The 69657-nt window shown below is 40.5% G+C and overlaps 7 protein-coding genes across 10 annotated transcripts in view; 4 read left to right on the forward strand and 3 right to left on the reverse strand.

Moving 5' to 3' along the window:
• The first annotated feature begins 6561 nt into the window (after window positions 1-6561).
• LOC116328399 (secretory carrier-associated membrane protein 1-like) lies at window positions 6562-16215 on the forward strand. Its single transcript, XM_031750178.2, has 9 exons — window positions 6562-6815; window positions 7659-7739; window positions 7975-8085; window positions 10011-10122; window positions 10815-10943; window positions 11292-11451; window positions 11839-11940; window positions 12035-12152; window positions 13376-16215. The coding sequence occupies exons 1-9, from the start codon at window positions 6759-6761 to the stop codon at window positions 13535-13537; spliced, it is 1032 nt and encodes a 343-aa protein (XP_031606038.1). The 5' UTR covers window positions 6562-6758; the 3' UTR covers window positions 13538-16215.
• A 555-nt stretch (window positions 16216-16770) lies between these two features.
• Window positions 16771-29664, reverse strand: LOC116328395 (LHFPL tetraspan subfamily member 2a protein-like). 2 transcript variants are annotated; one of them, XM_039621293.1, is made up of 4 exons: window positions 29547-29640; window positions 28556-28599; window positions 20670-21369; window positions 16771-19011 (listed from the first exon to the last, which is right to left on the reverse strand). In XM_039621293.1, the coding sequence occupies exons 3-4, from the start codon at window positions 21070-21072 to the stop codon at window positions 18755-18757; spliced, it is 660 nt and encodes a 219-aa protein (XP_039477227.1). In that variant the 5' UTR covers window positions 21073-21369; window positions 28556-28599; window positions 29547-29640; the 3' UTR covers window positions 16771-18754. The 2 variants fall into 2 exon arrangements, with proteins under 2 accessions (XP_039477227.1, XP_031606033.1); XM_031750173.2 differs by lacking the exon at window positions 28556-28599 and having other exon boundaries at window positions 29547-29664.
• A 17867-nt stretch (window positions 29665-47531) lies between these two features.
• LOC116328388 (betaine--homocysteine S-methyltransferase 1-like) lies at window positions 47532-50212 on the forward strand. The gene is made up of 8 exons (XM_031750166.2): window positions 47532-47677; window positions 48141-48273; window positions 48520-48632; window positions 48731-48922; window positions 49008-49155; window positions 49238-49420; window positions 49515-49743; window positions 49835-50212. Exons 1-8 carry the CDS (start codon window positions 47660-47662, stop codon window positions 50019-50021), a joined length of 1203 nt encoding a protein of 400 aa, XP_031606026.1. The 5' UTR covers window positions 47532-47659; the 3' UTR covers window positions 50022-50212.
• A 317-nt stretch (window positions 50213-50529) lies between these two features.
• On the forward strand, window positions 50530-54379 carry LOC116328389 (betaine--homocysteine S-methyltransferase 1-like). Its single transcript, XM_031750167.2, has 8 exons — window positions 50530-50664; window positions 51701-51833; window positions 51997-52109; window positions 52223-52414; window positions 52558-52705; window positions 53192-53374; window positions 53581-53809; window positions 53925-54379. The coding sequence occupies exons 1-8, from the start codon at window positions 50647-50649 to the stop codon at window positions 54100-54102; spliced, it is 1194 nt and encodes a 397-aa protein (XP_031606027.1). The 5' UTR covers window positions 50530-50646; the 3' UTR covers window positions 54103-54379.
• A 1236-nt stretch (window positions 54380-55615) lies between these two features.
• On the forward strand, window positions 55616-59077 carry mrps36 (mitochondrial ribosomal protein S36). The gene is made up of 5 exons (XM_031750170.2): window positions 55616-55937; window positions 56190-56275; window positions 57791-57854; window positions 57986-58188; window positions 58531-59077. Exons 2-5 carry the CDS (start codon window positions 56222-56224, stop codon window positions 58546-58548), a joined length of 339 nt encoding a protein of 112 aa, XP_031606030.1. The 5' UTR covers window positions 55616-55937; window positions 56190-56221; the 3' UTR covers window positions 58549-59077.
• Window positions 59078-59167: 90 nt separating this feature from the next.
• Window positions 59168-61964, reverse strand: LOC116328392 (pyridoxal (pyridoxine, vitamin B6) phosphatase). Its single transcript, XM_031750169.2, has 2 exons — window positions 61089-61964; window positions 59168-60246 (listed from the first exon to the last, which is right to left on the reverse strand). Exons 1-2 carry the CDS (start codon window positions 61684-61686, stop codon window positions 59900-59902), a joined length of 945 nt encoding a protein of 314 aa, XP_031606029.1. The 5' UTR covers window positions 61687-61964; the 3' UTR covers window positions 59168-59899.
• A 3494-nt stretch (window positions 61965-65458) lies between these two features.
• Window positions 65459-69657, reverse strand: part of spef2 (sperm flagellar 2) — a 16622-nt gene continuing 12423 nt past the window's right edge. For 2 of the 3 annotated variants that reach the window (XM_039620300.1, XM_031750164.2), the window contains exons 34-39: window positions 69387-69569; window positions 69042-69134; window positions 68531-68701; window positions 68243-68452; window positions 67673-67795; window positions 65459-67036 (exon numbers count right to left, since the gene is read on the reverse strand). In XM_039620300.1, coding sequence (XP_039476234.1) covers window positions 66971-67036; window positions 67673-67795; window positions 68243-68452; window positions 68531-68701; window positions 69042-69134; window positions 69387-69569 — 846 coding nt within the window. In that variant the 3' untranslated portion in view covers window positions 65459-66970. Of the gene's footprint in view, window positions 67037-67672; window positions 67796-68242; window positions 68453-68530; window positions 68702-69041; window positions 69135-69386; window positions 69570-69657 lie in introns of those variants that run through there. The other variant, XR_005614997.1, reaches the window with a different exon arrangement.

Consider the following 69657-nt stretch of genomic DNA (forward strand, 5'->3'; position numbering starts at 1 on the left):
GGTTGATACAATTTAACAAATGGCTTGTACAGAATGATATAGAGCATTTTTCATCAGAGTAATTGGAAGATGGATAAAAACACATTTTACGTGTACTACAGTGCAAAATTATACCTGTGCCGACATACATTAGGCTGACCAATAAACTCTGTGCATGTAGTTCACGTCTCAGAAAGTTAATGCTAAAAAAGCCCGATGCATCTGTCCAGTCTAAGTGTAATTCATCAGCAGCCATTTTCTAATAGAAATTATTAAATCAAAGAAGAATGTGTAATATAAAACAGCAGCAATAAAATGTTTTGTTGTTGTTCTGATGACCCCATTTGGTGGGGCTGAGAGCCTTTCTACAAAACGCTAATGTTATTAGTATGCTTAGTTAATGAAATATTGTATTATATATTTTTTCTTTCCAACCTAAATATGCCTGCATGACTGTGTGTGTGTGTGTGTGTGTGTGTGTGTGTGTGTGTGTGTGTGTGTGTGTGTGTGTGTGTGTGTGTGTGTGTGTGTGTGTGTGTGTGTGTGTGTGTACATCTCTCCACAGATGCAGTCTTAATGACAAGAATGTGACGGTTACTGGCTTTTTAGCTTCCCAGTGATGAAAAGCCAGTATTAATTTAGGCTACAGATTTCATTTGTTCCGAACAGGAAAAACAATATAAATCACTTTTAGAGTGATTAGAGAGAGGGTTAGATTAATCCAGGCCTGATTAGGGCATTATGCTGGCTTGTTATGGACACACAGGGTGACTGACGGTAATTACTGTCTGTAATAGGAGAGCACACACTCTGTCAAGGCATGAGAGCCACGGGCACAGTGTATGTGAATTCATGTGTGTGCAGTTATGTACTGTATGTGTGTGACTGACTGACTGACTGACTGACTGACTGACTGACTGACTGACTGAAACTGGGATTGAAAATGTTTGATTTTCACCAATTACACACTGAAATATGTAGACTGCATGGAGGCAGATCATGAAGCCAGAGCAGCCTCGTGTGAGAGGCAGACAGAGGTACTGTGAGGACTATACGGGGAGAGGTGAAAGAGTCATTGCTTTCTTTATGATTATTGATATCCTTAGACAAACATATTCACCTGGATAATAAAAACAGATGGCAGGTAGGTTAAGGCAAATATTACCGTGCAGAAAATTAGAGAGGTGCTAAATCAGCAAATCGAACCTCACAGTTTGGCAACACACACACACACACACACACACACACACACACACACACACACACACACACACACACACACACACACACACACACACGTCCAATCCATAAAAGCAATACAGACAAAATCTAAGGGGAATTTCTACATTTGAAAAAAAAATGCTGCATAAAAATAAATGGCTACCCCGATTAATCACAATCAACTTCACATCCTTTTCATGCAAAGATACAAGTTAAATGCAACTTTAATTTTCATTCCTTACAAGCTGCATTAACACAGAAGTTGTGTGACTGCCATTAGGAAGCATCGAGCAGATTCAGCAAAGACTCTGCCAATATTGTCTTTATTACGGGGAATTTCCTGCAGGTGTGAAGCTAAATATCTTTTACAGTTTGGAAGCAGACATAAGGCACTCAATGAGATGTGTCCCATTAAAGGCATGGAAAATAACTATGCATATTTAGCAGGACACTGCACAGCTCTCTTCCAGCTGCGCACTGGCACCACCAAAGAACTCAGTCTCTCTCGTCATGTTCTTTTTCTCCTTCTTCCCGTTCTTTTTTCTCCTCTTTTTTTTTATGGCAGCAATTGTTCCTTTTCATCACATCATTGGTTGAAAAAGAACTTTAACACGCTGTTGGCTCAGCAAGAGCTCCACATGATTTGATAGGCTGAGAGCCCTCTGTCTCTTTGGGCTGTAAAACAACAGTCTAGAAGCTTATTTTATGAGTGCACGCCTCTGCTCTTTGCATGTTTATGTCAAATATTTGGAACAAATGGCATCCATTGACTGGAACAACACAGATAAATCTAGTCAATTCACAGGCAAAGAGAACAGCACAGGCCACCGAGAAAGTGGCCCACTTGATGGCTGACAAGAGGAGTGCTTGCATTATTCAATTAATACCTGAAAGGGTACATTTTATGCAGCATTTACAAAAGCATCCACTAGTCAACGTACGCAGAGCGCACATAAATACACAAACACACACATACTCTCACACAAACACAGGGAGTTGTGTTTGCATCCTGGGAAAAGACTGGACTCCCCTTCCATTTTGCCAAATCAAATATACAGTGAGAGCAAGCTAAAAGGCACTTTCAATCAGCCGCTCTGGGTCTGTCTGTCAATCTGGGAACAACAACAATCTAGCCTACTTGGAGTGGTCTAGTCAACATCCATTCCCCAATAAATTCAATCAGTGATGCTTTGTGTGTGTGTGTGCGTGTGTGTGCAGACACATGTGGGTGTGCATCTAGGTGCAAGTGTTTATGAGAATGGCAGAGCGAAGGAAAGCAACGATTTCTGACAGGGTTGTTTTAGAACAACAAAATATATCTTTAAAGTTATGTCTGCATGTATAGACAAAGTTGAATATTTAAGGAAAAATATAGACACGTCCAAGGTGGGGAATGCTGTAGATACAGAAGTGAATGAATTTTACTTTGACGGCATTTCTATTCCTCACTCGAAGCGACAATAGGAATCTCTAGTTCACCAAATAATCTTAGAAAGCCAAGTAGCAGAGTTAACAGGCCTGAGCTAATGACATTGATGTGGAGGGCTGCACGCTGGAGTGATTGTCTGACTGCCTGAGACCCAAAAGAAGCACTAGCAGCCTCATCATGGACCCGCACTCTCATTATTTGGCCACAAATGGAAATGCAAATCGCTCGCTTTGCTGCGGACGCCTCAAATTTATTAAACTAAAAGGTTTAATTTCCATTTTTCTCTGCATCAGCTTTATTTATAAATGTCGTGCCCTATGAAGACCCTGTTATTTTCTCCCACTCCTGCAGGCTCTTAACAAATCTGCTCATTAATATGGAAATGGAGAATCAATCGCTTTTCCGGCGACAGAGGGCTGTTTCCCTCTGCGGTGTGTAATGTGTTCTGACTGGTCATCAGCACAAACAAACTCGCATGCATACACACAGCATACATAAAGCCATAATACCCTATATCTATATACAGTATATCTCCAGCCCTATATTTGGATAAGCATAACAGATCGTGCATTGTATTTGACCATCTAGTCACAACATCAGTTGAATACTGAGTTTTTTCAGCCCCTTTAGACATTGTCAGGCCATTGCCAGAATGGCACCAGATGTTGCGGCATTAATAAGCCATAATATCAAGTGCTGCTTATCCAACCTTTCAGAGCCCTAAAATAACACTCATAGACCTTAATGAGATCTAATTATGCACAAGGTTCTTATTCAGAGCAATATGACGATAATTGCATCCGTGGCTTTTTACACTTGGTCGTCATGTTGGCCAGTAAATTGCTTCTGTTTCTCCCTCACCGTCTGTTTGTCCGCCCTTCTCCTCGCTCTCTCTCTCCCCTTTCTCTGTCTCCTTTCCTGTCTTTCTACAGTCAACAGTGTGGAGTGAACTATCTCACCTATCCACTCTGGTCTGCGACCTAATGAACATTTCTAAATGGCCATGACCAGCTGGTTAAGAGACTAATGTAGCAGCTATTAGCCAAAGTGGTTGTTTCCTCACAGAGTCATCTATGGAAAGCAGCATTAGAGGGCCAGTGGACAAGTGGACAAGGACAGACAGATCCCTCTTTTCACACCTTTTTCCTCCCCTGTACACACATATACAGTACGTCCAGTTTGCACATCCGGGCACAGCATGTTTATCTTTCACATTCTACAGCAAACAAACCATGTGACGTATTTTCAACCCACAGAGCATTAGAGCTTATTAGGTCCACAAGGTGTGATTGTATGTGTGTGTGTGGGTGGGTGGGTGTGTGTGTCTTATTAGGAAAATTCAGTTTCACTCAAGGTCTCAGCACTGCGGTTGCAGACCACTGGCCATTGATTATTCATAGACTCTGTGATTGGGTCCATTAATACAAGATTAGGGGAGGAACCGATGCTCATTTATGTGTGTGTGCGTGTGTGTACTGAAGTTGAATTGCAATGAATTCTCACTTTGTGTTTATCTAGAGTTCATCCACACAAACATTATATAGGTACAGTATATAAAGCAAAAAAGCACATTAACTTGCCATGAAAGTGTTTAGCTGCTTATTAACAAAAACCCATTAGTTTAATTTAACGGTTGTATGATAAGCAGCTATAAAACTAAAGAAACGTGCTGTCTTTGTTTAAAAATGAGCAGCTGAATTCAAACAGTGAAAAGGGAATATTTTAACCACCATCATTTACAACATACTGTAAGATTTCAACCTAATAGCATTTGTTCTTCAATTGAAACTTAATCTGGGTAAATGGTGCTTAAATGTTTAAATCACATTTACAGGCTGTCAACTGATCTGATGTTCTTCACATGGTCACCCTTGGTTTGAATGAAAATAAATTGATGGAAAATGAGAAAGGATTCTGCAAAACGGGGTTGAAGAGACCTTTTGGATCGTAGCTCCCCCAAGTGGGCATTTTTGACATATAACTGAATCTTCAAGCCAGTGAAGAAAAACACACACGCACACACACCACAGGAGCTCTCAGGGGGGCTGATACTTCTTATATGTGGACAAGAGAGATAAAATGATTTCCAGTAAATTGTCTGGGATTGCTCCAGATAAAGAGGTCACTGTTACTTATCATGAAAAAGGCAGTCTAGGTTTTCCTCTCTACTTCTTTCACACAGGCACAAGCGACCAAGTGAGCAGCAGACACTTCCATATATCACCATCCTCATCATCATTATCATCATTAACGTAATCATCATAATCATCAAGTAGAGGAGATTGCGTTGGTATTTGACCTACAGGAGCTCAAATATTGTAGTTTACTGAATGATCACAAGGATGATGTAAGAAAAAAAATCTTTTCTTGTCTCACATTAGCCCGGGTGTGCAGGTTTTGCCTTTTAGTTCCACTTTTGCGCTGAGGTGTGAAGTTTTAATTTGGGAAGACATTCTCATCAGTACATCGAATTAAAGATTTGGCCATTACATCTTACAAAGGTAGAAATTGTAAAACTCAAGTAAAAGCAGCCATAAGTTTAGGTTGACTTCTTTGTTTGGCAACTGAAACAAAACTAATTAAAAAAACGAATTTATTGTATGGTTATGTGGGTATAGGCATGCTATGAAAAGAATCTTGAGAGCTTAAAAGTAATAACTAATTTCAAAGTACTGCACTGAAAGCAACATGGCATTACTGAAAATGTAATTCAGTACAGAAGAAATTAGAAAAGTAAGGTGCACTTGAAATAAAAGCAAAAGGTCGGTTTCTTTGGGTCATTCTTAGTTATTAATTATTTACAGATAATAAGAAAAGCACCAATGTTGTAGTGGGTCAAAGGTTTACAATTTTTTTTAATAAGTGAAAAAGACTTGTTGCATGTGATGAGGCGGTTAGCATTGTTGCCTCACACCAAAAAGGTCTTGGTTTAAATCCACTGCCTGGCTTGGGCCTGGGTCTGTGACAGACTAACTATCCAGGGCAAATTTTGTATCCCACCTCTCAGTCCCATAACAACTGGAATAGGCTCCAGCCTCACCACAACCCAGAAAATGATAAATATGGATGGATGGATGGATGGATGGATGGATGGATGGATGGATGGATGGAGCATCCATTTCAATGTATATGTGCAAAACGTAGGAGAGTACGCACACACAGAAAGAAACACATAACTAAACTATCATCATCCCAGCAGACTAATCAGCGCCATCTAACCACAGCTGACAGGTTGGCAGGTGGAGGGTGGAAGGTACTATATAAGCACTAATTCACTTACAACATGTTAATATTTGTGAAATAATTTCGAATAATTCAGTAAAAATTCATTAAAAACAAGGGACCGTTTTTGAGTGAATGTGCCCCACTCTGCTGATAATGGCATATTTGAGCACATCAAAAAAGTCAAAATAAACAAAGAAAAAAGCGAATATTAAAATTCAAATAGATGCTCCAATGGGTTAAGTACAGTAATCCATGATATGGAGTCTATAATGTAGATTACTTCTGGTAAATTTCCTTATATTATTAGTCATAGAATTGTTCAGCATGCAGAGGGATCCTGTGTTCTGCAAACAGTAAATAAACATCTGTTTACTTACATGACATCAAACAAATTGTCATAAAGGCAGGCAGTTGCTTTTCAGCGTATAGTTTGAGGACTGGATGAACTTTGTAATCAGTAAACTCTCATGTAGTGTGTTTTGCACATTGTACTCTGGAAATATGGAGACTGAATGCAACACGTGAACTTGTAATCGTCCATGTTTAAGTCTCAAATACTCACACACAGTCCAATACACAAATACAGTACATAACAATACAATACACCAGAGGTGTCTCGTAGAGTGCACTGCACCTTTGTGTTCAGAGGTAGCGCACCTGCCCGGGCATCATGCTGTCCGCGGTGCTGAAACAGTGACGTAGACCGTTCTGTTAATCACGCATCCTCTCTTCTCCTGCCATTTTTGTGCTACTGGCTAACTTGCTAATCAAGGGGTCTCCATCAGCAGGAGGCGGAGAAGACTGCAGGCGACAGAGAGAAGCAGTCAAATCAAAGGACCTGAGCCTTCCCTGGAGAATCGGGGAGTTCCCGCACACAGGAAACTCTTGTTAGAAAGGCTACACAATGTCCGATTTCGACAGCAACCCGTTCGCAGACCCGGATTTCAGCAATCCTTTTCAGGTAGCTGACACGGCTAGCTAGCAAGCAAGCAAGCTAGTATACGCTTGAAAACCCACTGAGGCCAATCTCACTTTAGCATCCCTGCTTGCAGAATGAGCTAATCATCAAATTTTATACCTCGATAGTTTTGTAGAGGGGGTGCCGAATAATTACATGGTCACAACGCACTGTTGCTGGGGATATCTATTGTATTCGAATTTAAAGGAATTATGTCATTAGAGAACAAAGACACACTATGTCAACGTTAGCTAGCTGGGTAGCATTAGCTCTGCCCACCGTCTGTAAACACTTGCTGGCCGCTGCTAGCTTGATGGACAGTTTACCGGCTGGCTAGCTTAGGACAGGTGCATTTTTGTGCTCATATCACAGTGTGTTGTGTACTTTCACAGTATCCAGTAAACATTTGGCTGCCTTTGCAGTCATGTAGACTAATATTTTGGAAATACCGACATTGTACATCTGTTTTCGATGTTAAGCAAGGGAACAAGGTGTGAATTTCTGCTACAGCTTGCATTTTATTCCACCTTTTATAAACCACACGCTTCCAGAAATCTTAAGGCTTTAATTTCAAGCAACTGTTGACTCCCCTTTACTTGAAGCTGTGTTTATCAGGGTGTTTTAACGAGCGCGTTTTTAGCTTTTCACAAAACATGGTGGAAAGCCTTAATATTAGTAGAATACCATCATTAAAGTGATACATTTACATGTTGTTTATGAAAACGTCTCACAGTTGATTTTCAGGAAACTAAAGGCCGTCGAACGGCATCCAATGAATGAAGCTTTTGGTCTTGCAGTTTTAGTTTTAACTCCCTAAATTCCTATGTGGACCTCTCTGCCCTGTAGGATCCTTCGGTGACCCAGGTGACACGATCTGCCCCTCCTGGTGGTCTGGAGGAGTATAACCCCTTCACAGACGCCAGAACGGTCAGCTTTACGGGCAACTTCATTGATGAGTAGTGTGCATGCATGCGTTTATGTGCTTCTTAGTCAGTGACCTCGTTTTTATCCCTTACCCTCATCCTCTTTCTCTCCTTCTCCTCCTCCTCCTCCTCCTCTCAGTCACAGAGGATTTCAGTGACAAAATATGACTGTGGCCTAATTACACTTTTTCTTAATGCTTGCACAAATATTAACATAGAGAATCTCTGCTGGGTTACAGGCAGCCCCAAGAAATGCCCCCAAATCTACTCCAGCACCTTCCCAGAACACACAGCCTGCCATCATGAAGCCCACAGAAGAGCCACCAGCTTACTCACAGCAACAGACTCAGGTAAAACACTCAGGAGCGTTCATAAACGTGTTTCACATCCAGTTTTCTTCTCATTTTTTTGTTTCAGTTAGGTTGTCAACATGTTTTTGTCATTTGCAATTCAAACTAAACATATTTGGTTAGTCACACTTTTTTTTTCCTCGTCTTTCTACTCAGTTATTAGTATAAAAAGAGCCATGAGTGTGTTATAGCCATTAAACATACAGTGCCCAACGTGCAAGTGCTGAAAAGTAATTGAAAACATGGCTGTGAAACATTTCTTGGGAAGCGGTGTGTTAACATTAATTAACATCTAGCTTGGACTTGATGAAGAGATGGAGTTGTTTGTAAGTATGAGAAGTAAAGAGGGTCAGAGTGCAAGTGAGGAAGATAAGAGAGAAAAATCTGTCAGACAGAGGTGGACATCAACAGCTGGATTTATTCTGTAAAAGCAGGCCTATACAAGAAAAATGGAAATGTAACCTGTTAGGCCAAGAAGCACAAATGTGTAGATCATTGCACAATTCCTGTCTCTTCTTGTCCTGTTACATTCATCACGTCTTGTCTCGTTTATTTAACTGGAGCAAGTTCAGCACTAGATACAAACCGCTGAGGATACTCATTAACAGAAGGTCCAGAAGGCCTCAAAAAAATCAAAGAAAACTTTGGCTTGGCGGCGTTGTTTTTTCAGTCACAGATTTTATCTGTGAAGAATGGTGGAGGTTTTGTTATTGGGGGATATATGGCTCCCAAGGGAACTCTAACTCTGACATTAATCTTTGATTTTTTTGCTGACAGAAGCAACAGGATGAACCTGAATTTACAGTCAAAGCAGCTAAAATGCACTTTAGAGGGAAGATGTTGAAGTTTCCACAGACTAAAGACTTTTCTGAGAGATTAATTTACTGGTTTGAGAAGAAACTCAAGGGAGTCAACTAGGACTGTAGAACTTAAACATTATTAATAGAAATACTGCTTATGTTTTTAAGAGCTACTTTAAACAGTTAATCACATTCTTTGAAAATAAACTGGTATTTTTAATCTTGCTGAAATAAGTGGTACTTTGCACATCTTACACACAGTGCTGGATACATTTGAAAACAGTGGCTAATGTTAGCAGTCTCACCGACAGCAGACGTCTTTCCTTACATGTCTGTGCAGAATGTAGTTGTACATTTTTCCAATCAAGTGGTTATAAGCTACTGTACTCTTGACACAGCCTACATACGAGTGGGCTGCAAACTCACACTAGTTTGCACAGCTGTCTGTCTCATTTCCCACCTGCTTGTTTACAATTTCCCATCAAAGAAAGAGAGAGGCGCTGCTTTCTGTGGTGGGTCGCTTAGTTAACCAGCATTTCTGTTGCAGACTAGCAAAAGCAGCAGTGTTCAAATGTCCTTTTTTTAGCTAGCTCTGTAGATCCCTGTGTACAAAAAAGAAGAGTTGAAGGTGGCTAGCGAGTCCCAGAGAACCTAGACTTTGGGCTCTATTTGTTAAAGGTGATCAAAATTGCAAAAGAACCAAAAATGTGCAACTGTCCCCATACCTGCAACACTACAACACTTTGTCTTTTCCTCTTGTTCTTCATATACTTATCTGATTTCTGATGGCCCATCAGCGGCGTAATGAGGTACTGCCTTTTCATTTAATGTTTCCTGCACCCTTTCATGTCACTGTCTTGAATAGTATGGATCCATTTAATGCCCCTTTTCCACCTGTAGCATCACTTTAGAGTTGTATAGAACTAGCTGTTAGAGGCGAGTGAGTGAACTGCAGTTGTTGATAAATTTTCAAATCAGAGCCCTTATTTTCCCTTGTTAAACTAACATGTCTGAGCTTTCCCTGAGTGAAAAATCCTTTACTTACATCATTGGACTTCATGTCATATTGGACCTCTGTCAGATGTTGGATTGTGAGCTTTAAGATCGCATCTGTGTTTGTCTCAGGACCAAGCGCGTGCTCAGGCTGAGTTGTTGAGAAGGCAGGAGGAGCTGGAGAAGAAAGCAGCAGAGCTCGATCGTCGAGAGAGAGAGTTACAGTCCCATGGAGCCGTGGGAGGTCAGTCAGTCCATCAGTTACCCATTTGAATCACTCACATGCTTCAACCTCAAAGTCTGAATTCTGGGTCCCACTCAGAGCTGGACTAGCAACAGCGCTGATCTAAAAGTTGACTTCTTACCTTGACACTAACATATCAGGTGTGGCACACAATTTGAGAAGAGCATTTTAATTCTGTGCAGGTGCAGTGTTACATAAGTATGGAACAGTAAATGTTCCAGTTTAAGTTTTGCATTGAGCCAAAAAATCTCCAGGTGATCAAATGGACCAAAGTGTGTTGCTGTGTGTGGTGCAGGATGGGAGTGAAAGCGACACACAAGCTATTGATCTTAGTGAATGTCTGATTCACAAAATGGGAGACTTAATACAAGTTGCATAAAATAAATAAATGGTGATTGACAAACACGGAGTTTTAAAATGTAAAAAAAAGTATTTCTCTGTATTTGAATTAAGAAGGCATTATGTTATAGTGGATGTTCATGTTTAAATGTACAAAGGACAAATCTAACTGAAGTAGAATTGAATAGACTGAATGAAACATGTCAATCACTCATACTTTATTCACATTTACTAATTGTAGGATAATGTCCGTGGTGATAATAACGTGTAACATATTTTTCTGGCTTGTTAAGATTCTTGCAAACAAATCTGTTAGTATCAACATCCAACAACTGCATCGTTTCTTCACGCAGGGCGGAAGAACAACTGGCCTCCACTGCCGGAGAAGTTCCCTGTTGGTCCATGTTTTTACCACGACATTGCAGTGGACATTCCTGTAGAGTTCCAGAAGACCGTAAAGATTATGTACAACCTTTGGATGTGTAAGTGGACCATTTAGCACACCTCATCAATTTCTTTCAATATTAACTACATCAAGCGGGTCTACAAGACCTCGTGATGCACGTCACTTAAGAAACATCAACTCAGGGCTCGCAAAATTGCTAGCCCGACGTCCCGGAACTAGCAATATCTCCGGTCGGGCGACCAAAATCTATCTCAGCCCTGCCCGTCGGGCTATATGATGGCCCGACGGGCGGGATTTTGGACGTGGGGCTAGCGATTTTGCGAGCCCTGCAACCGTTTGCTCATTCACAAGAATCTGTATAGAAAATGTTGCGTAGTATACGTTTAGGTTTAATCTGAGGTTCTTTGTCATCTTTGTTTATCAGTCCATGCAGGCACGCTCTTTGTGAACATGTTTGGCTGTTTGGCTTGGTTCTGTGTGGATCCAACTCGTGGCGTAGATTTTGGCCTGGCTATGCTCTGGTTTCTGCTTTTTACCCCATGTTCTTTCGTCTGCTGGTACAGACCGCTTTACGGGGCTTTCAGGTAAGCTGAAACATGAAAAACCAGAAAAAAAGTCCCCTTACAGAAAACCTGTGTGCCCAGAAGAACGAGCTCAAACAGCATTTCTCAAACATCACAAACTCTGAGCTTCTATTAAAACTGCATTAAAACTGCACTTTCCTTTTAACATACATAAATTAACTTAAGATAAAGTTAATAGTTTTCCAAATATGAAACTGGTAAAAAGAGTTGGGCAGCTGACATTGCCATGTTCTTACCGTGCACTCGACTATTTCACGCATAAAGGCTTTGAGAGAATGAGGGAAGGATTAAGTAATTAATGTTTAATGGAGGATGAACTAGTGGCACAGTTTGACTTTATTCCCTCCACATTGCTCTCTTACCGTTTCTTTTTTTTTTCCACCGTAGGAGCGACAGTTCGTTCCGCTTCTTTGTCTTCTTCTTCGTCTACATCTGTCAGTTCGGAGTTCACGTTCTACAAACCATTGGCATCACTGGTTGGGGAACATGGTGAGTATTTTGTGCTTGAGCTGATCCAGGCACCGTAGATCAGTGTGCACTGAAGATCACATTGTCATCTTGGTTTTTTCCTTTGTCTTGCCAGTGGTTGGATCGCAGCTCTAACTGGCCTGAACACCAGTATCCCAGTAGGAATCATCATGTTACTCATCGCAGCCCTCTTTACTGCTCTGTCTGTGGGCTCCCTCATTATGTTTAAAAAGGTAACGCAACACAAAGACGGCATCCTTACAGTGACAAAGGATATTATTAGTAAAAGGTTTTACTGTGACAATATTGGAGAGAGGACATAGAGACACTGTAAAAGTGAGATGGGGCACTCTGAGAAATCTGTGGGAGAATTTTGGAATGCCAAAGATGGCAGGAATGCCGAGCAAGTCGACAGCTGAAGCAGGAAATATGAGAGCCAGTTGGGCAGTGGCAGACAGATCTAATTGTAACTGTAGTAAAGAGTTAGGGTAGTGTACTGTACATGTACATGGTATTTGTTGAAGTCCTCAGTTTGGAGGAGGCAGACACTGATAATATCTGCTCTCTGGATTGAAACCTAAACGAGGTCATGATGTTCTGTATTTCGCATTTTGGGCAAAGTCACCAAATCAAATGTGAATGAAGATTCAGTCAATTCAGTTTTTATGTGTAGTTGACCTCCGAAATTAAAGTTATGGCTCGTTCCCCATTCATTTTAATTGGGGCCTTGGTTTTATTAGCTTAGAATAAGTGCCTGAAAATGTTGCCAGGATGGCTGCCAATAAGGAAGACTTGCTTCTACGAGGACTTAAGTGGACAGAGAAGAGGGAAACGTCTAGACCGAGGAAACTACAGCCCACTATGATTCTAAGTGGGCCCTTTAGTGTATCTCCTCCTTTCTCTCACTATAAATTTAATCCTTGTGATAGCTTAGAACAAAGAAAAAGAAGTTCAGTCTCCACAGTGTGTCTCAGTTTTTCTTTTTGATAAAGAAATGTTCTTGTAGTAAATGAAACAAATATGTAAGTGCTGCTTTTTTGACTGTTAAATCAACAAAAGTTGAAGTTTTTATTAATTTGCAGAAAATGCTCTTTAAAATCTTTTTTTTTGGTTTATAGTGAAAGATCAGAGAGTTTTTACTTTGCTGGTGTTTAAAAAAAAAAAAAAAAATCTGAAATTAATGCCACTCTCCACATTCTCTAGAGCTGTCCAGTGGACCAGATTGTATTTTTTTTCCAGCCCATTCTGGCCCCTTATGTTTGACACCCCTGGTCTACATCATCTTGTAGTGTGTTAGAAATAAGCAGAGTGCTGCACGCCGAGAAGAATCAGTGCTATGACTGGACAGGAAGAGAAGCATCTTTCCTATCGAGCATGCAGTGCTGTGCTGTAGTTCTTTTGGTAAATTTAAACCAAATAAATTGATTGCAACTAATTCCTTGTCTTCTTTCCACAGGTGCATGCGCTCTATCGCACCACCGGTGCTAGTTTTGAGAAAGCCCAGCAAGAGTTTGCAACCGGGGTCATGTCTAACAAGACCGTTCAGACTGCAGCTGCCAACGCTGCAGCCAATGCTGCGTCCAATGCTGCTCGCGGGGCCTTCAAAGCTCATCCATAAACAGATGTGGTACACATGCTCAGTGCTCATTTCAACACACATACACACACACACACACACATATACTTAAACACACACACGCAGACAGACAAAATGGAGATGCACAACTCTGGCCCTGCTGGTCCTCGGATCAAATTGATAATATTTGTGAATGTTTGCCCTGCACCGACACACTTTGCTTAAAAAGTGTGAAGTAAAATAACGGAAAAAACGACCGGAGTTGTCCATCTTCACTTTAAACCATATATCAGCTCTCCTGCATCCACCTGGTCAGCTTTTCAGTCAGGTGACTATCTGCTCACATCCCACAAAACATCCAGCAAGTGACTCAAGGTGTGCTCCGACTGTGTGAGATTTCATCGCACACGCTTGCACACTCCTTTACTCTCCTTGTTCGTCTGTCCCCTCGAGGTGATCCTAGGTCAGGTAAAGGTCGCAGCTCGACCATACCTTATTTCTGTGAGGGTGATGACCCCCAAACAGCTTCCTGCCTGATAAATGAAAAGTGATCTGACCGTGGTGTTTTGCACATAGTTTGGTTTTCTTGCCCGTATACTGAAAGTGGCTGGGCCTCTGTGCGAATGTCTGCTTCACTCTAAGAAAATTGTGGCTCTGATTTCTTTCTCTTCGTTTTTTTTTTTTTTTTTAATATAATCCAGTGCTCCGTCATTAAGCTCTGAAAGGTAAATTGTACCTTGTCCTATATCTGTGCTTCTGTTGTGAGACAAGTACCATTCTTGTTATAGTAAAAAACAGAACAAAAAAAAAAATCACAAGAATAGGAAAATGTCTGTATGTTCTTATATAAGGACCTGCCCCCCCAACAACACCTGCCAGGTGACCGATTTTTTTCCTGCTCTGTGTGCTACTTTGATTGACAACGTGGGCTGGGTCAGCATCTCTAGATTTGACAGCATGATAGCGGCATGCATGTTTAGCACACCCAAGGTAGCTAAGTCTTTGGCAAAGTCATTCTTCCCACTTCCTTTTGGTCCCAGCCACAAGGAGCTGGTTTTCGGTGATTGTCTGCCTACTTATTCTCCCTCGGTTTTGCTGTGAGGGCTGTTTGCATGTCTCAGTGGCTGCCTGACAGAAGATGACGGTTAAGAGAAGAAAATTGGAGGGAAAAGGGGGATGAAAATTGGAAATATTAGCTTTTTTTTTCCCCGTATGTGTGTATTAATGCAAAAACTGTGTGGCCCTCGGTTGTTTTTGTAGCTCCTCATACTCGAAAACTAACGCTGCTATGAATCTCAGAGGCGCTCGGTCGTGGCCTCCCGCTGTCGTGTTTCCTATCGAAAAGGATGCGTACCATTCATAGGGATCCAACCTGCCTTTTCTCACAGAAGAATCACTGTCCACAGTTCTGGATAAAGTGATACTACCATTTTTCCTGAGATTAACCTGCATACATAAACTTGTAAAAAACATTGACACCGTGTATATGTACACTACATAGGCTAACACTCCATTTTCGTTTTCCTCTGTCAGTAGTGAATTACTGGCATTTGAAGTTTTATAGCCAAAATAAGCATTAATATAACAGAAGATTGGACTTGGGGTGACGTCACTACAATACACTAATTTATCTACAATAATAACAGTGTTATCCAGCACCAAGTTGTACAGACTACTGTCACTGATGTGAAATATGGATGTGGGTTTCTTTATTTTTTTTCTTTGTGCTTTAGCACCTCTCATGATGTTGGTGACTGTGTGAAGATGTGCATGGCAGAAGACGGGTGATAACTGGCACTACTGTTATTAAAAATGTATAGCCTGAACTTTATCGTGGACGAAATGCTGTCAGTGTTAGCTAGCTGAGGCTCGGTGATTTGTCCTGAAAGAATAAGCCTAGATCTCTGCAGTATTCTTTTGATTTGGAGGTAATTTCATTGAAATTCATTGCACATTTCTTGTTTTATGTTGAACGTAGCGCAAGAGAAAACATGTTTTTATTTATGGTGTAATTTAAGCTGTTTGCATTTTGTTTCCTTTTTGTTTTTTTGGTTTGTGTGGGGTTTTTTTAATGACACCGTCATAGCATCAACTAGATTTAAAGATTTTTTTTAAAGTGTTTAATGACTTTGCAACTTGACCTTGCAAGAGGTGTGCTTGTCGTACAAGGATGTGTGTTTATGGTTGGTATGAAAGAGGAAAAAAATAAAATAAGCTCCCTCAAGTGTTATTCTATGTCCTGAAAAGCTGTGAGAAATCTACCAAATGTCCATACAGATTTGTTTTCAAATCTCAGTTTGTGATGTGATCCCTTTCCATGTTTTACTTTGAGGTATTCTTTTTCTTCCATACACCCACATGAGTCCCATCTATCTATAGTTTCAAACAGTTGTTTTACAAAGCCATGCTGCAGTGGGTAATTTCTTGATGTATTTGATGAGCTGGTCAGCAGTACAGAACAATGTGTTTGAAGTTTGCCAACACAAAACTGTGTTTTGGACCTGTGACTATGTTATTTCACTGAATCAGAGAAAAAGAAAAAAAAAAAAAACTCATCCAGAAAGGGACACTTGTATATTTTGTAAAGTTGAAAAATTGATCCCCATTATCAAATCACGTGTAAAAAGAAGTAATGCACTCTTGTCTGGCCTTTGTCGCATGTGAAATAGTTTGAGTTTTGTATATTTATGGTATTAACATGAAATAAAATTTCAAAGAAATTATTGTGGATTTGTTATATAATTACAAATTTATCCTCTTGCCGTGATTTAAAAAAATAAGAATGACCATGGACAAGAGTACCTGCTCAAATTCAAACTTGGAGTCAAAATGAGGAAGAAAGGTGGTCTGGGTATTTCAGAAACTGCTGTTTTACTGGGAATTTCCCACACAACCATCTCTAAGGTTTACAGAGAATGGACTGAAAAAGAAAATAACCGGTGAGCGGTAGTTCTCTAGGCAGAGATTGTGCTGACGTATGCAGAGGTCAGTGGAGAATGGTCATACTGCTTCAAGCTGAATCAAAAGCAACAGCAACTCTCACATCTTGGTTGTAACTGCTTGTTAGAATGAACCAAAGTATGCAGAAGATCATCTCTGAGCATACGCTTTGTATGCTCAGAGATTATCTTATCTAAACCTTGAAGCAGATGTGCCACAGATGTCACTCCTGTCAGCTAAGATAACAAAACTTGCTCTACCATTTGCAAGATGGTAGGCTCATTATCATGACAATTTTTTTTTTCATTCATCCATTCATTTATTTATTTTACTGGTCATGTTTGAATACAAATTACTTTTTTTGGTGGCATACTAAAAAAAGTTTAAGAACCACTTAGACTCTGAAGCCTGTGACACAGTTTACAGGGTATCATACAAACATGCTTAGAGATGAAAAGATTCACGAGATTTTCAAAAGTTAAACATAAATGGATTTAATATAAAATTCAAAATTTGCCAGTAAAAAAAGAAAAAATTAAACTTGTTAAACATCTCATATCACTTCAGATTTACCTCACAAGCCTCTTTTAACACTGTTATGAGCTAATGTCCACCGTCCGTCTCCAGGGGTCAGTGTTTCATCAGGAAGTCTTGGCACAGTAGAAACAGATTTTACACATTTCTAACACAGAGTAAAGAAGTCCTGCTTTATTTAAGCACAGGTTCTCTGTCCTCAGATAGATCACCCTCTCATACATGAAGCCTCATACAGTGTTCCACTTATACGCTTTTGTTAATGTAACAAAAATAGCAGACAGTATGTATTTAATCACAGTCATACTAGGAATGCGTTTGGATGTAAATCCACAAGTTCACTTTCATTCTGCCTACTCGCTCTCAGAAAACAACACTAATGGAATTATTGCACATCTCATCTACAATGAATAAAAGCACTGCATCACATGAATCCTAACATATACAGTAACATTTAGCATGGATGAATTAGAAATGAATACAATATGCAGCAATGTGAAATGATTTAAAGGCCAAGTGCAAAATACAATAGGTTCCAATTGGAAAACCATCAAACTGCGATGGAGGTCCACTTTAATCAGCTTTGCAAAAGTGTCCAAATCACTCACGAGTGGGAATGAAGTGTGATGAGCCAGTGGGAGATTTTTTTTCAATCCTTATCTTTTCCTTTTGGGCATCTTCACAAAGCCAGAACTTGTGTTTTTGGCTTTCTGCATGTCATACGGTTTTCATGATAAACCACCTGCTTTATCTCGCTGCTTTAGCCCGTCACGAAGCCACACACAATGAAACATCTGGCAGAGCTCTGTTTTCTTTTGTTTGTTTCTGCACACGCACACACAAACAGTTATTAAGCTACACAATCAGTTAAACAGGAGGAGCTCCCTTTGAAACTAAAAATCCCTTCTGTGGTGATTTTCAACTTAAAGCGTTTAAAAAGAGTCTCAATGTCCTGCTACCACAGAATCAGAGCACATAGGCATTTAAGAAACCTCGAGTTAATGTCTATCACCAGAAGTGGCAAAAGTACAGATTTTCTTTACTTAAGCAGAAGTACAGATACCCGTGTTAAAAAAAATACTTCAATAAAAGTTGAAGTAAAGCAACTTTTTTACTCAAGTAAAAAAGTACAGGTTCTGAAATGTACTCATAGTAAGAAAATGAAAAGTAGCTCAAGTCTACTAACCATTTTTGTTAAAGGTAACTGAACCTTATGCTATATTAATACAATAATAAAATATTTGTACAAGAATGTTGCTGGGTGTTTGAGTGGATGAATCTGGTAGTGGTCAGTGATCGAACCCTATGAATGAACAAAATGATGGTTAAAACAAATAAACTGGCTTTCTGGCCGTGTTTAACATGTTAAATCTAAAAACCCATCCACTGCCAATCCAATTTCTTTGACTAACCTCCTGCTATTCCAGCAAAAATAAAAAGTTAACTTGTTCAAAAGCATATAAGTATTCCTCCTTCTGCAGCTTTACCAGAGGTTTTTAAACTGAAGTTCTGAAAAGGGGGGAAAGCATTTTATTCCCCTTTCAACTGCTCATCAGGTAGTCTCCATCAGAAGAGAGCAATAAAAAAATAAAAAAAAATAAAAAACAGGGGGAGGTTATTAAGGCCGTTTACAACAATCAGCTGATTTTATCCAGACTATCATGAGGGAGGGAAAAAAAAAAATCCCACAGTGAAACATCCGTCCTCCCTCCACGAAGTTGTAGTCCACATCAGAGAAATTACACCGTGGGTGATCTTCTGGAGCTTCCCAGGGTTTCTAAAGGCTCAGAGCAGGCAGATCAGACTTTTCCCATCCTCAATCTCCTCCTGAACTTTATCGCTGGAAGTAGCGATCTCGGCCTGTGCAGACAGAACGGCACACAAGAAGGTTCCTAGCAATCCTCCTATCGCTGTGTAGAACGCCCAGCCAAGTGAACAATTAAATGGTCGAAACGGCAACGCATCGGGGCCACAGTAGAACTTCACCTTATCTGAACCCCAACCAGCAGGGTACAGCATAAGGCCGACCATCAGTAACAGGCCTGGAAGGAGAGCAGGTGATGATATGAGGGGTTTAGTCATGTCAGAGCTGAAGGTTTGAACAAATCGCAGTGCAGGTGGGAAAATAGTGAGTCGACTTTGCTAAAGACAACACCAATTTTTCAGCTGACGAGCTGATTTGTAATGGGTGGAGAGACCTCATTTGACCCCCATTCTCAGTGGTGATATCACATAATTACAGACTACCTACTCAATAAAGCTGGGCAGTCAAACCCGCCTGTGTGATTCATTGCAAAATATACAGTGGTAAGATTAATAAACTTAGGAAAGTATGATGAACATCAGATGTTGTAAAGTCAGATGTTGTAACTTGCCAACACAAAAGCAGAACTGAAATTCCTTACAGACTATGGCATGATTTCAAAACTGAGCTCGAACAGCCTTGCTTGCACAGACTTGATGTGATAGACGCTATACCGGCATATTAGCATTAGCTCTGGAGCAAGTGATATGCAGTTTCTCAGTTTCTTGAATTTGACCATGATTCAGCACTGCTATTCTTGAGATCAGTTCCTGTAACATACAACATCTAGTATTAATGGTGAATGAACCCAGTAGATTCATGGCAATTAAAAAAAAATTATATTCATGTATTTGGTATGTTTGTAGCCTTTCATGCCAAGTCAGCTATGATAGGTTCAAGCCCACTGCAACCTTAAATTCAATAAACAATATGGATGGATGGTTGGCTGGCTGGCTTGTTATTTTTCTAAGAGTAAATATACTGAAACTCAGAAACTTTGTGTCTGGACTGAATGAATTTGTCTTGGTTGAGGCTGGTCTTTTTAATAACTCCTTCTGTTTATAATGTTGCTATTTTACTACTTTGTTGGATACCTGACTGTGTTATGGTATATTAATTGTTTATTTATTGTTGTTTGCTGGATTGTTGTATGATTTCTGCCACCTATCCAGCAACCATCCTTCAACCTTTTCTGTCATATCTGTATAATTCATGATGATCAATAAATATGAACACTTAAAAAAATGTTTTTCACTGAGAAAATGGGAAATTAATAGTTTTTTCCCTGTGCTTCTGTATTTAAAATTGAAACAAAAAAAAGAACAGAAATGCCTCAATCCAGCATTCTTTGAAATGGCCAGCAGGGGGCGACTTAAATGGTTACAAAAAGATGTCTATAAAAGAAATCTATAAAAAAAAAATATTACTACAGACAGAATTTCTCATAATCTCACAAAACACTTTCATGGTGAGTTTATGGTCCCAATTTTTAGTTTCAATTTTTTTATTTAATAGAACATGATTTCAGTTTGTGTCTTTTTTAAAAGAATATTTATTTTCATTTTGTATACTATGAAATAAAAACCTAAAAAACTTAGATATGTGATTTCTGAAATCAGTTTTCATGGATATGCTGTAAACAGCAGATACTTTTAATATATACTAGTATACTCTGGGGTGTCCCCTTAGTCTGACTGGTAACTGGTTTTACTCCAGCAACTTTATTATATGCGCCCTTTCATACTATAATTTATTTATGTCATAAAATCAAATACATTTCAATTTAGTGGAAGCGTCCTCAGAGCATAGTTTACATATATATGAAGGTGGGAGGGGGCACATGATTACTTTCTGTAACAAAGATACTAAACACATACAGACAGATTAACAATTTACCTGCAACAGCCTGAAGCAGTCCACAGATGTTGAATATGCTCTTCTTCAGGATGCTCTGAAAACACAGGCTGAAGATGGAGATAAAGGCCACACACCCAAGCACTAATGTCCCCGCTGCCAGAAACAACATGGCAGCCTGCCAGAAACCGCTGGCCACTTCTCCAAATGTTGTGGCATAGGGCCCACAGTTCACCTGCGGGGTCCCAATACGAAGGCAGCGGTTGTAAAGGCCGAGAGACGGCCGGTATCCGGAGTCCACTCCTGCCCTGATCCCGCTGGTGTCATTCCGAGGCGATCCCAGCAACCAGTCCGGGCTCATGAATGCGATGAGCTCAGCAAACGCCACTACAATGCTGAGTAGGGTCCACAGCATGGAACGGCATGTTACAATAACATGGCACATGGCTTTAGCTCAGAGAAGGTAAAAAACAATGATGAAAAACTTAATAAAAATTCTTGAAGCCCTTTAAGCTATTGGAGAGTTTTACTTCCCTTCCTTAGAAAGAGAAAGGTCTGTTAGGTTCCCTGCGCAGATCCAGATGGGCTGCTGATCTTATCCTCTCAGAGCAGATGTTGTCCCTTCTCTCACCTCTTCTTTGCCTTCTTCCTCTTTGAGGTAATGTTTGGCTTCAGACATCCCAAATGGCGACAGTGCACCAAATCAGCTTCCTTTAGTCATGATACCACCTGAACAGCAAGCCTAAATGAACAGAGACACACTGAAGTCAGCAACACAACACGGTATAAGAAACATCTACAAATGATTCTCCAGCAACTATGAATCATTACGCTCCTCCTTAGGCTTTCCAGATGACAAACAGTGTCCAATTTGTACCTCTGTCATCAAACATTCATCCTTACCAAAAGCCTACTCCCAAAGCGCTACTTTAAAGTCACAAACAGCTTGTTATGAGTGTGTAATAAGGCAAACTTCCCAGTGTGTGCTAGAACAGTCATGATGAATCACAATGCAGAGTTTATTCTGTCCTCGTTTTACTCATGGTAGACATCTGGCTGGTTGATTTTATCTGCAATGGGATAGAAACTGTGTGTTTTGCCACTAAGCAGTTATTAGCACAGAGCAATGCAAAACTCTGTTACAGCATGCCACATCTGACAGAATCAAACAAAAGCCACTTTCAGTATTCACTAAAGTGGGTGGCTCCACATTTTTGATTTGGTAGATTTTATTTTTGGCCAGATGCCTTTCCTGACGCAACCCCCGAGGAATTTGTGTCTCCTCCTGGACTCAAACCATGAATCTTTCACTTGGGAAATGTGTAAACCACTACACTATGGAGCCACTGATAGGATCACACAATATAATGTGCCATATCCTCGCCGCTGTCACAGGCAGACACAACATCAATGGGATCCTTCAGTTCACTGCTTAAATTACAGCCTGAATAAATGAATGTACATCAGCATTAGTTATTGGCTTTCATCAAGCTTAGCAAAGCAGAATCCATTTCTTTGTTCTTTATTCAACAGAAATAAAATCTGTATTCGTGCAATGGGCATAAGTCCCAACAATCAACGGCACTGTTGCTGCGTTATGATTTACTTGCTGTGACCATATTAGCCTCGACGCATCCTTGGTCTTAGGGGAGCAATGAAGTTTCTTGGAAACCCTCTGATGTCATGAACCAGCTGCATGATGCATACAGAAAAATATGCAGGATGTATCATCTTCACTATCTTGGCAGATCTTACTGGTAGAGCCAAGGGAAGCCTGTGTCTGTGCATTCCCCCAGACAGGCTTTAAAGATTATATTAACCTTAATTATATCCATATAATATATCAATTATTATTTTAATTCATCGCTGCTAGTACGTAGCCACAAACAGAATGCTTTACTTAAAGGTTTTGAGAACCTAAACTCAACAGATATTAATAGCATTTAACCACTGGTGCAGCTTGGTTTGCCGATTTCAAGCTAAGCAGCATTTCTTTGAACTGTAAGAGGAAGCCACAGTTGTTCAAACCACAAAACCTCTTGCTGTGAGGCAACAGTGATAACCAAAGCACCACAGTGTTGCCCTGCATTTCACAACTGAATTAAGAATTAATTTGCAGCTCACCAACAAGAATCTGCTTCAGTGATCAGCTGTGATGCCGCTCTGCTACATGTGCTGCAGACATTGGCAAGCATATTATAGAGAACTGAATCTTTTACAAAAAGTGAAGAGCACAGCAAACTAGCTTAGGCTATAAATGCTGTGGTGTTACCTAATTACTAATACTTGTCCCTTTGTAAAAATAAACTAAACTAACTAAACCTTCATTCATTTTCTAGTTCTGCAAAAGCAAAGAACTAAAAAAAATTTCGTGTCTTTTGTACAAAGGGAGTGGGAGATATTTCAGAGATCTCAAAATCTGGAACCATAAAACCAAACGAATATTTTTGGCACAGCTTGACACCACTGGAGTTAAGACAGAAAGGGTTCTCCCGTCTGTATCAGTTATGAGAAACCATTAATCAGGCACTTTATAGAGCCGTAACTTTCACATAGAAGGGAGGAGAGGCTTGTTTAACTAATAGGAGCCGATGTTATTGCTCTAATTCTTGCTGAATGTGTCATTTTGCCAGTGATGAGAAGTTCAGCACAAAAAAAATTAATTAAGAGCTATAAGTCACTCTGGTGACCTGCCGGGAATACTCCAAGTACAGCACCAGGAATCACATAATCAACCCTCCAGCCTCAATTAAAGACGGTAAATCATTACACCACATCTGTCACGATCCAAGTCATTTCAAGGCAAAACACTTCAGGAATTTCCAGACCAAGTATTATCTGTTACCCCTACACTGAATCACGTGAAGTCAGGATTAACCAGATCATAACAACAAAGTCGAAGCATGACGACATTTGAGTAGCAGGTATGAGATTTGGAACGGTTAAGCCGTGATTCAGTTCAGGGGGATTCAGTCGTGTCTGCAGCCCCCTGTTGTGTTTGAAAGTCATGACAGGATGTGTTTGTAGTTTGTGCACAAGTCTGCTTTGATTTTACTTCGACGGTGAAGCCGGTCTTAAACATTCCTAGTTAAATCTCATCTCGTCTGCTTGTGCTCGAGCAGAATTTTAGTGCTTCAGGACACTTGAACTTTATTCTCTTACTACTATCTCACACACTAATTAGAGATCACACAAAATTCCAGCTAAAATACGCTGCCTACAAATAATTACCCAGAGGGAGGTTAAACAGAGGGAGTGCATTTCAATTACAACTGGGTTGAGTAGAGATGAAGAAGATCCGCCAACGTCAACTGGTCATTTTCAGCCCCATAAGGAAATGGCAGAAATAAACAGGAAGCAAACAGGAAGCATCAGTGTCTGTGCAAACGTTTTAGAGAGTCACTCATGCATTGTGAGGATGACCTGTCAAACTACCAATCTAAACCGTCGCCCTACACACACAGTGTGTCTGAATGAGCTGTGAAGCCTAATTTCAGGGAATTGTGGCTATAAAGAAAAGACCGAGAACAATATAATCAGGTATTTGAAGTGTGTTTATGTGTTTGAGGATGGTTTAGGGAGTGCCCTATTCTATTACAGTCCTTGAGATTGTTCCAGGCCTCTTCACACACAATGGCTCCTTATTGTTATCAGTTTCCATTCTGCAGTCGTTTCACACAAGAGCACTCACCGCACAGGCAACTTTTTAGCTCTATTTATAGCAACCATTACAACACAGAAATGTAGTTTTTAAGTGGGTGTGCATTGTGAGAAAAATCAATGTGTGTTAATGTGGCTCTTTCAAGCGCACATAACCATGTGCGTACATTTGTTTGCATGAGCTTTTGTTTTCGGCTACGCAGTCTACACTTTTAGTTCCTCTGGAGTTTAAGCCTTCTGTTTGCAGCTGATTATAGCCCATCCAGCCTGAGCATGGTGCGCTCTGTTAAGACTACAATGCCCACAAATTAGCAGCTCTGTACAGAGATGGAGCCTACAAAACATACCTCATCGAGGCAGTCAGCAGGCACTTTGTGTGATCTCTCTCAGCTACTACAGGAAATCTCTTCACTCACGCCTCGTCTACCGCTCTCTAGTCTCGCAGAGTGCTGTCAGAATTAGGCCTTAAAAAGTTAGTTACTTTTTTATTAGGGCTGAGTATTTTGAGGTATTATCTATGCTGGTATTTAACTCGAAAATGTAGAGAGCATACAAATTAATCTGCAAGAAACTTTTACAGTAACTCATTAGTACCAACTTGTTGATAGGCATTTGCATGAGTCTGTGGATGTATGCATGTATATATGCACGTTCTGTGCATAAGAGTGCTTACTGCAGTATTGTTGAGAGAGCATAAAGGTCACTACATCCTGAAATTGATGAATACTTTCCGCTTGTTTGGTGGTTGTTCTGGGAAAGTGCTTGAACGGCACTTCCTCAGCAAGGTCAAGATTTTCTGTGTGTTTATATGAGCACTGGGGAGGAGTATTTTACACTTAACGGCACATCAGACACTCAGAATTATGACTTATTCATAACCCAGTGATCAAGGCGCTGTGGGTGAGAGGCCTTTGCTTCCCTGTTGCTTTTGATAGATACATATCTTGAAACAGCCAGATCTTTGTTACTGCAGCTCTCTCTGTGCTTGTGGATTCGCTCTCATTGATATGCATCATCCCTAACACTGACAGACCATGGAGACTCTTTCATGAATCGTCCCTGATGCTGAGTTTGATGTTACGGTAGATATGCAACAGGATGAAAGATGTTCAGCGGTAATGTGGTTCTGAATCTGATCTCGAACCTGCTTTATCCCACGCTGCTCTCCCGTCCTGACACAAACCAAGCCTGCTGCACAGCATTACAAGCATGTAGTGGGGGCCCCGAGCCAACTTACACACAGCCTTCTAATACTTCATTCAACAAGCCAACATGAACAGTCTCCTTGCTGCTATGAGACAAACTTTTTCTCATGGAATTTACAAAAAATGCAGTCTGTGGGCCAACAGCCAGCCATGTGGACCACAGGTTAGAGATTAACCTGTTGTCCAAGCAGTTTGTATGCCCAGTAAAGTTTCTACTAATGAAACGAAATGTCCGTTTGACTCCAAGCCCCAGACAAAGCAGCAGACACATATGTGGGTCAGTCAGCTAGCCGTTAGAGGAAGCCGCTGAGGAGTTAATTGGTCTGAGATATCAGCAACAGTGCTGGTAGCATGCCAAGGTGCTGAGGTAATGAGTGCAGGCCACTGTAGTCTGTTCTGAAGGGTGAAAGTGAATGAGGACTGAAGGTGGGTGGTTAAGAGATCTAAAGCATGTTGACCCAGATTATTTGGTGAAGGGAGGGTAGACGCAGCCATTAAATTGGGAAAGAAAGTCCATTCATGGACATAAATTAGAAGCTGTGAGAGACAATAAAAATACAATTGTTTTTCTGTGATGAGCCTGTTTAGAAAAGCATGTGTGAGCTGGTAGATCAGCCGCCCATACCAGATGACCCCCCTGTTAATTTGGATAGAGATCCCCCAGTAGCAAATTTTTCATAACCTGAACCATAAGCCCTAAGTCGAGCTCTGCTCTGTGCTGCTCATCTGGAAGTAAGGGCCTCATCCTGAGGCCACATAAAAGGCTGACTCACTATCTTTAGGGCAACACAAGGGCTCATACAATATGTGAACAACAAGCTCACTCAAATGATAAAACTTTCTGTCTGCATCACCACAAATTAGGAAAATGAAAAATAAATATGATACTAAAGCAGTTTGATGCAAATCAGAGTTGGGCGGGATCAAACGTGTCCTATCATAAAAGACTGCAAGTAGCTGAGCTCAATATGAAGTAAGTCAGAATGGAGCAATGCATCCACCACCCACGCTGGAAAAAATACATTAACCGCAAGTCTTTATTTTCCAATTAATTCCAGTGCATTATTAATAAAAGCTTCTTGGTGCTTCATCAAGACTCATCGTCACTTGTGGCCTTCAGTGTAGACTTGTAAACTTTTATCACTGCTCATTTTTATCTGCTGAACAAAAACACGTCAACGCCACGCTCTCTTCACCTCCAACAAACTTGTGAAACCAAAACCACGTTTACCATCGCAAATGTCAGCTGTTTAAATAAACATTAAGGATGAAAAATAAGAGGAGACGTTGCACACAGAATTAATAGGTTTTACCTAGTCCTTTGTTTGCCACACCTAAACTTATAGCCTCAGGGAATTAACCATCTACCTTATTGCAGTGTGTGCTTCAACAAGAGAGCAGAGAGAGTACCCAAGAGTGAGTCACACAAAGCATACCAAGCATAAAAGACAATAAGCGCAAAAATAAGTTTGATTTCTTTGGTTTACTTGCTCAATTGTCCCAGATATTATGAAACAAGAGCTGTTCTCATCAAGAATTCTCTCTTGCTAACCATAACCATGTGAGCTGCTGCTTTTGCTGCCCTCCATAAAGAGCGGAATGAAAGAGCTGCAGGAGGAGAAAATGTTTCCCATGGATAGGCATTTACCACAATTTGTGTCTCATAACGTCTGCCACTGAGTGATGGCCACCATCAAATGCATGTTTAGCGCTCCAGAGTGAGTAAGATTTATTTTACAGGCCCAGATTAAACACAATAAAACAATTCAAGCTGCAAAAGACCATTACTGCTGATGAACAAATGCCAGCAGTTCTAACTCTCATATACAACCACTGGACCTAAGGTTTCGATGACAATAGAGGGGCCCAAAAATGTAAACAATAAGTCAACAGCGAGAAGCCCTCCAACATCACGCCATAACAATAGATCCCACTTTACTGACAAACAAACACAAATGCACAATCATAAACGGTGCCAGCCTGTGCTCATTCAACCTGGCTATAATCGCATCAAAAAACACATGACTTCCCCAGAGAAAAGTATCAGCCAGGCTCATTTGTGCGCATGTGTATGTGTGTGTGTGGATGTGCCAAAAAACAGAAGAAAAATCAGCCGTCTTCATCTGGTAGAATTCAACTCAACAAAGGCAACACAAAGCCATGCCGACACCAGCCCCCCCTCACTCACTCTACCTCTCAAAGACATGCCACCGTTGGTCCAGAATGCACTTCTTCACGCTCACAAACAGGTCGCCATGGTCCCTAACTTATTCAATCTGTGCAACACCCCGGCCTCTCACTCCTCATGCAAACTCTGTTCTAGCCTCATAGTTTCTGATGCACAAAGCCCCTAAGTGACCCTCACATTTCACTTACACAAAGACAGGCATGAAACGGGCTGGCTCTACTCCTTCAACCGTCCTGCTCTCCAGTTTGTTTCTGAAAGGATGATTGACGTACACACAATCTATTTCGTTCTTTTCAATTTTTTCCTTTCCTTAAAAGATCATAAGAGCTTTGGCATGTTAAATATTCTATAAAACTACTATATACACTAATATATCCATTTGGAAAGGATTTAAATACTAAAATCCCTTCAAACCCTTGTTTGTATATGTATGTGACATTTCCTCTCACTACATTCACACTCTGAGATTTAGATTCAGTTAGCAATAAGAAATGTATCAAAACACACAGACGAAAACAATAATTACAAGGAGGTAAAAACAAAAAAGGCCACACAACACAACTATGTTAGTCTATGAAAAGAGTTCCATAAATAATTTGAGTATCCAGCTGTGGCTGCCTCTAAAGGTTTACATATCAAAGAATGCATAAAGGACAGTTTACAATCACACTCAGTAGAGAACAGGCGTCTCCTGGAAGGAAGCAAATTCTAAAGGACAGCAACAATGTGAAGAACTGTGTGGCGTAACTGGATATAATAATGGTTTTATATACAATAATCAGAAGTCTGTCAATCGTGACCCTGACTCAACACTTATGTTAAAAACAAGTTTTATCACAGCCTGATAAAAACCTCAATAAATAAATAGGACTTACGATATTTCCTGCATTCACTAGAAGCACAGCTTGTATTTTCACCACTGAAAAAAAGAAAAGAAAAAGAAATCTCCCTTGGCTATCATCAGCACATTGCTCCATTCAATGACACCTAACAAGTTTGCGCTTGTCAAAACTCACTCATAGGAAAAGAGGGCAGGCTAGAGCAATCACACTGAAGGAAATTACCACAGAACTGCATAATCTTTTAAAAGGTCATTGGAATTTGTTGAACATTGTACGTGTAAGTCCAAAAAATGCAGTACTGATCATTTGATATGAGTCACAATGAGTCCTCACTGAAAGTTAGTCATAACTCACTTTTGTCATTATTATTGCTAAAGTTTGTTCTTGATGTCAGCTTGAGTAAACACTGCAGATGTTTCTTGATTTGTTTGGTTTATGATGTAGCACCACTTCCCCTCACAGTGCAACAGTGTGTCAGGCAGAGAGAATATTACTCCCTGGGTGGCTTTCCAAAGATGGACCTCCACCCTGCACCGCACTTCAAGGACACGGGGTTGTGGTGGAAAGGGAAGGGGACAAAGGGCTGCTGTGCGGACATGTGCGAAATACAGATAAAGATGTGAAAACCATTAAAATATTGACGTTTTCAACCGCTGCCACATGCTGTATCAGAACACAGAGCCAGCTGCAAGTGCAGATAGCTCACTCTTTGAATAAATGCGGTCTTAACACACAATCCTCCAAGAAGTCTTAAAGTGGCAAGATGCCTGTGTATTACAACTCAGCGAAGCATGCAAACTCCAAAAACGTACAGCTGTGAATAATCAATGAAAAGCTTTCCGACGAAAGAAATCAGCTGACACATGGACGTTAGGCTGAGCAGGGTTTCGTGCATTGTGTGTGCGCGCACAGCTGTAAATCAATCCAAAATTGATTTACAGCTGTGCGTTAATGACACTTTCAGCAGTGAGATTCACATCTGCCGGCCAAAAGCTAAGTCATTGCTACAAACTCTTCTACTTACCGAAGTCGAAAAGCGGAGAAGTTTTGAAACACTGCTTCGTTTCCCGGGGCAGCCCAGCTTTCCAAGCACTCATTCACTCCTTTCTTCGGGACTCTGTCCTTCTCCCTCCCACTAACCCGCCCCGCTACCATCTGACGCCATCCTTTCTCCCCCCCCCCCGTTTACTCCCCTCTCTCGCCTCCCTCCCCCCTCGCTCCCATCCCCCACCCCCACCGTGTGCCACAGAGAAAGTAGACGAAAAGTTGTAGCGATGATTAGAAAGAAAATTACTATTTCCTGGATGTTCTTATTCTCAGCTGCTCAAATAAACGCGTCGAGAGCGATCTACGCACTCCTTTTTTTGTCTGTGCAATGAAATTCATTTTTTAAAATCTTAATGGGTACTGCTAAAACCACATAAGTGTATCTTGCCACATAAATCATTGTGCAGGTGTGAAATAAAAGCTGTGTAGCAAAATAATCGGGATTTATATGGAATCTATCAGTGACCCGTCATACTGCATATATTTAGGTGAGATATCATTTTACATAATGTTATTTTACTGGGATATTTGATTATTTATGTTCAGTCTGACCATTGAAATAGTCCTGGATAAATATTATCATTATGAAAAAACTATTTTGCCTCACATACTTAAAGTGCGCCTTTCATGCTTTTTATATTGAGGTCAACATACGTTTGAGTAATCCATGTGAGCCAAAAGCCTTTTTTTTGGTGTTGCTTCAGTATGATGTTGCAAAAAACAGAGCGATATACCTAATATTGGCCTCACAGACACAGAGCTCTGGCTGTGATTACAGCAGCAGCTGTTCAAAGCTTTTGTTTATGAGGAGGGGCCAATAAGAAGAAAGAAAGAGAGCAGCTACAGTGGTTTAAGACACAGGATGAGAGGATAAGCTGGGTGGTAGCACTGAGGCTGAGTATGAAAAAAATAAGGAATTATTAAAAAGGGAAACTATATGGAGCCTTACATGAGAATAAGACGTTCTCTTTATAAAGGTGACAACAGATAAACATTTTGCTTGTGAGGACTTGTGATTTGGATTTTGACTTTAACGCATCAGTTCAGCTACAAGATATCATCCTGAAACCAGTTTGCCAAATTTGGAGCCAGTAGCTGTTGGTTTAGTTTAACAAAACACTGTGTAAGGAAGAAAAAAAAAGGTTTTAAAAGGTTTTATGAGACCACGAGAACTGTTTTAATCATTTTATCAAATATTTTTTAAATGCATAACATTGTTACCAAAATCTTTAAGGAGTAAGGGTTTGTGATTTGAATGTTTATAAATGGTTTAAAGTGCTTGAGCTGAAGGCAGCTGGACTCCTTTTAGGTTCTTGTATGTTTTCTTCAAGCTTTTTCTGAGTTGAAGATGCCTTTCAGATAAGAGACTAAACATCTTCAACAACCTGAAAGAAGTTTAGTTGCCTTTGAGTTGAGTACTTTAGACTTAACATGACTGAACTGGATGACTGAGAACCTTGACGGATGATGCTTGTGAATGGTTTTGCATAGATTGGATCAGGTTGGCGTCAACATATAAGTTAAGATAGCCTTGACTACCAGACATTTAAGGCTCCAGAAGAGCCTTAAAAGCTTCCCTCTGCATGTTGAGAGTAGTTTGGCTTGAGCCACTCTTAAACACTCTATGACAGTGTGGTATAGTCGAACTGCTAAAACTTGAGGAAGACCTTCATACTGTGAAAATTATAAAAAGAACAAATGCACTGCAGGGTGTTTTTAAAGGACTGTGTGTTTTGCACCGATAGTGTTGTGTACTGATAGTTAAATTCCTTTATAAGTGTGTTTGTAAAAACAGGCTCATGCTGTCATAGCCAGTTTTTCTCAGATACCCGTACTGATTTCTGGTGTGTCTAATGCTGTTTAAAAAACATATGCATTACATGTGACTGTCTTGATAGTCTTCGGGGTTCTTGCTCATCAGAAAGAAGCATCATCATCATCATTATTATGGCCTAGATAATGTATAGCTGTGCTTTAAATAAAACGGCTTCTCCTAACATGAAAAGACCTAAATTATCAAATACCATCATATCACATCATAACCCTAACCCTGAACCATTGCTGCTACAGGCGCAATTAAAATAAAACATAAATAAAAGAAAGATAAGGAAGTTTCAGTTTTAATTCTTCTGTATGTTTTACACAATGAATGTTATCATTTACCATTTAAGGAAACATTTAAGGAAAGTAGCACATAGTAACAGAAAATTACCTGAACATTTTCTTTTCTTTTGTTCCTGTTGGAATTTTTTGTTTGTTTGTTGGTTTGTTGTTGTTTTGTTTACAGTGCACAACCTCCCACAGTGCACTGTGCATGTCGTTTAAATACCATCACTGATCTTCACTAAGTTTTGCCTGCTCTCTCCTGTAGTTTATGTATTCAGCAGGCTCACTGTTCTAATCTTTTCTGCCTTCTCTTTCCCGCCAGCCTCCAGCTGGTTACAGCAGATGGCTGCCTCTCCTTCAGAGTGGGTTTGCTTGAATTTGCTGTCTGTTACAGAGGAGCTATTCCTCCCCAGTGTTGTTAAGTTCACCTTATGATAGAAAGTGCCTTAAGATGACTGCTGTAGTCTCAAGGTTCAAGCCACTTTATACTGTTTGATAACACTGACTTCAACTGAAATCTTTTTTAATTTCACAGGACTGCGTTTTTTGTCTTATTTGTCATACACCCTCCTTATTCAGTATAAGACATAAAAGCTCTATAGCTTCTCATTTTAGTAAGTAAAGGCGACATATAGTCTTGGCACAGTCCAGTTTGTAAGTTCTAGTATTACATGTGTCACTATGATATATACTGTTTGGGTTTTCTTTCTATATTTTGGGTGTTTGTGACAACCACATTGGTTTTCACTACATTCCTGTTGCATACATTTTGAACAAGCCATACACAAACCCTAATAAAAAAAAATTAAAGCCAAGAAACTCCTCTTCCTGGCCTGCTAACTCCAGCTTTCATTTCCTCTCTGGAGTGATGCAGTGGGAGTTTTTTTTTTTTTTCTTTTAAAGAGCTGCCGCCCTCGTGGCATTCTTCACAGGCTCACACTTTACAGTTTGTCTCCTCACTCACACGATGCCACAGTTCTGCGCTGCAGCCGAGCCACTGTATCATTTGGGTTGCCCTGCCTTCAGAATTTCCTCTTTCCACACCAGTGCTGTTTGTGTGTCTCATCTTGGTGAGAACACTGTGGGAGGCAGAAAAGTCTGTAAATAGAGACGTGTGGTCATGACATAGCCAGGAAGATGTTCTTAGCTGCTGGGTAACTCCATGGGAAATGCAGACAGGACCTGGGAGACACTGGGAAAGACGAGTGGGTTTGATGGTTAGTGACTGTGGGGAGGAAGTTATGATGATGCCATTCCTGGTGCATGTGTTTACAGATTTGCATGTGGGTGTGTGTGAAAATCAGGGCTGCCTGGTATAATTGTGTTAATTGCAGTAGGGCTTTTAATATATAGCTGCACTCTTTCTAAAACTATCAATGCGTAAATCTTGCTAGAATTTGAAAAATCGAGACATAAATGGTGGTTTTTAAGTTTCTTATAAGAAGCTGACTTTGTGTAGATCCAGGTCTTGTTTATGTTGCTGCTATGATGTGTAGCAGGAAACTGGACCCAATTGCTGGAAACAGACGGAGGTAGCAAAAAAAAAAAAAAACTTTTACTGAGGTTGAATTCAGAAAGGTCCAAAATGGCATGAGGCCAAAAGCAAAACACACAAGGCAAGGGTAAACTGGTTCAAATCTGACAAAAGACAAAGGGTAATTGGGGCAGAGTGGAGACATCCGGGAAAATACACACAGACCTGGGAAAGTAAAAGCAAGAGACAAATGCCCATCAAATCAAAACAGAAAGCAACATTACAGAGGAACACCTCAACTCACAAAAACAGAGACAAAGACTCTGACAACACAATATTAGGGAATATGAGGGATGCTAGACTTAAGTAAAGAAGGAGGAGTAAGGAATCCAAGATAAATAACAAGTGAAAACACCAAACAGAATACAGCGTAACAAAAAATGAAGACTAAGAATCTTAAGGACATGAAACAAACAGAAGATAAACAGAAGATACTAACAAACAATAGGAATCAACTGGAAATTACACAAAACGGAGTCAAAAATCCAGGACCACCGCAGTAGCTGGTTATTATGAAATTGCATAAGTATAACCTGCTTTGCACATGTTTTATTTGTTTACCCCACTGAGGACAGTGTTTGTCTATCCTTCACCCTAAATCTGATAATTTCTCATCTCATTTAAGGTTTTAAAATGGCACAAAACAATGAAAATTGTATCTATTAATCCACAACTTTATGATTTTACTATCTGATAATATATTATATGATATTATATTATATGATATTATATTATATTATGTTATAGTGGAAATAACTTGTTTTGTAAAAACAAATTCCTAGGATTCCTTTATAAGTTAATTATGCATGTCTATAGTGTATTACTTGTAAATATACCAGTAAATATACCAAATACAAATAAGCATTTGTAGTAAATCCCCATGGACATCGGTACTGAATGTATTACATTATCTGTCATTAAATTTTGAATATAGTCATATGAAAAAGAAAGCTTTCACGGGACTGTCTGCAGTCCTGTGACTGCAGACAGTCCCGTGCAAAACATTTCTGAATGATTTTATCTGTCTCTTGCATTACTGTCGAGGAATGTTCCCCCACTCTTCTTTACAATGTTGCTTCAGTTCATTGAGGTCTCCGGGCATTCGTTGATGCGCAGCTCTCTTAAGTTTATGCCGCAGCACTTCAGTCAGGTTGAAGTCTGCCCTTTGTGATTGCAACACTTTGATTTTTGTTCAATCTTTTTTTGTTCAATGATTCTGTTGTTGATTTGCTCCTGTGTTTGCAATCACTGTCCTGTTGCATGATCCAGTTTCAGTCCAGCTGTAAGACAGATGGCTTCACATTTAACTATAGAATACTTTGGTGTACAGAGGAGTTTATGGCTGACTCAATAACTGCAAGGACTGCAACTATGAAAAGTCGTAAAATGTAATAATTAACATGATAACTGAGGCTCGTAGAGTCTTAGATGTAGGTCTTTGATGTTTTGCAGTTTCTCAGAGCATTGCACGGTCTGACATTGAGGTGAATTTACAGGGTCATGCACTCCTGGGAAGATTGTGGCATTGCATTAAAACAAGACTTAATTTTTCAGTGCAGCAAACTCCCCAAACTTCTGCTTTTATAGTCATATGAAAACGTTACTTTTTACATGGCATGTTGCATATATGTTGCATATATCTTCAGACTTTAGAGGAGAATAACTTACCCCATAGGACTCTCTGGGGCTTCAAGAGATGATGAGATATATTTTCAGGCTACAACATGTCAGACTTACAGACTAAGGGAACAACATGTTAACACTCATTTCCCCTTGATCATCTGATCTTAAAAGTGAAGCTTTACTTTCATAGTAACAATGAGATCTTAAATACTGTAAACAAAAATGTAACTGTAGCAAAAAGACTAATGATTTTTTTCATCCAGCCAGTCCTTTAGGAAAAAATCCAGTTAATTGAAGGTTTAGTGAGGTAAACATAAACATACAGCAGGCGACAGTGTGGTCACAGACCTGGCATTTAGAAAAAAGGAGAACACATCATGTTCAGTTTTGTTTAGTAGTGTTTCCCAGCAGCATACAGTTTGATGTTGGAAATGAGGTCAGAGACAAAGACATAAATAAAATATGACATAGAGGTGACACAAGATTTTGGCTCATGTAAAAACAGAAAAGAAGAGATGACGACTTTGTAGAGAAGAAAACGTTCTCATGTCCCCGCTGTGGCCAAAGACTCATTTTACCCTGATGGATAATTACATTCTCATTTTATCTAAAAACAAAAACAGACATTCAATCTGTGTCTGACTCATACATTTGCACACCAGCGCATAAACTAAATCATCTTATTTGGTCATTTTGAGGAGATTTTTTTTTTTTTCAAATTTTTGACTTGCTACTTATCCAAATTTTACTAATCTCAGCAAACCAAACGTCCCACAGTCACAAGGACAGAAGTGAAACGTTGCAGCATATCGAGACGCAAAATCTCATTGCGCATTCAAACCTAATAGTGCTGCACTCTGCTGTCTGCTCTGCCAAAATAAATACAGCTCATGGATGCAGGTGACTTCATGACTTGTGTTTGAACAACACATCTGCGGTTGCTAGAAAACAAATAAGAAATGCACAAACAGGGCTGAGCAGTGCTTTTCATAATCCTTTAACTGTTTCTTTCATACTAAAAATCCATACGGACAATAATATTCAAGATATACTAAGCCAGAATTTATTGTTTTTCTCAGCTAATAATTTTATGACATATTTCCCAGTGCTCATTATTTTTGTGTGTTACAGCATGGATATTCCTGCTGTCATTCTATGGCACTTTGTGGTGAGATTAGAGGGAAAGTTAAAAGATAAGTTACCGTAAACCTAGAGACGTAGAGAGAGTACACACCAAGAGGTAATAAAAAGAAGAAGATAATGAAAAGCCCTGCAACAGCTATATTACAGTGAACTGTAAGCTCACTCTGTCTTTACTTTAACCCATACCGCCAGTTCATATTTCATGAAATCACAGGGCCAAGAATTCCCTGTTAAGTGTTTATACAGAATTTTGAACAACACATTTAACAGTTAAGAAATGATCATTAATCCTTAACAAATAAAATAAATACAAACAACATATATCCCTCTCGGCCCTGCGGGCAGTCTATCCTTCAAGCTCGGGTCCTCTACCAGAGGCCTGGGAGCTTGAGGGTCCTGCGCAGTATCTTAGCTGTTCCTAGGACTGCGCTCTTCTGGACAGAGATCTCTGATGTTGTTCCTGGGGTCTGGTGGAGCCACTCACCTAGCTTGGGAGTCACCACACCTAGTGCGCTGGTTACCACTGGGACCACTGTTACCTTCACCCTCCACATCTTCTCCAGCTCTTCTCTGAGCCCTTGGTATTTCTCGAGTTTCTCGTGTTCCTTCTTCCTGATGTTGCTGTCATTTGGAACCGCTAAATCTATCACTGCGGCCGTCTTGGGTTTCTGCTGCCTGAGGTATTAACTGAGCATGTTGTCGGTTGGGGCCATCTTCCTATGTATTCCTGGATGTTCGCTGCCTCGTCCTAGACTGTGGTGCTGATGCTCACTAGTCCCCAGCCTCCTTCCTTCTACTTAGCATACAGCCTTAGGGTGCTGGACTAGGGGTGAAACCCTCCGTGCATGGTCAGGAGCTTCCTGGTCTTGATGTCAGTGGCTTCTATCGCCTCCTTTGGCCGGCTTATTATCCCAGCAGCGTACCTGATCACGGGCAGGGCGTAGGTGTTGATAGCCCGGATCTTGTTCTTACCGTTCAGCTGACTCCTCAGGACTTGCCTGACCCTCTGCAGGTACTTGGTGGTTGCAGCTTCCCTAGCGGCCCCTTCATGGTTCCCATTTGCCTGTGGGATCCCCAGGTACTTGTAGCTGTCCTCTATGTCTGCAATGTTGCCTTCTGGTAGATGATCCCCTCAGTTCGGACTACCTTCTCTCTCTTCGTTATCATCCAACTACACTTCTCCAGTCTGAACAACATTCCGATATCATTGCTGTATATCCTGATGGTGTGGATCAGTGAATCGATGTCTCGTTCACTCTTGGCATACAGCTTGATGTCATCCATGTACAGGAGGTGGCTGACAACCGCTCCGTTTCGTAGTTGGTATCCGTAGCCAGTCTTGTTAATGATCTCACTGAGGGGGTTCAGGCCTATGCAGAACAGCAGTGGGGACAGAGCATCTCCTGGGTAGATCCCGCACTTGATGGTGGCTTGTGCTATGGGCTTGAAGTTGGCCTTTAGTGTTGTACCCCACATTCCCATTGATTTCCTGATGAGGGCTCTTAGGGTCCTGTTGATCTTGTATAGTTCTAGGCATTCCAGGATCCAGGTGTGGGGCATTGAGTCATAGGCCTTCTTGTAATCTAGCCAGGCAGTGCACAGGTTGCAATAACCATGTATAAACATTACAACCATTGAATATTGGTTTTGATTAAAAAAAAGAAAAAAGATCCTCATAACAGTGTCATAATTATCAACATGCAGTTAGATCTCATACTTTGCTTACTGCAATATAGTCTGAACATTCAATGCAGTATTACGAAACCTGCGTGTGGGACAGCACCTGTGTTTGCCACACTGGCTGAAATGGCACCTCGGGTGACATTATAATCTTATGACTTATGCATAGGAGGGATCATGAATGGAGTCTTCCCCATGATCCTTTAATGATCAGCAGGTGCAGGAACAGGTAAATATGGTGGGAAAATAGACAGTTGTCTTGACATTGTCAAGGTAGCCCTTGATTTCTGTCACCACTGTCCCATAAAAAATATACACTTACATGGCATGTAGAGTTTCACAGTTTCAGGATTCCCTGAAATCTCTGTTTTACAAACACTGTCATTTTAGTCCAAATTGTCCTGAGAGTTTTCAGCTGGAAAATATAACATTCGCATCTTTCTAAAATGGAGCAAACACTGAGTGACCTCTTGTGTCTTGTATCAGAACCTCTCATACATTACTGGGCTGTCGCTGTTACCAAGAAAAGGGCACCCTTCTGCCCTCCTGTGTCTAAAAGTGGAGTTACATTGTAGAATGAGAATCACTAATGACTAAACCCAATGTCATCTCTTACAAATTTATTAAACATAATTAAAAAATCAGAAAAAAAACCCTTACAAATACATGAGTGAGATTATTAGGTTACACAATGCACTCCCTCTTTTGCATTGACTGCCTCAATACAATTTCAGCTGAACGTCTTCTTCAGCTTGAATTGTGATTGGACCAGAGGAAGGGGAGGAGGTAAACAGGGGGGTTTCAGCAGCACAGACAGAGTGTCCCTCAATAACCAGTTACAAGATAGTGAAACAACACAGATAATATTGGCAGGAAAATAATCAATGTGCTATGACTTGTAGACTAAAAAAAGGAGAACAAGATTATCAATAATAATCAGCGTGTAAAAACAGTATTAACATAACTTACAATATTGCAGTTGCCATTCCAAAAACAAACACTCATCTCAACATTTTCCCGTGTTGTGTCAGCTTTTCTCTTTTATATTTGTGTGGCCACCTGACCAAAGGAGCATGTGACAAATTCAACATGTTATCAGTTTGTCAGGAGTCAATAGTTAACCACAGTTTTATCAGTATGAGCCAAGCTTGTTCACTCTCTTCGTCAGCTCTCATACATCAAATATGAACTTTTTTGCCTCACTTCAGAGTCACCTCCACTCCTCACCTCTGAACCCATCCAGCTCAAGCCAACTGTCAAGAGTTCCTCCCCTCTACTCACCAATCAGTCCCTGGTCCCTCTTTCACCATCAGCCTTCTGTTACAGAAACTCCATGAATGGCCTCAGTTCCAGCCTCAGCCTGCGAGAACTAGTTGAGGGCAATGTTAGTCTGCCCACCTGCTGGTCAGTGTTCGATACTCCGACTGGGATAGCTGGAATAATTCCGAAGAAATTGGATATCATAGATATTCTTTACAAATTTAGATCACTAGTAAAGCTTAATGTAGCTGTTGTAACCCTTCTTGGATGGGATTAAAATTGAAGAAAGAGAAGAGAGCAGGAGCCCCTTAATTATTAAGGAAGAGGTGAAAAGAAAAATAAGATGTAAAAAATCAGGTGAATGAAAAGTTTTTATATTTATTCCAAGCTTCATGTGTCCTTGAAATATTACGCTACATAGTCAGTGGGCACGGTAAACAGTACTTTCTCTGGTGCACGTGTACCTAGAGATTTAAAGGCTTCACCTGGGAGACCTGCTGCCTGAATCGGTATCTCTGCAGTGCACTGGAATTATTTTTGCCCTCAGACACAAATATACAAACACGTGAACTAAGGTTCAATAAAAGTCTACCTATAAAGTCTTGTGTCTGAGAGAAGTAGTTCAGAGGGTTCATTTAGATGTCGTCTTTGCAAGTCAAACTTCTACATCTTGTAGTAAGCTTTTTCTAAATATAGCCATTTTAAACCCCCAAAATAAGACGACTTAGAGAAGAAATGAGCTTCAGTCTGATGACTAACAGGGAGGTATGCAGTCATACTTCTTCATACATTTATTTGCAGCTCCTACTACCAAAATACATCCACAGGTTCAATACAACTTTGTGCATCATTTAGTACACTTTGCCCTCCAAATCCAGCAAAATGTATTATTTGGAAAAAATTGTATTACCTCTAAAATTTTTCTGTAAATAAAAGGTTCAGCACAACGGCATTAAGTTGAAACCAACAAGGAAAAGGGGTTACTTTAAAATGCACAGCCGATTCTCAAATGACTGCTGTGATTCATTTTTTGCACAAAAAGCAGAGAAAATACACGCTAATGAAATTCCATAAACTACAGATTTTGGAGGTGGTTCTCTGAACTTTGACTCTGTTGATAAACACTTTGGGAAGGCCTCACTGTAACATTCCTCCTGAAACTGGATAGACCCAGATCTAACAGCACAACACCACCACTCTGCTGAAGGTCAGTTTCTCCATATCCATGTGTCTTTGTGCGTGTGTGTGTGTGTCTACACTTTTATGTGTCTGTGTGCAGCACATAGAAAAAATCAAGACTTTGTGAAGAAAATGAGGTGTTAAGGTTAACCCAGATAAATGAAACGATCTACATGTAGGAGCGGTTTTAAATCTGAACAAATATCAGCTTTTTTCCATTCCAGACAGCATGATCAAAGCAACCTAATCTATTATCATTATAAATACAATTAATCTGTTATTTCCCTATTTATTTGCATGATCTAAAACAGAAAAAATAACTACATTATTATTGTTAAAGTGCCAGAAGTCATTGAATCTCTAGACAATTATTATCAAAATATTTCCCCACTCACTGTATGTAAATAAACTGTTTCATAAACTAGTTGTTCTATAGTAGTTCTATATCCATTACATGCATGCAGGCATGCCTACATGAGCACACTGCACTGGGGCTTGAGCTGCAGACATTTACAGTATTATATGTTGTGAGTCTCAGCACTAACAAATGTTCATATGTGTAAAGCTTTCAAAAACCTGGACAGACCAAATTTGTGACATCCCAAAGCTGGGTCTGGGACACAAATGCATGCTGTTACAAACATGTACACACTCACTGTCAAAGGAAAAAACCTTAGAGAAGCAAGAAACACAAACTCAATTTATGGCATGTACATGGGCGAGGCTTACTGCGTGGCAAGACACAGGCAAGTCGCGCAGAGCCTCAGTCCGTTCTTTATTTTATAGCAGAGAATAGATTACACAGCATCTCTAGGTGGAGCATACATAATAGAAAAACATCTCTAGATATGGTTATCGCATGAGTGGCCGTTATCCATAAGACAAGAGGAACTAGTATCTTTTGTCATATCAGCTTCAGGTTGGAACTGTCTCTGCCTGAGAGTGTGTTACTTTGTAACTTCCTCACGCATGCTTCTGTTCCTTAATCTGTAGGTTGCAGGCACATCATGTTCTCACAAGAAATTATACTTAAGCAAAATAAAAGTTATCAAAGTAAGTAAATGTAAAAATCTCTTAACATTCCCTCCTGTTTTTGCTGATTTAATTTCTTCATAAAACATGCTTAAAACATCAAAGTCTACTTTCTTGCTGTCTGCATTTTCAAGTAGCTCATCATTGTGTATGTGATTTTAATCAAACATGGTTATATTCACATTATAATTTTAAACAGTGGCATTTTCATCATTTTCATCTTCACTCTCATCATTAGGTTCTAAATCAAGTGGAATACTGACGTATGCTGCAAGTGAGGTGTTAATCATTCGTTTGATTATGGCTTTTAGACATGGGATAACACATGTGGCAAAGAAGCAGAACAAAATTAAAAACACTCCAACTCCAATGAGTAGTCTCTTCAGTACTTGTAGCCATGAGCCGTTGAAAAGCCAGGTGAACCAATCAGTGGTGTTTTTCACATAGTCCTGACTTTGGGCTTCCTTCAGTTGCCTCAAGGCATTCAGAGCATCAGTCATGTTTGAGGAATGCACATTGTCCGGGATGTAGGTACAGCAGGTGTTGTCGAAGAGGACACATAGTCCTCCTTTCTCAGCAAGAATCATATCCAATGCTACTCTGTGTTGCATTACTGCAATGCGCAGAGCGTCGATTTCTTGGTTTTGTTCGTCGTTGATTTTACATGATGTGTTCAGAAAGAGTCCAAAGCGATAATCCAATGTTTCAATCCTTAACATGTTTTTTCCGGTTCCAACCCACGGAAACAGTGAGTGGAGGACCTTCTGTCCAGTGGTCCATAGTTTGAATTCCTCGGGCACATCACTGCCGTACACGGGGTCGTGTGGTTGGATACCTGGAGATGTTGATCTTCCTTTCCGTCGTGTGGTTGGGGTGGTGTTTACAGCGGTCATCCTGAAGGTGTGGTCTGATATGAAGATGGGGCACAAACTCCGGTCCAGCCTGGGGTAGTATGAAATAAGCACGTTGTCCACATAGCCAGGCCATTCCTTGGACCCAGTAAGTGCCATTTGAGGGGCCGGTCATGTTCACAGGGGCACCTTCTCCACTTCCAGCGGTCTGATTACAGTTAGTGGTGTTTCCAAGCGGTCTGTTACCGTTGTTTTGCTGGTAGCACATGGAGTGGTTCTTCCCTGGGGTTTGGTCCAAGAACACTGGGAAGTGAATGGATGTGTTCCGGTTTGTCACGTTGAAGTTGATCCAGAAAAGTTGGTCACACGTTCCATTGTCCAGCGTCTTCAATGGTGATTATCTCGTGTTGGGGTGGTCCCTGAAAGATACTAAGGAAGTTAAGCGAGTAGATGGTAGATGAGCTTGTCTCGTTGATGATGATTTTATTATGCTGATAGCCAACGCCCAAAAAGCTGGCGGCACGTTTGGCTTGTGTTTTGTTCTTTATTGTCCTCGAAAAGTGCGAGGAGTCCTGCTAGGAGCAGGAGGACAGCTGCTAGGACAGCGAGTGTCTTCATGACAGCCAAACACACCTAGATCCTCGGGTGAGTAGACTACTGGCGAGAAGTAGAGGGCGGATATACCCAATCAGCCCTCTCTTCACCAGGTAGATCACCAGAAGGTAGGGGTGCTGGAGTCTATGAGTCTGGGCTGTCACTCACTTTCTTGCAGTGGCTTTGGTGAATCCAAGATGGTCTCTCTGCTATCTTACAGGCGGTTGGTGTGGTGATGAGCACTTGGTAGGGACCTTCCAGCGGGCGAGCTCCAATTCTTTCTATGGAGAACTCGAATCAGGACCCAATCACCTGGCTTCAACCTGCAAGATACTGGAGAAGATTCAGAAGGCAGTTTATTGTTCAAAACAATATCTTTGTTTTCTAGTAGCTTCGACATCCATTCTGCTAGTGTGGTCTCTCTGATTTATCTAAAGGTTCACTTGTGATTGGCAGTGGAAATGGTCTGCCATGAATGATTTCAAAAGGTGTGAGTTTCTGAGAACCCTGTGTTAGTCTCATCCACATTTTTACTAGGCCTATACACTCAGGCCATGGTCTCCCTGTTTCTTCCATACATTTTCTAAGTCTCTGTTTTATTGTGCCGTTAGTTCTTTCCGCTAATCCTGCACTTTGCGGGTGATAAGCACAGTGATTTTTGATGCTGAATCCTAGTGCTTCAGAGACTTTGCTGATTACCTCATTGACAAAGTGTGTCCCATTATCTGATCTTATCAGAGTGGGGATGCCATATGTTGGAATAAAATGGTTACATAAGCATTTTGCTACTGAAATGGCATCTGCTTTCTTTACTGGGTGGATTTCTGGCCATTTTGAGAATACGTCTATGATCACTAGAGCGTATTTTGAGCCTTGGCATTCATTTAGTTCAATAAAATCCATGTGGATTGTGTGGAAAGGATGAGGTGGTGTGGGAAAATGACCTCTTTTTGGTCTGAGATTCCCTTGTGCATTGTGTTTTTTTGGCAAATCATGCATGTTCTGACAAATTCTTTTGCTGAAGTTTCAAATTTAGAGTGTAAAAGTGTTTTGGAGATTATATCTACTATCCTCCTGTTGACACATGGAGAGTAACTCCATGTGTCACTAAGGCTGCTGTTTTGTGTAGAGATTTTGGAAGTATTGGTTTTCCTTCACAAACCATCAAGTCATCTTTTAGTTGCGCTCCGCATTTCAGCCATTTCCTTTGCTCAGCTGTGGGAGCTGCTTTTTGTTCATCCTTTAAAACATCAAGTGGTATTTGTGAGGGTGATGTTGACATTAGTGTGTCTACAGTTTGTTGTGCCGCTGATTTTGCAGCTTGATCTGCGGTTATTGCCTTTTGTTATGCTTGAGTTGTCTCTTTGGTGTGCTGCACATTTACATATTGCTAGCTGTCTTGGCAGAGTTATTACTTCTAAAAGTGTTTTTAGAAGATTTCTGTGTTGTACTGGATGTCCTGTGGAGGTAACCATGCCTCTATTTTGCCAGATTTTTGCAAAATGGTGTACTGTAAATGTCAACTCGTGGTTTGGTTTCTTCATCTAGCTTTCTTATGCAGCAATGTGTGTCGCCATCTTCCAGAGTGGGAAGAAGTGTGCTAGGGTTTAGCTGTCCACACTTCGGAATTCTGATGTGTGACTGTGAGAGTAAAATGTCTACATAGGAAAGTTGTTGTGCATGTGTGAGGTATGATAGATTTGCTTGCAGTAAGATGGAGGTCACAGCATGTGGGACTTTAATGATCAATGTGTGTCCTAAAACAATATCAGCGGACTTTTTTAACTGCCTCTGCTGCGCTGCACAAGCCTGCACGCACGTAGGCAGACCCAATGCAACGGAGTCTAATTTACACGAATAAAATGCAAGTGGGCGTTGTTTTTCCCCAAAGGCCTGTGTTAGAACAGCCTTCATATAACCTGCACCTCCATCTACATGCAAGTAGAAAGGCTTATCATAATCAGGCAAAGCCAAAACTGTATTTGTCTGTAATGCCAGTTTCAAGTTACTGAATGCTTCTTCTGCTTTCTTCTTTGTAGATGCAACACTATATTTTGACTTAGGGCATTTTAGGCAATTCCTTTTTTCAAAGAACTCACACATCTTACATATTTCAAACTTTTAAGTTAGGAAAAAACTTTGCATTGCTTACAGCTCATAGTTCACAGCTCTAAAACTAGGCATTAATAAATCATATGCCTAATCATTATGTGTCACTGTGATCCACAAGTATGATCACAAATTTGTTTTTCAAACCAACAAAACAAACAAACAAAAACAAAAAACAAATTGCCGATGGCATGAAGGCTTTACACACATGAGTCAGGACACCAAAAGAAAAAGAAAAAGCTGCTGCCAGAAACAAAGCAGAAGTGTGAGGAAAAAACTGAGCTCACAGACAGCTGCATGTGTGACCTTTAATATGCAGCTTCTGCTCTAAAAAACAAATAAAAATAAAAAATGTGTAACTTGCTCATCAGCTTGGTAGTGTCCACATATTTAATTCATTTTATTCAGCTTCTCAAACCTGTAGCTTTAGCTGTTGTATACAGGGTTTGGCTTATTAGTTGTTAGTATAGGTTTGCTCTTCATCTCAACAAAGTCTCATCTAGGATGACAGGTTTACAACCAGGTCAAGTGTCTCTATGCACTTGATTAGTTTAGGTATTTTCCTTATTTTCTTCATCTCATATATTATTATACTGAGTTTGAGCAAACCTTAAGCTTGAATCAGAGTACTTTTAACAATTATCCACCTCACATCATGACTGACTGAGGTGCCTCTTCTTATTAATATTATGTCACTATTAATGTTATTATTGTTTTGTTTTTCCTTTTTTATAACAGCAATAGTATATTACAATACACTACTTTACTACTAATATACAATAGTTTATTATTTTATATTTCATTATATATCCATCAAAGGCCGATGTGACCTGCAGTTTCACACCTTCCCAAGCTGGAGACATTTGCTTTTTCACACTCTTTCCCTGGCTGAACAATGACACAGCCTTAATATACCTTATGCATTTCTCTATTTTATTTAATATGTTTTGTGTGAATTATCTGCTTTCATATATTCTATTCGTTCAGCTTGGTTGTCTTCCCAATTTTGTTTCATTTGTTAGTACCAATTTACAGGTTGTTATCTTTCCTATTATTAGTTTGAATACATAAGCTCTAATTTAATTTAACCCTTTGTTTATTCCACTATGCATTCCTCTTGTATTTATGTGTATTAAGTTGGGTCTGTATCCAGCCCTTTTTAAACTTTGATCTCTAATCTTTTACTTGATGAGGGATTACTATGTTCTTCCTGATATGGGTGAATGTATAGTGGGACGTTTTGTTTTCTTAGGCTTTCCATCTACAAGCACTAATTTGTCCGGCGCCTGGACATTTTTTTTCTAACCACTGCTCGTCAGCAGTGAGTTTTGGTGGGCTGATTACCCATTGTTACAACACAACTGCAGAGCTTTCTCTGGTATGAGACTCAGGAGTGGTTGCTGACACGGCCTCCAACTCCGAGCTACTCGCGGAGCGGTGTCAGTTTTACGGGACGGAGCCCAACCTACTTCTCCTTTGTCACCAGTACTTCAGCGTCTTACACCAAATAAAACAACAATAACAACTAGAAGCAACTCAGCAGCGTATTGTGCTGTAAAATTAGTTTACTTCCAACAGACAGAAAAATGACATACACAAAACACATATATTCACTCTTGTTTCTTTACGCGCGCGGGTCCTTGTGGCGGACCAGGCCAGTTTTAACTTTTTCAAGTTAAGTTTTAGACGTCTTAAATCCTTACAGCGGATTACTCTCTTTGTGCACCCGTGCAGTGGGTCAGCCTAATGCGCTATTAATCCTTGCGGCGGATAAGACCTATGTGCTTTTTTTTAAAACAAAGAGTTTGTTTCTCACCTCTCCAAAGGATCTGTAGTTAGGACGGAGATCTCCTCACTGCACCCCAGCGCCGTGGACCGTTCTAAATCACCCTGGCCTAGACCCGAATTCACGTTCTAGGGCTCTCACCTCTACCTAGAGAGGGCTGTCGACAGACTTCAGGGTCGGCTTCTCACGGCGTCAGGATGCACTGAGGGTCTCTGGTTAGGAGTCACAGCCAATCAGCTGTTATTTCCCATCCGGCTCGAAGGACCAAGAAATATGTCAAAGGAAAAAACCTTAGAGAAGCAAGAAACACAAACTCAATTTATGGCATGTACATGGGCGAGGCTTACTGCGTGGCAAGACACAGGCAAGTCGCGCAGAGCCTCAGTCCGTTCTTTATTTTATAGCAGAGAATAGATAACACAGCATCTCTAGGTGGAGCATACGTAATAGAAAAACATCTCTAAATATGGTTATCGCATGAGTGGCCGTTATCCATAAGACAAGAGGAACTAGTATCTTTTGTCATATCAGCTTCAGGTTGGAACTGTCTCTGCCTGAGAGTGTGTTACTTTGTAACTTCCTCACGCATGCTTCTGTTCCTTAATCTGTAGGTTGCAGGCACATCATGTTCTCACAAGAAATTATACTTAAGCAAAATAAAAGTTATCAAAGTAAGTAAATGTAAAAATCTCTTAACACTCACACAAACGCATGAGGTTGCAAACATGTACATGCAGTAAATGCATTTGCATGATCAAGGTAAACCCTGAGAAAAATTATGTCAAAAGCAGAAGTATAGGCATATGCTCTCGCGCTTACGTGATAAGACAATCTCTGCAGTCTGCAGAAAATAAAAGCAAAAAAATAAAAATATAAAAATATAAACAAAAAAAAAATGCTTGGGACAAACAGGGGTGAGTTAATGTGAAGGTTTAGCCTGCTGCTATAATCATTGCACAGGCAGATTTCCCTTTCATTCTCTTTCCCTGTTTTACTCAAACCAGCTAATTGTTGACTTTGTTACGCAATTTCCAAACAAACATGGGGCAATTTGGCATGAATTTGGTTCAAACTTGAAATCCTCCTGGACCTGCAACAGTATAAAAAGAGCAACGCAGGGATCTCAGGCACTCTTCAGGCCTAAAAAGGTTCGCTGTTACAAAGTGCTTTGTGCTGCAGCTAGAACGGGGAACATGGCACCTGTCAAGAAGGTAAAATAAACCCTCTACACACTATACTCCACTGTGTGATGTTTTACACACCAAGTGCAATATGCAGTGCTGGTTAGTGGACTGTGGTGCTGTAAAGGAAATGTTGCCAGTGCACGTTTCATGCATGTGTGAGCATGTGGTCTGTGAAATATCCAGACTGGAGCAGTCAGTGCAGGAGAATCTCAAGCTAAAAATGGCTTTTTATCTTTGCACCTTTGTACTGAAACGGCAGCTTCTTTCACAGTAACGCTTACAGAATCATAAAATTGTCATTGCACGCAGAGATAGCTCATTTCTCAACCACAGTACAATATGTATGGTACCATCTTTGTGTGTTCTTTGTCACTATTTTTAAAAAATGTAGAATGAGCTACTCCACATCCATAAATGTACAAAAATCCACACACAAAATGATCCACTGAGCACAGGTTAAGCGTGTCAATGGATCCCTCTGTTTCCACAGGGCATCCTTGAACGTCTCAATGCTGGTGAGGTGGTGATCGGTGATGGAGGATTTGTGTTTGCTCTGGAGAAGAGGGGGTACGTGAAGGCCGGACCATGGACCCCTGAAGCTACTGTTCAGTACCCTGATGCAGGTGAGAACATACTACTGTACCAAAACTGCTACTCTGTTATATCTTAAAATGGGATTTCCAAAGGCCTTCATGTACCGCCAAAGAAAAGGGGGTACGTGAAGGTCGGACCATGGACACCTGAGGCTAGTGTCACACACCCCGAAGCCAGTAAGACAGCCAACACTCATACATGCTGTATCCCCTATGCATCATCCACACCTAAACTCACTAAAGTTTTAACTTTAATGCGACAATGTATGCTTTCAGTGCGACAGCTACACAGGGAGTTCCTGAGAGCCGGGTCCAATGTTATGCAGACCTTTACATTCTACGCCAGTGATGACAAACTTGAGAACAGAGGCAACAACCTCAAAGTGACTGTAAGTTAAAAGGGAACAAGCAACAAAACACAAATATTTTTTTAATGTGTATTTGATTGTTAGCATTTTATTCACCATATTGTGGCTTCGTTCTACAGGGAGCTCAGATCAATGAGGCTGCCTGTGATTTAGCCCGTGAGGTTGCCAATGAGGGTGACGCTCTTGTTGCTGGTGGTGTGTCCCAAACTCCATCCTACCTGAGCTGCAAGAGTGAGACAGAAGTGAGGGCCATCTTCAAGAAACAGCTGGACGTGTTTGTGAGGAAGAATGTGGATTTCCTCATTGCTGAGGTGAGTCATGTCTGATTAAGTCTCATAAAAGGGCAATTATTAGCAGCGCAAATAAAGCCTAACTCTTCTCTTGCTGTCGTTCCAGTACTTTGAGCATGTTGAGGAGGCAGAGTGGGCTGTGCAGGTGCTGAAAACCAGTGGAAAGCCTGTAGCTGCTTCTCTGTGCATTGGACCAAAGGGAGACATGCATGGTGTCTCACCTGGAGAGTGTGCAGTCAGGCTGGTGAAGGCTGGTACGCAAAATTATAGTCATATGTTTTCTTTTTGTTCCTTTTACTTAAAGGCATAAATAATCAAATCCCCCTTGTTTTGCAGGTGCCCAGATTGTGGGAGTCAACTGCCACTTTGACCCCATGACCTGTGTGGAGACTGTGAAGCTGATGAAGGAGGGAGTGGAGAAGGCTGGTCTGAAGGCTCACTACATGGTTCAGCCCCTGGCATTCCACACTCCTGACTGCAACCGTCAGGGATTCATTGATCTGCCAGAGTTCCCCTTCGGTAATATATTTTTTGTGCATATTTAAAAAAAGAAAAAAGCAGGCTATCTTGCAGTGGCCATCATTTCACATGCTCTTTTCCCCTCTCCTCTCAGCCCTGGAGCCCAGAATCCTAACCCGCTGGGACATGCATAAGTATGCCAGGGAGGCATACAAGGTCGGCATTCGATTCATTGGTGGCTGCTGTGGTTTTGAGCCCTATCACATCAGGGCTTTGGCAGAGGAACTGGCCCCTGAAAGAGGCATAATACCCGCTGGATCAGAGAAACACGGAATGTGGGGTAGCGGTCTGGAGATGCACACCAAACCTTGGGTCAGAGCCAGGTAAAGGGTTTTAAACGATTAGTGAGATTCACACAATTGTAGCAATAAAATTCTTTAGTGTCTGTCTCCTAACCTGCCCTTTTTTTTCTAGGTCCCGTCGTGAATACTGGGAGAAGATCTTGCCTGCATCTGGTCGCCCCAAGTCTGCATCCATGTCCACACCAGAAGGCTGGGGTGTGACCAAGGGTGATGCTGAACTGCTTCAGCACAAAGAGGCCACCACCAGCCAGGAAATGAAGCATGTGCTGGAGGTGCAGAAGTCCAAGTCCACTGCATGAGGATGAGATTATAAAGAAAATCAATGCACCTTTCCCTCCAGTCAGTCAACAACAGAGAGACGGGGGGGGGGATGAGTGAGGTCTTTCCCAGTTCAGTTAGGCGATTAAAAGCACTTGTAACAGCAATGCTCCGACTATAGAGTGTTAAACTGTAAAACCCCCAAAACAATAAACCTGAGTTTTTTACTTCACTTTATGGCTTCGTGTTGTTTTTGTGAAGCATGTGCTTGGACTGCACAACAAATCAAACTACTCAAAAATGTCTGTTACAAATTTCACCCATGCAGAGATATGTGAAGTGATCTAGTGTTTGACTTTTTTTTTGTTTTTCTTTTAATGCCTGCCTGCTATCAGGTTGAAAACAGAAACCCCAAAACTGTGAGGGAATCCAACAACAACACCGCAAGACCAAGAACCATCTAATCCGGACCAAACTAGTATCGCACATTCACAATACACTCATTCAGTTAAAGAGTTGCATAACCTTTCTCTTGCCAATCAGAGCAGCTCTTACTTAGACCACTCCCCTTCTTCAGAGAGATTTAATCTGGCCCTCTGCCCGACTCTACTGTCACTTCAGCATCTCGAGGTCTGAGCAGTCAGGGGTCCACACAGTTGTGAGATTATGGCACCAGCAAAGAAGGTATGTGTGGGCTCTTTTTCTCCAGAGGTGGGGTTATGCTGTGAGAAGAGTTCTGTAGAAGATCTAAATATCAGGAAATACAAATGATAGTTTTGGATCCAAAGTGAGGTTAGTATTTGTTTCTGAGATTTCTGCTCCCACCCCACGCTGTAAGTTAAATGTGGGTGAAAGGTTGTAAGGCTGGGGTGTCATACTGCATGTTTATGGTAGTCTTTTTGAGTGGTGTGTATTCTGAGTAGAACATCAGGTCATTTGTCAGACCACTGAACCTTCTCAATGTTATTAGAGACATACAGAAAGACCAATGAAGCTCATTTAATTTATTCCATTCTTTATTTGTATAAGGATTAATGGTAGCTTAAAAAGATTATCTTAGAGTGTCACACTGCAAGCACATTTATATTTATATTATCCACTGGTCAGTTTTAATATTTTAGCCGATTTTGCTTCTATTGCTAGACTAAAGATGTGTGCAAAACACACATTCAGTTTGTAGCAGGGATTTATGCAAAGTAGCACATAATTAATGAGATAATTGGGTTTTGGTTTTGTTTTTTTCAATTTAAAAATAGGATTTCTTAAAATTTGTATTATAAAAACATTTTCTTCATTAAGCATTCATCTTGTATTAGGAACACTTAACATGTTTGCTCAGTTCACTTGCAGTCTCCCTTGATATAACCTAGATTTGAACTCTTTCCTGTAGATTAAAAATAACAAGACTTAGTTATAAATATTATTTGATTATTGCAAATCTTGCAGGATTTTTTGAGCTTTTTTAGAGGAACAAACCTTTAAAAGCAAACTTTCAGCGTGGTAAGACAGATGTGGTACAGGATATAGGAAACTGCAATCCACAGGGCACAGACGATTGATTTAACTGTGTATGAGCTGATATCGATTACAGGTTTCTTTGAAATTCACAGTTTGCAGTTTCTTTGGCTTCACTGGCTCCACTGTGATGTCTCCAGCTTAACTACTCTTGTCATAGTCAGTTATCTGCATTATTCCAAGTTCACACTGATTAATATCACAGGGAGTGTTGGAGCGTCTTAACGCTGGGGAGGTGGTGATTGGAGATGGAGGCTTTGTGTTTGCCCTTGAGAAGAGAGGCTATGTGAAGGCCGGTCCCTGGACCCCTGAAGCTACTGTACAGTACCCTGATGCAGGTAAGAACATACTGCTGCACCAAAACTGCTACTCCGTTACATCTTAAAATGGAATTTCCATTATCCATTGCAGGGTCTTCCTGTAAATACCTGGGTGTGTTTTACATTTTAGATTGCTTTGGAACAGCGTTTGGCTTATGATGCAAACTCTTAACTCTTTCAGTGCGACAGCTGCACAGGGAGTTCCTGAGAGCCGGGTCCAACGTTATGCAGACCTTCACATTCTACGCCAGTGATGACAAACTTGAGAACAGAGGCAACAACCTCAAAGTGACTGTAAGTTAAAAGGGAAATTACAGCAAGTTTAGCTCTTTATCAAAACAAAAATATTTTAAATGTGTATTTGAAGAGTCTCTTTGATTATTAGGTTTTTTTGCTTCGTTCTGCAGGGAGCTCAGATCAATGAGGCTGCCTGTGATTTAGCCCGTGAGGTTGCCAATGAGGGTGATGCTCTTGTTGCTGGAGGAGTGTCCCAAACTCCATCTTACCTGAGCTGCAAGAGCGAGGCAGATGTGAAGGCCATCTTCAGAAAACAGTTGGATGTGTTCATCAAGAAAAATGTGGACTTTCTGATTGCTGAGGTAGCTACACTGAACGCTTTGCCATTTTTAAAAAACTTTTTCTGGAGGATTCCAAAGGTGTAAAACTGCCGTTGTACCACTTTTGAGCGTTTCTTACTTGTTGAGAGAAATACAGTTTGAGCTTTAATGCTTTTGTCCTTTAGTACTTTGAGCATGTTGAAGAGGCCGTGTGGGCTGTGGAGGTGCTGAAGGAGACAGGGAAGCCTGTGGCTGCTTCTCTTTGTATTGGACCAAAGGGGGACATGCACGGTGTCTCACCCGGAGAGTGTGCAGTCAGGCTGGTCAAAGCCGGTGGGTACAGTTATCTTTGATCTTTGTCAATTTTCATGTTGTTTCAGCAGAAAAGAATAACAGCCTGCCTCCTCATGAACCTTATCAGACACTAAAAAGTTCAAGACTTCTTATCAGCTGAGGTTTACATACCTTTACATTCATGTGAGGTCACTTGATGTATTTCTACGACAAGAGTGAGTGACTATTGGCCCAACAGCAATTTATTGTACAGTAAAAATGAACAAAACTTCAGCATCTGTGCCACCATAGTGTAACTAAATAAAAATGACATATGATGCCTGTACTTGGTTTTCTTCTGTTTGGATTTCTTTTTTTTCTGGGATGAGCCTGTACAGGCCAAAACAGTGGCCAATAGTTAGTAACATGCACAAAAATGTTCCCACTACAACACAAATACATTCAGAGACCTTATACCCACAACTGCAAACCACAGTTGATTAGGTGATAATCATGTTACTGCATGTGGTGTATTTTGTTCTACAGGTGCCCAGATTGTGGGAGTCAACTGTCACTTTGACCCCATGACCTGTGTGGAGACTGTGAAGCTGATGAAGGAGGGAGTGGAGAAGGCTGGTCTGAAGGCTCACTACATGGTTCAGCCGCTGGCATTCCACACTCCTGACTGCAACTGCCAGGGATTTATCGACCTGCCAGAGTTCCCCTTCGGTAACAAGATACTGTCTTGTATTATAAATCTGCCATTCCAACTGTTCTGGATGAGCACTTTCTTTATATATGCCCTCTGCTGGTGAATATGCTACACTGCATTGCAGAAAGTTCAGCCAGCCAACACAGAAGAGCAACCTTTCACCACAAACTACAAAACTGTAATTTAAATGTGCATAAAATTGATTTTTTTTTCTCTCTCTCAGGCCTGGAGCCTAGGATTCTGACTCGCTGGGACATGCACAAGTATGCCAGAGAAGCTTACAATGCTGGCATTCGCTTCATTGGTGGGTGCTGTGGCTTTGAGGCTTATCACATTAGGGCTATAGCAGAGGAACTGGCACCTGAGAGAGGCTTCCTTCCAAGTGCATCAGAGAAACATGGCTCCTGGGGTGCTGGTCTGGAAATGCACACCAAGCCTTGGGTCAGAGCCAGGTCAGAACAGAAGAAACGATTAATTCTAATACTTAAAAATACTTTGTGAAATATGACATATTCGCTGTTTACTACCAATAATCACTCTTGTTTTTTTATGTCTGTTGACTTTTAGAGCCCGACGTGATTACTGGGAGAACCTGAAGCCAGCCTCTGGTCGTCCCCAGTGTCCCTCCATGTCTGTCCCTGATTCTTGGGGTGTTACCAAGGGCCATGCTGATTTGATGCAGCAGAAAGAGGCGACCTCTAAAGAAGAACTTGAACAGCTGTTCGACAAATCAAAAACCCACTGAGTCAGTCTGTTTCAGACTCAGCAGCCGACATAAACGGAACAGCTGCGATCCACAGCTGATGCGCAGCAGTGCATAGTATCTATATACAGTGCTTCATCTAACAAACATAGTGTCAGTTGTCGTGACATTAGCACTGCTATGTGTATCTTTAGACTGTAAAACTGGGGCCACAGCGTCTCAAAAGTGGGAGCTGGCCCAGTAAAACCGTGACCAGTTTGGTTTCTCCAACCCTGGACCACTTTGTTTAATATCTAATAAAAAAAAGATAAAATATAAATCGTTTGTTGCTTCCCAGTTTCTTTCTGATGATAGGTGGTGTACGCATATATTCTGTGTCTACTGGAAGAAATGTTTATGCATCCAAATAATCTGCAAAGCAGAGTTAAAAGTGTTATAATAGAGTCATTGTTCAGTGCTATAAGACCTGTCATTAAATAATAAGGCTAAAATTAGTGAGATTTATGCTATTTATAGTTTATTTTTGTAATGAGAACAAACAGTGAACTCAGTGAACTCTCTGATTAACTGTAGGCCTGTTACTCAAAGCATAGTTAATGTTTACCAACATAACACCTGAGTATATGTGTACAGTAAGCACAAGATGACTTTAGAACATACCAGAAAGGATTGGAAACGTCCTAGTCTCACACACTGTTTCAAGCATTGGACATGGTTTTTATTACCCATCATTAAACTGTTCTCATCTTTCCCATTAATTAATTTGACAAAGCTTAATTGGAAAATAGGATCTGACAGTGTTATTTTCTTCATATATATATATATATAAATATATATTTATATATAGACATGGACAAAGGATGTTGAATATGGAGCTGCCAGGCAAGAGGAAAAGAGGCAGCCCAAAGAGAAAATTTATGACTATAATGAAGGATGTTATGCAGAGGGTTAGTGCAACAGAGGAGAATGCTAGGGATAGGGTGATATGGAGGCAGATAATCCGCTGTTGTGACCCCTAAAGGTTGCAGTCAAAAGAAAAAGAAGAAACATATCAACAATCTACTGAGATTTAATCAACATGAATTTCTGACAAAGCCTTTTCAGATCTATTTACCCCATTACAAGCTATTATTTATGTTTTCCCATAATCAGAAAGTCTGTGTTCTAAACCAGATGCCTGGGGTTTTAACAGCCTTTGCACATTGTTTTCCAGAAGGCCTACAATGAAAGATGTTATTACGTTATATTAAGAGAACTGCTGAGACATATAAACTATGAGAAGAGAGAAAAAAAAAGTCAGATACCCAATATGTGCTGGGTTTTCCTCTCTTATGAGCCCCAAATATTAAGGAACAGCAATATTAATAAGCTAATTGCTGTGTAATCTGGCTGTTATATAGTTATTAGACTACAAATACTACAGTATGTGCAACGCCGCATGAAGGAAAAAGCGATATTGCCGCTGGTGACAAATCTTCACAAATAAAAGAGCTCTGCTCCTTATCTCGTTTATGATTGGGCGAGCATAGCCCACGTGGCGAGGTTATCCGTTTTCTTCGGGGGGGGGGGGGTGAAATTAAAGATAGATATTTTTGCCTTTACCTAACAGGATCCTTGTGTAGACATTTCCCTTATCATACGACAATATTCAATCAATTTTGTCGCTTTGATAACAGTAATGGTCTTCTGGGCCTTATCGGAGATAGAATAGTTTTACTTTAGAGCGGGTAGGAGGTTTTTAGTGATACAGTTTTTCATTTTTTGACAGCAGGAGGCTAACGAAGCCTGTAACATGGCCTGACCTAACAGGACAGTCGCTGACAACAATCTGCCTTCCACCTGCCATCATAGACAGAGGGTTAAAGACACGGCTAGAGGTAAGGTGTAGCATGAAAACAGTGCATTTATCGCTAATGCACTTTAACCTTCCACTCAAAATGTATGTTAACGACCGAATCTTATCTAAGGATTAAACAGTCGTCCCATAACATGTATTGCTATTTATCTACAATGACTTTCACATTACCTCCTGCACCGTCGTTATATTGTCATTCGCTGAACTCTTTCTGTCTTACGGGCTCGCCGTCGATAGCGCCATCATGTGGTGTTTTGTTTTGTTTTTTCTGCAGCTTCAAACCGGAAGTAAACTCGAGAGGTCGTCATGGGGAGTAAAGTCAGCTCCAAAATGGCAGCTCCCACCGCTCGAGTTATTCAGGTAACGTTAACTACTTAAATGTTAATTTATCCGGGGTTGTTTGTGTTGCCTCTTGATTTAGAGTTTATGAAGTAAAACGCTGCTTTTCCCGCTGTTGTGAACAGTAAACTACTTTATTTCCTGCGGCCTCTTGGGGTGGCAAAGACCCGTCATACCCTTGTTAGTGTCCTTGTTCATAAACCGCACAGCAAACATCAATATCGTTTAGTCACGTTGTGATAGCGGCCTTTTAATCAATAAATTAAAACTTAAGGTAGGTGTAATATTAGTTGTTTTAGCTGTCAGTCTTGCTATGGCTGAGTAGAAGATAACTAGGCAGTTCTTTACCCTGTGCTGTTCACATAACATAAAACGGTGCACAGGGAGGCCGCATCGGTTAAAGACAGATCATTGTACCACAGTAGCCCACCAGAGTGTTAAGGAACTGTGCCAGCAGTGCTTATTTCCTACTAATAGACTAATTTTGATCGTTTTTTTATTACTGGAGGATATGAGCGGTCTGAAATGTCAGGAAAACAGAAATAGTCTTTACAAATATTTAATTTGCATTTAGCCACTAAATTTATGCTATTTGTACCGAATAATTGTTTGTAACAGTACGTTTGTGATGACTGCGTGTCTGTTCTTTCATAAGTAACGTGGATCAGAATTACTGTATTTTAGCTGCAGTTAGGCCTGTGATGTCAGGAAATACCTTTGACAGATTGAAGTCAATCATTCATCAATTAAACAGGTTCATAGTTGATTTCATGTTGACGTGTTTTCAAGTTTCAAAGTTGTTGTTGTGAACCTGCAACTTGCTGTCAAAGGAGCTCTCAGTGCATGGGAAGCAGGCCACCCTTACCAGCTGCAGAAACAAAACAAATCCAGACTAAGTCAATGATTCAGCACAATAAACTGTTAATTAGCAACATGAATAAGGTCTTGACTTGTATGGAAGAGGTGGATGATTTGTTAACGGTGAGGGAAAACCTCTTCACAACATCCAACATCTAGAGCCAGTACAGAGGGTTCACTGCAAAGTCCAAATCATTTGCAACTGTGAACAGAAAGGCCAGATAACACTAAAGAGAAGAAACACATGAAACACAGGTACAGATACTCAGTGGCACTGGATCATGAAATCCAGTGCCATGAGGCAGAAAATCAGATTTATTTTGGCATGTAAGAAGCTATGCTTTATGCTCGGATTCAGCCAAACACTACAAAGTTGACTGGACAGCAGTTCACAGTACGAGTGCACAGTTAACCAAACCATGTTGCAAAATAAACTACTGTGGACAAGTCAGTCATTTGATCTCAATACTGTCACAAGTCACAGGTCATACCAGACATAAATAAAAATTTAAATTCTCCCTAGTGGTGTTCATCATAATTTTCTAGCATCTGTGTTTGTTTCAAAGCTCATTCACTCTGTTTTAGCACGTGTGGGAGACAAAAAACTACTGTCCATTTGTTGTCATGTCAGGATGCCTACCCTTTAACTGACTGCTGTTTGATTTTGTGTTTTCTCAGGCAATACGGCCTCATGCTCCCCTGATCAAATTCCCCAACAGACAAGGCCTCCCCAGACCTAATGGTGAGCCTTTGTTTTTCCCAGCTGAATGAACGCATTCTTTTAGGTTCACACTTATCAGAAATTTAATCTTTAACAATGCCTTCCCTGGTGATTATTTCATTACGTTACCTCTTTTTCTTTTCATGTTCTAGCCCAGGAGGCATTGAAAACGTTAGCACTAAACCTTCCTCAACATAATGCTCCCACTTCAGCTGCAGCGTCGCCTCAGTTATCAAGACCACATGCACCTTTAACACCAATCCCAGGCACGCCAGACACACTGGCCTCTATTCAGCTACTTCCTGCAAGGTACCGCAGGAGACCGTTAACAGCAGATGAGATGGATTACATCCAGGTGAGGCTATCTTAACTGTACCGAGTTTTTACACAGAACTACTTGGTTCTTTAAAATTGAGCAGAGTGGAATAACAAAAGAGATGGAAAAATGTCAAGCAAAGTTGGAAACAGTATATGACCCACCTTTGACTGATCATAAACTTGTAGCAGTAGGATTCAAAAGTACAAAGGTTAATTGTACGGACTAATTCAGAACTTCAGAAAACTTACTGTAACTTGTTGCTGGTGTATAATAGCTATAGTAACTGAAAGTATAAATCTAAAAAGTGTTGAGTATTTAAGGATATATTTTGGCTGGTATATGTGTTTATTTGTATTCTATATCATTTCTTTGCCACAGCGCGGTGGACCAGAGTGACGTGAAGTGACGCCATCACTGCAGCCAAAGTCCTTATATGTTGAAGATCAGCACGTCTTTAATCCTGTTCCTCAGCACAAGAGAACCTGATGCCACATGTAGAATAAAGTATTATATGGATCCTGTTAAAATGTATATATGTTTATTGTTAGTTGATTAAATCTATATGAACCTCATACCAACAGAGATGTTCACTGTAAAACACACCGCAAAGGCACACTAGCTCCTTGGTTTGTGCATATTTTTCTCAAAGGTTTGTTTTTAATCAGTTTTAGTTTAAAAACAAAATCATCAACTCATCTTTATTTTCTTCCATCCAATTTATCTTATTTTACCTGCTGACTAAAATCCAAGCAGGAGGCTCTAGTATACAGAAGGAAATTGGACTTTTCATGTCTCTCGCTGCACTTGAACGGATGGTTTTTGGAGCTAAAAGGCTGGTGAGATAGTTGATGCAACAATGCTGCATGAAATTACATTGAGTTCATGTGAACGGCTGGATTTAAATGATTAAAATAATGTTGGATTATTTTATTGTTGGAATTTGATTGTGCAGATCCAAACCAAGCAGACCATAAAGAGAATTCTAGTAACAGGCCACCACTCTTTTCAAGAAAAATTCAATTTAAGGTATTTATTGTTACCATTGCTGGCATGCTCTATACGGTAAACATTAACAACACTGAAAGTTCACAACAGTGCAGTATGATAGGCAACCATTACTGGCTTTCTAGCTATGAGTAAGCCGTTTACTCAGATGAATATTGGCACAAGTAGCACAGACATGACAGAAAGGCCAGAAGTGAATGAACACTTTACCTGTCTGCCTGGCAGATTGTCAGCTTAGTCTCTACAAGAGCTGAGAAAAGCTCACACTGTTAGTTTTTTTATCTTCTCGTGATATAAGTAGAAGTGACACCTAGGCAAACACACTTGAAGATAATTCAGCATTAGTAAGTACATGTCTCCTGTTTGACAACAAACTTTAAACAGCCAGCTTCTAAACACATGAATTCAGAACAATTCATGGCTTTATAAAAATACCTCTGGATGTTTAAAACTCAATATCAAACACGATATGATCTGTATGAACAAGAAACTGCAGTATATTCATAGATTATTATAAACACAGCTACAGAAACTGTCAAGTCACAAAATGAGCACAACACTTGAAGAAACACTGGGGTATGCACTGGGTTACTGTGATTATGGAAATTATTTGCCCTAAATCAGTCTTGGTCACAACATAAACGGCGCCTTGTTATTTATTAAGATTTAATTCTGTTGCAAACTAAAGACTCAACATTGCACTTGAAGCAATCTGTGGTCTGTACTGGAGACCACAGACTCATCAGTTGCTCTGTTCGTCCAGTTCCTCAAAAGCCGGTAAGAAATCAGCAATGGTGTCAACCACGTAGTCAGGCACCAAGCTGTGGTTGGTGGTTTGGTCACTATTCCTGTACTCCTGGGCCTCCTCCATCTGAGACACACCAGTGAGAGTGAGCATGGTGTCGAGGCCGCAGTTGGACCCGAACAGCATGTCCGTCTCGAGGCGGTCCCCGACCATCAGGCACTGAGCAGGATCCACCCCTCTGAACTGACTGGAGATGCATTCGAACATGAAGCGGCTGGGCTTTCCGATCACAGTGGCCTTGCGTCCCGAGGCCACCTCCAAGGCTGCTGTGAGGGAGCCAGAACCTGCAGGGGGAGAGGCGGAGTAAAATGAGTGAATCTCCACCAACCACTTTCATTTCCAGCTGCATGCTATTAATAGTTCTGCGTATCTCATATAAGCTGCTCAGTCAGTAGGTACAAGCCATAAATATTTTCCAGAGGGCCACTTGTTTTGGAAAAAAAAAAATCACCCTTCAGGTTTGTGGAATCTAATCTGGATTACTGAGTGAGCTAAACTGACAACTGCTCCATAACATCACATCCTGTTTTTTTGTTTTTTTAATCTTAAACATATCAGGAGGAAATGAGGGGAGAGAGGACTGATGACATGCACCAGAACCCTGAGCTTGAGTCGAACCAGCATCTTTTACCCTGTGGTCTCTGGGTCGCCCAATTACTACCTTATCTTAAAGCTCTGCAAACTAGTTATGATGAACTGATACAAGCCTGAGGCCAGGAGGTAGCTGTGCCTCGGGTTGTGGGTTAAATATACTGCAGTGAAGCTTCCAGGTGTATTCTGTGTGTATGTGTGCAGTGGTGGGCCCCTGAAGAGTGGTGCAGTGAACAACAAAAAGTTTAAATAACGCAACAAGCCGGAGCTCTTGTTGTTGTAGCCAGTTGTTCTCTACAGACACTGCAGATTCATGCTGATGAACATTTGAAAAGAAACCTGTGATGCAGGTTGCACAAGCCCAACTATTTTTGCAGAATAAGTAAGTTTTAGGACCCTCTGACCTCTTGGCATTCCGGTCCCTTGACCACTAAGCCATTTTAGCAATCTATCCATGTCTAGCAGAAAAACGAATATCTTAACGTGACGTGAATGAGCAACACTGTGTGGTAATTAAACCTCATCCCCAGTATACCTGGTAGTACCCTTCCACCTGACAGAGGGTGCCAGGGGTCGTTGTCGGTGGCCAGGAACAGACACTCCGGGTCCTTCAGGTAGCAGGAGGCTTTGGCCAGTTTCAGAAAAGTCATTTTGTCATCATGTCCAACCAGCACTGCCTTGACGTCCGGAGATAGGTCGCAGTCATAGATGGTGGCGTCCGGATCATCCGCCTCCTCCACGCAGGGGATGCCCGCCTCCTGCAGCTCTCTGCGCAGTCCGTCGCAGCCGATGACAAACACCTGGCCGGGGACCTTGACGACGTCTCTCAGGTAGAGAGCCGAGCAGTACGACGAGCTGAAGATCTGCTCCAGCATCACGTCGGTAAAGCCCAGCCGGTAGAACTTGTGCACATAATTCTCCCGCGGCCTGGTGCAGTTGTTGGTGACGAACACCACGTTTTTGCCGCGCCGGATCAGCGAGCTCACCACCTTTGCGGCGCCAGTTATCGCGTTCTCTCCGTGCCATATGACCCCGTCGCAGTCGAAGAGAAAGAAGTCCTTCGCCTCAAGCAGATTTCTAATCTGAGGTCCTCGAATTTTCTGGCAGCCTTTAAAGCCAAAGGCGCCTGCCATTCCGGCTTTTTCCTCGGTTACTTCCGTCTTTCACCTTCTAGTGATCCCCCATGTCGAAAGCTGGTGCATCATGCGGTGAAGACGGCGGGTTAAATGATAAGAAAACAAATCAATGTCAGGAAATCACATTGCAGAGTCCTTGGTGCGGTTACATACACAGACAGGGAGCTACAAAAACATTGACGTCTAACCACGCCCACGCTGTGAAGACTGACCAATCAAACTCTAGAAGTTTAACCAATCGGAGTCGTCTATTATAAGAATAGCACCTTCTAAAAATTAAATTGCGCCCTCGTGGCTGCTGATGGACAAAATATGGCATTAAATTAAAAAAAAAAAAAAAGTCTGTAAACCAAAAGAACACTATGGGGAAAACATGGAGTACCACAATTAAAATACTTTAAAGGAGTAATCATTGTGCACAATCGCCCTATTTTTCATTTTATATAACCGCTCATTAAAACCAAGGTATGCACCAGAACACACTGAACCTTGAAGCAAATGGACCACAGCATCAGAGGACCACAGCAGCTGCCACTGCTGTCAGCTAAGAGCAGGAAACTGAGGCTGAAATTCACCCAGGCCCTCCAAAATTGCATGACAAATGATTTAAAATAAGTTGCCTGGCCTGATGAACCTTTATTTCCCAATGACATTCAGATGGTAGTGTCAGAATTTGGTATAAACAGCATGAAAGCATGGATTCAGTCTGCCTTGTATCATCAGTTCAGGCTCGTACTGGTTGTGTCACAGTGTGGGGGAAAGTGCACCCACCTTGTAACGACTTCTTCCAGCAGGATAACGTACCATGCCACAAACCTAAAATCATCTCATCTCATGGATGATGCTATCATGCAAGATAGCACATTGTTGACTCTATGCTACAAAGACAGTTCTGAACGCAAAAAGGGGGTCCAATCCAGTACTAGCAAAGTGTAATTAATGAAGTATCCAGTGGGTGTTGCTTCATTTTTACCTGTGGGAAGATTTGGTCTTGCAGTAAGTGAGTCATTCCTCACATGTGCATTTTCAACAAACACAGAAAACAAACACGTACGTAATGCAGCTTAATAAATAAATAAATAATCAACACCAAATCAAAAGCTACAAATTTAACAAAGCTCTTTATATTTATTCATACTGTGCTGCTCTACACTTTGGAACTATAAGCCTTCACCCAGGAGGAAGAAACTCAGTATGTTGTCAAGTAAGATTAAATCAACCAACTGCTGCCAACTTTCTGCTGTTCAGCTGTGGTAAACAAATCATCCTCTTGGACCATTTATCAGTTTGACTGAGTGAATTTCTATTCTTTACTTATAGGTATCCAAGCCATGGCCAGTTGTTCATAACGTCAAATAATAATATCTCTCTGAAATATAGCGGAGTAAAAAACAAAGTTGCAAAATAATCCTCTAGAGTAAAACAAACTTCATGACTATTGAGAGAGAAAAAATGTTACAAGTATTCCTAGCAGCAATAACATTAATAATGAGATGGCAGAAACTTCCTAAAAGACATAATTTTAACACCACGTGGTTATAAAGCTTTCTATAAATGAGTAGCTAGAGGTGGCTCACTCTCAGTGCAGTCTTTACCTCACGTCACTAGGTGGGGCTCTAACACAAAAACATCCCAGATTTGAACTTCACAATTGCTTAAAAGTCAACAACAGATTCATGCACAGACTCTGCTGTCCCCTGCCTTGCTGTCCATCCTTTCTCTGACAGAAAATGAGCCAGCAGAAAGGTCCAAGCTAGCTTAATCTTTTGACCTCCAATAATTTACAGAAAAATACAAACATTTAGATTACAGAGATTAAACTTATCCAATGTTTTAATCATTATTTAACTTCCATTTCCCCTGTTGTACAATTTAGTGTTTAAAACTCTGTTACTATTATCATTGTGTCATTTTATGTTTGCTGGTTTCTTTATCACTGCAGGTGACCTGTAGTAAATTTGGCTTGGTTTCAGAAAAATTGCTGTAAAAATCTACAAAATACAGAAATTCCATCTTAAATCAGCAATGAAAAACATAAAATTTAAGATAAACTAAAAGTTTTTTTTTTTTTTTAAATTACAGTATTTTGGACGTATGTTACTAATGTGTCTTCCATGTACTCTGATCACTATTATGTTTTGTTTTTCTTCTCTGCACTGTGAATTTCCAGGATTCTGCTTTGCTCATCTACAATCTTAAGCAGCTTTCTAATTTTCTTATCAATATTCCTTGTTTCCTCCCCTCCTGTCATGATTTTAGAGTTTTTTCTGCCCTCTGTTTCAGTTCGGACACAAGGCAGAGACAGGACCCAGTGGCACCTGTAACTAGCGCGGGTGCCACTGATTGGCCGTGAGGCAACTGTTGTTGTGATTTGGCACCATATAAATAAAATCAAATTTAAATGAATGTAATTTAACTGCCAGACAAAAAAGAGAAAAGGCAACAAAGCACTGAATGGACACTAAAAGCTGTCCTAATTGGTTATTAGTGAAAGAACAAAAAAGCCCTCCCACCAGCACAGTATTTAGACTGTCTGCTAATGGAAACAGTTTTTTATCTTAGATAACAAAGAAATCTTAGTAAATCGAGAGATAATTGAGGTAAATTAAAGGTACTACTACAGAGTAACTAAAAGTGAAATCAGTCACTTGAGTATTATTGTATTAGTATTTCTAAAGTGCTAGTGACAACTAAGTGTTCATGGATGGTGTGTGCAGATATTACCTTTATTGTAGAACTCAGTAAAGAATAAAAGAGGTTCTTTGCCTGACCCCAGATGTTTGAGTGGTCAGAAAGCTGGGAACTGAACACTGGAATGTAGGATACTGGATGGATAAAGAACCCTTCAGAGTGCCAGGATAGAAAGTTATATAGTGGACACCTGGAGAGACCATATAAAAAAAACATATAAAAAGTTGCATAACGCTTTTGAGCCTCTGATTTATTCACATTGAGCTATTGGGAGAGTACCTAGATAGTGTTATATTATATTATATTGGATATATTACTGAGGTAATGTTAAGGCTGAATGGATGAAAATAACCATGACATACTGGGTTTGTGTGCCAGGATGAAGGAACAGGGGTCACAAGCATCAAGGACGGTAATATCACAATGTTCCTTCTGAAGGAAAGTTATTATGTCTGTCTCTCCCAGCAGCCTCTCATACTGGAAGGATAAGATAAGATAACCTTTATTAGTCCCACACGTGGGAAATTTGTTTTGTCACAGCAGGAAGTGGACAGTGCAAAAGTTATGAAGCAAAAATTAGAATAAAATAAAATAAGAATAAATACAGTACACAACTGTACAGAATAGAATAAAATAAAATACTATATACAGTAGAATAAAATAGAATAAAATATACAATGAGATAAAAATAGAGTACAAATGCTATATACAATTGAGTAAAAATACAACGATGCCAGAAAAGATTATTGCACATTAGTGTTATTGCACATTTGTGGATGTGTGTGTTTGATCAGTTAAAGTCTTTATTGTGGAGTCTGACAGCAGTGGGGAGGAAAGACCTGCGAAATCTCTCCGTCCCACACCGTGGGTGCCGCAGCCTGCCACTGAAGGAGCTGCTCAGTGCTGTCACAGTCTCATGCATGGGGTGGGAGATGTTGTCCAACAGGGATGACAGCTTAGCCACCATTCTCCTGTCACTCACCACCTCCACTGGGTCCAGAGGGCATCCTAGAACAGAGCTGGCCCTGCGGATCAGCCTGTTCAGTCTCTTCCTGTCCCCCGCAGAGATGTTGCCGCCAAGGACAGGTACCTCCTGAAGTTTGGGAGGTCATTAAAGTTATCCCTGAGACAAAGAGAGAGGAAGCTATAACAACTTTCTATTTTACAGTACCATTAATTCAAGAATGTCCAACAGAGACTAAATGGGTGCACATTTTTGTTTTTTTTAAGATCCCTGAAAGTTTATCAACAGTGTCTCCAGTCATTCTCGTATATGTAAACAAGTCGTCTAAAATTTGTGTGATACCTGCTCAGTAAAGTCTTGTTTGTCGTTTGGAAAAAACAGAGCTTTCACTGTTTTTATATCAACAGAAGGTTTACCTAATACTGTATGAACTTATATACAATATACTCTAATGCAATTTTTTTAAACAAAATTTGTGTGTACTCTGGTGGCACGCTAGTTAACCTTACAGCAAGAAGGTCCTGGGTTTAAATCCAGCCTGAAGCCATTCTGTATGGAGTTTGCATGTTCTCCGTGTCTCTGTGTAGGTACTCTGTCCTCATCTCACAGTCCAAAGACATGCATGGAGTCAGGTTAATTGGTCATTTTAAATTGTGTGAATATGTCTCTATGTGTTAGCTCTGTGACAGACTGGTGACCTATACAGGGTGTACCAAAACCCTTGCTCTGTGGCAGCTGGAATGCGCTTTAGCCTGAATTGGATGTGTGAAAGAAAATGGATGGATGGATGGATACTCCACTACTCACCAATCAGACAGAGTCAGTCACAGACAGCACTGGGACAGCCAGAAGCAAAAAAGTCCAAAATACATTACCCATGCTGTTTGTATTATGTGGTAACAAAATTATTCTCCTTCATTAGAAACAGATAATAAAAATCTTCCTGCTAAAACAATTCCTTATGGAAAAGTTCAATTTAATGAGCCAGGCAGCTTATTAAACTGAGTGATGATCAAGACAAATGGACAAATTTCCAAAAGATATCAGCAGAACAAAATGGATTATCACCATAAAACCAAGAAATGCCTCATGCTTGGCAAAATCATCCTTTTACAAAAAGAAGTCCTATCATTAGAACATAGTATTGGTATAATAACAGGTTTTCTTGCCTTTAGTAAGACAAATTGTCTAACAATCTACATTATTTGTTGAAATATCATTTATTCATACTTCTCTGTTTATGAAAAAAGTGGAAAGCTGCTACCATAACACATAAGTCCTGAATGAGCTATGATAGGGTTGTTGGTGCCACAGCAGTCAGTGACGGACAAGTCAGGCTTGACATCTGAATTATCCTGAACAATTAAAAAAAGCACCTCACTCATGAAAACTTCTGGAGTGTATCACAGGACAAAAAAGTTAGCAAGGTCAATCCCACCACCATATGTTACTGTTCCCATCTCAAATATGTAGTACAACACCAGTGTATGGATGCACATCTATCTATTTGAATTAACATAGCATTTTAAAAATTAAAGTAATAAGAACACTTCAAAAGCATCCACATGTGCATTTCCCAAGTTAGAGTTCTTCACGGTGCGGTCAGAATTATGTCTATCTTATCCTTTATGAAAGTGTTGAGCTGTTAGTCTCTCCTCCATGCTGACTGTCCAGTAACACTCGATGAATGTTCTGAAAGACAGTGAGAGAATACTCAGTGAGAATACTGTTGCACATTATGTTTAATATACAGTTGAGTTTACATACGGTCATCATCATTTTGGGCATTTAATGATTTCATTGACGTGTTCTTTTTCCAGAGTGGATGAAGTTTCTGCCAAGAAGAGTCGTCAAATATCCAGCCAGAATTATGTCAGAACCTTTTTGATGGTAATCAAAAGCATTTGGTCATTTGGTCAAGGTGCAACTTGCTAAGCGAAAGTTAGCCAAATATCGTGGAGATGTATGTGTATGCCTGTTTGCATATTTTTGACATTGTGTGATTAGAGAAAATAATAATTTTTTAAAAATCCAAATATTTGCACCACATACTTGTTTTTTTTAAGTAATTAAAGATGTATAGTGTGCAATCATTCCACCCTGGAAAAAGAACAATTCAAAGAAATCATCAAGAGCCCCAAATGACTGTGTTATTTATGCTCATGATGAGTGCCCGTAAACTGCTGACCACAACTGTAGATAAGTAGGCATGACTGATCAGTGTAGGAGAGGACAAATGTTATGCAATGTTGGACTCTCACTGAAGCCGTGGGTCAGAGTAAAAAACAAACCATATCAATACTGGTGAGTCAGTAAGTAGAAACTTACCACAAGCTGGTGGTGTGTACAACTCTCCATCAGCGACTGAACAGAAGGATGCTGAGAGAGAATGGAAAAAGGGACATGGTCCTCAGGATCATATCCCAGCTCTCTGAACACTTCCACCAGGTTCTGCAGGCCAGCAGATAGTAATAGTATTATCATTAGAGAAGAGCTTAGTGTTATGGTTAATATTTATGCTCATGGTCATGATTTGCTTTGTTAGCATTGCTCCTAATCCTATCCTTTGAAATGCATCTGTTCTTCATTTCTGTTATTACACACATACAACAACTGACAGTTTGTTATACTGGAGATTTTCTTCAGGGGTCCATCTTATTTTTACAGCACCTCAATCATAGTACCATTAAAAGACTAAACATAGTGCCTGAAAAGTAACAAGTGTGTGAATCTTGTAAGACCTACAAAAATTACAAAGCATTGCTGAGATAAGACTTCACCTATTTTTCTACATTTATTCATTTTCCAAATTAATCTAATCATTCATTTATTTTAGTTGTAATTTGTATTTATTAATTTTATTAAATGCTCAGTTTGAACTCTCATAGGCATCTATACCGCAGTGTGCTCCTTCTGACTCGGGCTGCTGGAGGGAACGTGGCTTTTGTCTTCCATCTTAGTGATTTTGTGGCAGATGACAGAAAGGAGAGCAGGGATCGACACTTCCTGCTCATCCACAAAAATGCTTGAGGCACTGAGAGCCCCTTCTTCCTTGTAGTCAAGTTCAGAGGAGGTGAGGTCTGCATTCTCTTCTATGATGGGCATAGACTGAATACACAACCCACAATTATAATGTGAAATGCATTGCAGCGATTTTGCATGATACTTTTCCTTTTACATACTCACTTTGACAAGATGGCTCAGTGAGGAATGCGTGAGCTTTTGACCAAGGATCACGCTAAGTGCTCGGATGAAGCCCTGTGTGGGGTTGGGGTCTGCAGCAAAGTACTTCAGCATGGACACATAATCCAATCGAGAGGGAGAGAAGGAGTGGTCTGCAAACATGTGGAAAAAGAACTGAGGAAAGAAAAAAGACCACATTTTACACTTAATTCATTTATTATCTGCAGCTCATTTAACCAGAAAAAAGAAGATGGAGAATTAAAACATGATCACAATGACTGGACCCACTCCCTTTTGTGTTGTAGGTTAATGATTTTTACAATATGGAAATGAACAAAATGGCATTTTTTGTACTGTAACATTTCAAAAGCTGGAAAATGCTCTATAGCACCTTTGATGTTTTTACACTTTCTTGTGTTTTTTTTCCATTTATGTTGCTTGTGCACTACGCCCATCTAAATTTACCACTGTGGTGGTGAAGTAACCCAAGCTTTTAGGCTTGACAGGAAGTCACCTTGCGAAGGTTGGCCAGACGCTCATAAGGTACAGGCTCAGAGGGGTCCTCAGGAACAGTCTGGACACTTTCAGTGGAGAACCACAACTCTGTCTGATGACAAAGGAGGCAAGAAAAGCTACTTAATCACTTCCTTTTAGGGAGGTAAGTATTTCATTTTATACTCTACCAAATATATAATACAGTCTAAATGTGATATTATAACTCAAACCAAGGCCTGATCACGGAACAAGAAGGGTCATACAAAGTGTGAGGGTATAGCTTTATCTAGAGTAGATTGATTTAATGTGATTTTTTAAAAATCTGTTAAAATGTTACAGTTAACAAAGCAACAAATGGACTTACTTTCAGGTAGTTCTCCTCATTTATATAGCCTGTGTCACCAGTATCTGCTGCCTTGAACTGTTGTAGCACATCCAGCAGCTGACTTAACAAAGGAAATGGCCAAGGAAGAGCAGCACTGAGCAGAAACCGACGCCAGTCTACCAGCTCATAGCTGTCCGTCAATGAAGACACAATCTCCATCAACTGGGAACAGAACAGACAATAACACTGTCTACAAAATCTGCATAATATGACAGAACAACATGAGGCAGAAATGTTTTGCAGTCTTTAA

The sequence above is a fragment of the Oreochromis aureus genome, linkage group 12 (assembly GCF_013358895.1).
Source record: "Oreochromis aureus strain Israel breed Guangdong linkage group 12, ZZ_aureus, whole genome shotgun sequence".
Lineage (NCBI taxonomy): Eukaryota > Metazoa > Chordata > Actinopteri > Cichliformes > Cichlidae > Oreochromis > Oreochromis aureus.

Excerpts from the sequence above, each read along its gene's own strand:
- LOC116328399 (XM_031750178.2), top strand. The coding sequence starts at position 6,759 with ATGTCCGATTTCGACAGCAACCCGTTCGCAGACCCGGATTTCAGCAAT. Across the intron at positions 10,123-10,814 it reads GTCCCATGGAGCCGTGGGAG|GGCGGAAGAACAACTGGCCT; the intron begins GTCAGTCAGTCC and ends TTCTTCACGCAG. Across the intron at positions 11,452-11,838 it reads CCGCTTTACGGGGCTTTCAG|GAGCGACAGTTCGTTCCGCT; the intron begins GTAAGCTGAAAC and ends TTTCCACCGTAG.
- LOC116328395 (XM_031750173.2), bottom strand. The coding sequence starts at position 21,072 with ATGTGCCATGTTATTGTAACATGCCGTTCCATGCTGTGGACCCTACTC. Across the intron at positions 19,012-20,669 it reads ACTGCTTCAGGCTGTTGCAG|GCCTGTTACTGATGGTCGGC; the intron begins GTAAATTGTTAA and ends CTCTCCTTCCAG.
- LOC116328388 (XM_031750166.2), top strand. Across the intron at positions 48,923-49,007 it reads TGGATTTCCTCATTGCTGAG|TACTTTGAGCATGTTGAGGA; the intron begins GTGAGTCATGTC and ends CTGTCGTTCCAG. Across the intron at positions 49,421-49,514 it reads TCTGCCAGAGTTCCCCTTCG|CCCTGGAGCCCAGAATCCTA; the intron begins GTAATATATTTT and ends CTCTCCTCTCAG.
- LOC116328389 (XM_031750167.2), top strand. Across the intron at positions 51,834-51,996 it reads TGTACAGTACCCTGATGCAG|TGCGACAGCTGCACAGGGAG; the intron begins GTAAGAACATAC and ends TAACTCTTTCAG. Across the intron at positions 53,810-53,924 it reads AAGCCTTGGGTCAGAGCCAG|AGCCCGACGTGATTACTGGG; the intron begins GTCAGAACAGAA and ends GTTGACTTTTAG.
- mrps36 (XM_031750170.2), top strand. The coding sequence starts at position 56,222 with ATGGGGAGTAAAGTCAGCTCCAAAATGGCAGCTCCCACCGCTCGAGTT. Across the intron at positions 56,276-57,790 it reads CCACCGCTCGAGTTATTCAG|GCAATACGGCCTCATGCTCC; the intron begins GTAACGTTAACT and ends GTGTTTTCTCAG. Across the intron at positions 57,855-57,985 it reads AGGCCTCCCCAGACCTAATG|CCCAGGAGGCATTGAAAACG; the intron begins GTGAGCCTTTGT and ends TTCATGTTCTAG.
- LOC116328392 (XM_031750169.2), bottom strand. The coding sequence starts at position 61,686 with ATGGCAGGCGCCTTTGGCTTTAAAGGCTGCCAGAAAATTCGAGGACCT. Across the intron at positions 60,247-61,088 it reads AGGTGGAAGGGTACTACCAG|GTTCTGGCTCCCTCACAGCA; the intron begins GTATACTGGGGA and ends CTCCCCCTGCAG.